The 72,089-nt window shown below is 43.5% G+C and overlaps 2 pseudogenes; both read left to right on the forward strand.

The window, feature by feature from the left end:
* Nucleotides 1-7,150: 7,150 nt before the first annotated feature.
* On the forward strand, nucleotides 7,151-30,234 carry LOC121289638 (annotated as a pseudogene).
* Nucleotides 30,235-40,337: 10,103 nt separating this feature from the next.
* Nucleotides 40,338-41,248, forward strand: LOC121289639 (annotated as a pseudogene).
* The last annotated feature ends 30,841 nt before the right edge of the window (nucleotides 41,249-72,089 follow it).

Genomic DNA, 72,089 nt, shown 5'->3' on the forward strand with positions numbered 1-72,089 from the left:
TAGGTTCAAGACATAAAACCAGTCATACCCAACTCATAGCCAGCGCTCTATAATGACTATTACATCATAACTATGAAGTTGAATTTGTGCTCCTGGCTCATTTGTTTCATTTTCATGCTTGGGTTTTTCACCAAAAACATTTCCCCGACCAGGAATCACAGAGATATATATTCTGCCCCATGTATAAAACATTTCCCCCACCAGGAATCACAGAGATATATATTCTGCCCCATGTATAAAATGGGAGGGACAGCTTTATGCTCAGATTTACTTTTTCACAAACATCACCAAAAGTAGGAAAATGTACCGCAGGGTATTTGATTATCCCTGGCTAAACTGATCCTTTTAACCACAAACCCATTCACACATTAGCTCATTTACAGGGAACAATTAATAACTGTTTTTACTAATAATTAATTAATTCAGTTATTTGTTCAAGAAATTATTCCTGTGCTATAATAATATTTGTCAATTAAAATTTCAGTTGTTTCTTGACTTAGTTTAGGATTGATTAAATGAACAGTAATCTAGTCACTAAGATAAAAGCAAAATACTGCGGATGCTGGAATTCTGAAACAAAAACAAAAATAGCTGGAAAAACTGGAAACTGTAATCTAGCCGCCTTGATCATGAAGTTCGATGTTGACAAACAGTGCCCTCTTGTGGCATACTGGAGTCCTGTTATTATAAATTCCAATATATTTGCAAGAAGTGAACAGTCCCCACGAAAGCTTTCTATTTAAAAAAATAATGTACAAGTGAAAAGCACCCCTAAGTGAAAAACACATCTTTAACTGAAGGTACTGCTTCAGGGCCCCCACTCCCAACCCTCCCTCCAATCCTGCATTCCATATTTGAAAGGAGAGCAGGATTTTCTAACCAGTTCTCTGCTTTTATAATTTAGGACTATGGTACAAAATTAAAATTGCTAACTCCACGACTTGTGATCCTGGACAATAAATCATACCTTTGGCAGGGCCCTTCCAACCTGAACCACCAGTTCGAAATGGCTGCGACAAAATTAATTTGCTTACGAGCATAATTCCAGCAATTTCATGAATGCAACTAATTTGCACGATGGTAATCTTTTTGGTTTTGCTGAGGCTAACGTCAGAGTGGTGTGAATCATCCAGCAATTTGTGGTGAATCGGAACCCAAGGCATATCTCTTCTTCATCTTAAACTGCTGCATTTATTTACAAACTAATAATGGTGGGTGCTGTTAATGCACCATTATTTTTCCAGTAAATTCTGGATCTTCCCAATATTAAAGTTACACTTACCAAAAGATTGCCCCGAGTATGTGAGGAATTCAAAATTCAGAAACACATATCAAATGATTCACGAAGTTTGTTAGCTATGAGTGACGTAATATTATAATTTAACAGCGATCAATTTAAAACCCTTTTGTTTATTGTGTAGCTTTCCAGTTCCAATAAGATGTTACAATTTCCCTGGTTTTTGGGGCTAGAAATCTGTTTGCCCTAATTTTCAGTTGCTTTGTTTGGCTGTGAAAGGTGCTACATAGAAATTAGTATTTTGTGTTAAAATTGCTTTCAATTGGATAAAAAGTTTCAATATTGGAAATACCTGACTTTAATCAGTCCGGAAAGTAACATTTGCAATCACCCTGAGCCTCTTATGTTATTCCGAGCACACACTGCAAATTGACTTTACCCCCATTACTTCATATCATAGAATGATGGTAAAATATGAACCATGGCTAGAAAAGCATTGAGGGACATTTCTTTTTGATTGTAATCCTTTACTAATCATACAATAGTTTCCTATGTTTTACATTGCTGCTGTTTGAATAACCAACATTTACAAAGGGTGGAATTTTACGACAGTGGGATTTTACAGTCCCGCCAAAGTCAATGGAGTTTAGAATGGCTCTGTCAACATCTATTATGCTTAACTGACATATTACTGTTATCATGTCTATTTGCTTAATGTTGCGAATGAATGCTGTGACTTCCTTGGCATTGGGTAGATCCCTTGCGTTGAGCAATGGAAATTTCTGAAAAAGCTTGCAGAATAAATTATGCTTTATTTCATTTAGTTGGATTATATAGAATTTCCATATGAAGTACATAGAAAAGATATGAAACATCTTGGTTGGAAAATGTCAAGGGTTGCCAACTCTGGTTGGACACTTTCCTAGAGGTGTCATCACACAATCCCTGCCACTTCCAATCATGCCAGCTCAATGGTTTCAATTATTCTTCCTTATGTGGTGAATAACACTGGCTAGGCCAGCAATTGTTGCCCATCCCTAATTGCCCTTGAGAAGGTGGTGGTGAGCCACCGTCCTGAACCAGTGTAGTCCATCTGGTGTGAGCACACCCACAGTAAAGGAATTCCCGGATTTTAATCCAGCGACAGTGAAGGAATGGCAATAGAGTTCCAAGTCAGGATGGCTTGTGTCTTGAAGGGGAATTGCAGGTGCTGGTGTTCCAATGAGTTCGCTGCTCTTGTCCTCCTACATGGTAGAGGTTGCGGGTTTGGAAGGTGCTGTTACTATAGCGCATTTTGTAGATGTTACATAAGATTGCCACTGTGCATTGGTGGTGGAGGTGATGAATGTTTACGGTAATGGATGGGGTGCCGATCAAGAGGGCTGCTTTGTCCTGTATCATGGTGAGCTTCCTGGTGAGCCACACTCATCCAGGCAATTGAGGAGAATTCCATCACACTCATGACTTGTGTCTTGTAGAGGTTGGACAGCTTTGGGGAGTCAGGAGGTAGTTACTCACCACAGAATTTCTAGCCTTTGGTCTGGTCTTGTAGCAATAGCATTTATATATTAAATTATCAGCTATCAGTTATCAATTAAGTTTCTGGTCTAAAGTAACCTCCAGGATGTTGCTAGTGGAGGGGTTCAGCGATGGTAATGCCATTGAATGCTAAGGGGAGTTAGTTGTACTCTCTTGTTAAAGATAGTGATTGCCTGGCATTTGTGTGCAGTGAATGTTATTATGATTGGTTACCTGAAGCATTGATTGTCACAGCTCTCTGCCTTCTTTCGCCAAGTGGAAAGTAAAAGATTCTTTGGGAAAAATTTTAACATCAAGGAGGTATGGATTTGAGAGCACATGGGGGAGCAATGGGGTTAAAGCTGCTGAAATTGACAGCACATCAGAATGCCAACTTTTGTGTTTCACCCCAGTGCATTTGGCTGCGTGTGCACAACCTCTTCAGGAGAGGCAACCTGCCAATAATGTTTGTTAATTGTTCAGTTAGAACAATATTGACCAATTTTTCAGCTTAACAAATGATCTACAGGATTCCTGGGCTTCCTGAAACTCATCAGTGAAATCACGGTGAGAACACAACCGAATTGAGAGCTCAAAGAATTTCACAGAATTATGGGATGCACTTTTTAAAAGCTATTCTTTCATGGATGTGGGTGGTTGCTGGCTAGGCCAACATTTGCCCCTATTTGCCCTAGAGAAGGTGAGCTGCCTTCTTGAACTGCTCCATCCTTGTTGTGTAGGAACACCCACAGTGTTGTTAGGAAGGGAGTTCCAGGATTTTGACCCAGCGACAGTGAAGGAACAACAGTAGAGATCCAAATGAGGGTGGTGTGTGGCTTAGAGGGGAACTAGCAGGTGGTGGTGTTCCAATGCATCTGCTGCCCTTGTTCTTCCAGGCGGTGGAGGTTGCAAGTTTGGAAGGTGTTGTTGAAAGAGCCTTGGTGAGTTGCTGCAGTGCTTCTTGTAGATGGTACACACTGCTGCCACTGTGCATTGGTGGTGGAAGGAGAGAATACTTAAGGTGCTGCCATTAAGATGGGGTGCCAATCAAGCAGGCTGCTTTGTCCTGGATGGTGTCGAGCTTCTTGAGTGCTGTTGGAGCTGCACACATCCAGGCAAGTGGGCAGTATTCCATCACACTCCTGACTTATGCCTTGTGGATGGTGGACAGGCTTTGGGAAGTCAGGAGGTGAGTTATTCGCCACAGGATTCCTAGCCTCTGACCTGATCTTGTAGCCACAGTTTTTATATGGTTGGTCTAGTTCAGTTTCTGGTCAATGATAATCCCCAGGACATTGATAGTGATAGTAATGCCATTGAATGTCAAGGGCAGGAGGTTAGATCCTTTTTTGTTGGAGATGGCCATTGCTAGGCACTTGTGTCGTGCGAATGTTTCTTGCCACTCATCAGGCCAATTTTGAATGTTGTCCAGGTCTTGCTGCCTATGGACATGAATTGCTTCAATATCTAGGAGTTGCGAATGGCACTGAACGTTATGATGGAGGGAAGGTCTTTTATGAAGCAGCTGGAAATAGTTGGGCATAGGACACTACCCTGGGGAACTTCTACAGTGATATCCTAGGACTGAGATGATTGACCTCCAACAACCACAACCATTTTCCTTTGAGCTAGGTGGAGAGTTTTCCCCTGATTCCCATTAACTTCAGTTTTGCTAGGGCTCCTTGGCAGTAATGCCTTCACATGGAGATTTCTTGCAATCACATGGAGAAAATCAATTTTGCTGAAGACTGGTATTTGGGGACCTCAGGAAGGGGCCATGATTAATCACCCACTCGGCACTTCTGGCTGAAAATAGTCGCAAATACCATTTCTGCGGGCACTTGCGTATCAACTATATTTCTGTCGGTGTGGAGTCACACTTAGGCCAGACCAGATAAGGATGGCAGATTTCCTTTCCTAATTAGCATTAAAACCTGGTGGGTTTTTAAAGTGACAACCAACAATGGTTTTTATGATCACTATGACTGAGATTTATTAATTGAGTTTGAATTCCACCAGCTACCTTGTGGGATTTGAACCCACGCCCCCTAGAGCATTAACCTGGGCCTCTGGATTGCCAGTGAAATTACTGCTATGCACCACATAATAGTTTCGTTTTGAGAAATGTTCAAGCAGATTGAATGAACAAATATAGCACTGCTATTCAATAAAGGAGGGAGAGAGATAACAGGGGATTACAGACCAATTAGCCTAGCATCAGTTGTTGGGAAAGCGCTGGAATCTATTATTAAGGAAATGTTAATGCCCTTAGAAAATCATAGTATGATCAGACAAAGTCAACATGATTTTATAAAAGGGAAGTCATGTTTGACAAATATATTAACGTTCATTGAGAATATAACTAGCAGAGTAGGGGACCCTGTAGAGGGAGTATATTTGGATCTCCAAAAGGCATTTGATAAGAAGCCACACAAACTGCTAAAATGCAAGATAAGGGTGCATGGAGTTTGTGGTAATATATTTGCATAGATAGAAGATTAGTTAATGGATAGGAAGCAAAGAGTAACATAAGCATGTATTTTCAATTTAGCAGGCTATAACTAGTGGAGTGCTGTGAGGATCGGTGCTGGGACCTCAGCTATTTACAATCTATATTAATGACTTAGATGAAAAGACCAAGAATAATGTATCTAAATTTGCTGGTGATACAAAACTAGGTGTGAATGCAAGCTGTTGGGAGGATACAAAGAGGCTGCAAAGAGCTATAGACAAGTTAAGTGAATAGGTAACAAGGTGGTAGATGGAGTATAATGTGGGGAAGTATGACATTATTTATTTTGTTAGCAAGAACAGAAAAACATTTTTTTTAAAGGCATGACACTTCTAAACGTTCAGAGAGACTTGGTGTCCTCATACAAGGTACACAAAGTTAACATGCATTTAAAATAAGCAATTAGGAACACAGATGTAATGTTGACCTTTATTGAAAGGGAATTGGAGAAAAAGAATAAGGAAGTCTTGCTACAGTTGTACAGGGCTTTGCTAAGACCACACAAGGAGTACAGCATGCAGCTTTGGTCTCCATATTAAAGGAAGGATATGCTTGCATTGCAGGTGATAATACCATTTAGATTATCTTGCCTTTCCCTGTTGTTTCTACCAAGGCACAGCACTTCATACTTATCCATATTAAACTTCATCTGCCATGTGTCCACTCCTTTCAGCAATTGGTTTATGTCCTCCTACACCTGAGTGCAAGTTATTGATATAAAGAAGAAAGAAGTTTCTAATACTGACCCCATGGGACCCCACTGTATACTTCCCTCCAGACAGCAAAACATCTGTTCACCATGGCTCCCTACTTCATATCCCTCAGCCACTTGAGTATTAAGTTAAGATAATCACTTTAATAGCGTGTGTTACTATTTTTGGAATATTCTGTTATGTGGTACTTTACCAAATGCTTTTAGAAAGTCCATGGGCAGGATTTTTACTTTGTCGGGCAGGTGAGGCAGGTGGGCCCAGGAGTGGTCGTGTTAAATCACTGGTCGAAAACTCCTCCTGCTCACGGGTGGGGTTTCACATGAAATGCAAAGGTCGCTTGGCCTATTTGCCCACCCGCCCACTGAACGGTTGGACAGGCAGCAAAAAATTCGATTTACTTAATTGATTAAGGGCCTTAATAGGCCGCTTAATTGTTGGCGGGTGCACTGCCACCTCTCGAACGCAGCCGTCAAGCGAAATATCGTGAGAGTGCACGATGATGTTGGGATGCTCACCCGATGTCATCACGTGCTATTTTACTTTCATTCGGGTTGGGCGCGCGCCCCTCCAACAAGGGTAAATTTCTGCCCCATGTATATGTCCACTGCACTACCTTTATCAATTATCTTGGTTACTTTGAGATTTGTCAGGCACAATTTGCCTTTAACAAATCTGTGCTGGTTACCTCTAATTATACCATGTTTCTCCGAGTGAGGGTCAATTTTGCCTTGACAATGGTCTGCAGTAATTTCCCCACCACTGATTTTAGACTGACTGGTCTGTAATTACCAGGTTCATCCCTCTCCTATTTTTTGTACAGGGATGTAACATGTACAATTCATCTGGTAGCGTCCCCATAATGTCCAAGGAGAATTGAAAGATTGTGGTCTAAGTTTCTTTTACCTGCACCTTAGCTTCGCTCAGTAACCTCGGATACTTTCTACCTGAATCCAGTGACGTGTTAACTTTGAGAGATACCAACCCTCTTAATAACTTCTTTAGATATATTTTTTCCCAAAATCTCAACTCCGCCCTCCTCAACTGTAACATTAACTTCACCCTCTTCTTTGGAAGGACAGATGCAAAGTGTACATTCAGTCATGCCCTCTGCATTCACAAAGTGATTTCAGGGGCTAAACTGAACAGTCCAGATGAATGGGCGTGGGAACCATGATTCGGGATAAATCTGTATCTGTTCCTTCTGATGCAGGTAGCACACAAACTTTGTGATGCTTGCAAATTTGCATGATTGCTGCCTGCAGCTAGCACTGAACACACTGCTGAGCTGCTGCAGATTTTAGCAAGGCATGAAATTCATGAAGGCTAGCACCACTTAGAGCTAGCCAGCATCACTTAGAGCTAGCCAGTACTGTTTAAAAATGGCCAGCATCGCTAAAAGCTAGCTGGCACCACTGAAAGCTAGCCAGTACAACTTAGAGATGGCTGGCAACACTTAAAGCCAGCTGGCACCGATGGCCAGCATCACTTAAAGCTACTGCAATAAACTTGGTGTACTGGACAGGTTTCTTACTTGAAACAGAAAGCTTTATTACTGATCTCATTTAGAAGCTACATGCTTGAACCAGGTCCATAACTAGAAAACCCAGCCCGTAAGATTAACCCCACACTTTGGGCTTATTCATCAGCACAATCATGTGACCCCTAAAGGCAATAGGAAAGGTTATACCTCCAATCACTACAGCTAGCTGGCACCACTTAAAGATGGCCAGCAACATTTAAATCTAGCTGACATCATTTAAAATCAGCCAGCATTACTTAAAAATAGCTGAAATCCTTTAAAGATAGCCAGCATTACAAGAGCTAACTTGCATGCATGACTACAGCGACCTATAGGAGGAGACTATACTCGCCATTATTGATACAGCCATGGATGAGACTGTGGCCAGTGATGGGGCTGAAACCATCAAAGATTGGAAATGTTGAAATACCACTTGTTCAAGCCTGGCACAAGCCTGGCACATCCTTGACCAGCTCTGAGGTTGCACTTGTGGCTGCAGCTGGTGGCAGATTTCACGGAGGATGTCCTTACTGAAGTACAGCTTCTCACAAGCTGTTCCTCACTGAGGTTCAGGAAGGAGAATTGCTTCCTGAAGACTTTGGCCAGATATAGTCTCTTGCTGAGAGCCCACTCACCATCCTTCTCCTCCCTCTTCCAGCAGCTTGTCCTGCTCTCTGTTACCTCTGCTATACTCCTTGTTATGCTGTAGTCCTTGGGGAATGCATACCACTGGACCCATATCTGGGAGTTGTGCTTGAATCCTTGAGGACAAAACAATACCCTTCAGCATCTTGGCACACTACACCTTGTAGACATTAGCAGCTTTAAAGAACTCTAGAAACCACCAAATTTAATTGCAGCAATAGTGGGTTGAAATCAATCAGCAACTAACCTGAAACTAATGAAGTTCCCTTTAAACAGCACTGGTTTGGGGTCCTTCCTGCTGTTGAAGGCATGTTCTGTGCAAAGCTTAAGAGATGGCATTAACTAAAGCATTAAGTCCCAAAATGTCAGTGCTGAATGGGTATTAATGTTAAAATCCCCCTGCCCTGCATACTTCCAGCTGATGCTCCTAACAACCTCATCAAGATGTTGTTCAGAATGGCTTGTACATGAAGTGTGCACACCAGTCTGGAGCCAAAACAACACTTGTAGCACCGGAAAACTTGCTGCTAAGGAACTACATTCTTTATTTTTTGTATCTAACCAGCCCCACCAGTCATATGCTAATAAAATGTTTTTGGGTTGCTTTTATATTGGCTGCTAATCTTTTCTCATAATATCTTTGACCTCTTTCCATCCTTTTACAACTTCCCTCTGCACTCTCTATATTGTACCTGGTTCCCCACTGTATTCTGTATCTGACATTTGTCATAAAATTCTTTTTTCTGTTTTATTTTAACCTCTATTTCCTTACTCATCCAGAAAGCCCCAGCATTGAATGCCCCCTCTTTCTTTATTGTGGTAACATGCTTAGCTTGTACCTGAAATATCTGCAATTTGATGGCCTCCCATTGCTCATTAACTGTCTTTCAGGCCAATCTTTGTTTCCAGCCCACATCTACTAGATCCCATTTCAAATCACTGAAATCGAATCTCCTCCAATTGGGTGTTTTCAATTTTGATTTTTCTTTGTCCCTTTTGATAACTGCTTTAAGCCTAATTATATTATGATCACTATTACCCAGATGTTTTCCCAATCCAAATTCTCTAATTTCCCTCGTTCATTCCCCAGACCAGATCCAGCTTTGTTCCTCCTTGGGCTAAAGCATGCCAACTTAAGGCAGTTCTCCTGTACACAATTTAGTAATTCTTCACCCTCCTTGACCTTTCCATTGTTTTTCCTCAGTCTATACTAGGGTGATTGAAGTCCCTGATTCTTATTGCTCAATTAGTTTTACATTTTCTTGAAATTTGTTTTCAGTTTTGCTCCTCTAACCCCTTCCCAGTATTTGGGAGCCCATAGTAAAAATCCAGTCATGGAACGGCTTTTTCTACTTCTTAATTACAGTCAAATCGATTCAGCCTTTGAATCCACTATGTTAGTGTCTGCATGTAGAACTGCAATAGTTTCCCGGATCAATATTGGCATCCCCAACCTCTATAACCCCTGATCCTATCTTTTATCCCTTCTCTATCACTCTTGAATCCATTGAAGCCAGAAATAGAAAAGTTCCCATGTTTAAACCAGGTCTCTGTATTGGGCACTATATCATAACCCCATTTGGCAACTTATGCCTGTAATTCATCAACTTTATTTGTAACACTTCTCGCATTAACACACATCCACTCTGATACCATGCTAATCAGCTATGCTTTTAACCTCCATGTAATTCCTGCTCCCACTATTCTTTTCTCTGATATTGTCCCTCTCATTTTCTAAAACTCTTTTCCCTCTTCTCAGCTGCTACCCCCCAGTACTCCTCCCACTGCCAAATTAGGTTTGACCCTCCGCTACAGCACCTGTTAACCTCCCCACCAGGACATTGGTCCCAGCTTTGGTCAGGTGCAGATTGCCCCATTGGTTGGAATAGTTTCTCTGTCTGGACACTATCAAAACCCATTGCCATTTTAAACATTTCACTTCGGCCTTCACTTAATGGTCTACACTCAAGCTTATACCAAATAATTAGATTCAATCTGTCCTTATAATTTAAACCATGGTATAATTCTAGTTAATCGTCAAATCTGAATGGCCATTGAGAAATTGGAAGTTTTGTTCTTCATGTAGTCTCAGCCTCTCAGATTTTGTGGGTGCTGTGTAGTTTTTATAAGGCATGGACAGAGGCGGGTTTGACTAAACTGATTTCCAAAGCCCCAATGCTTGATTCATTTAGCATTGATGAATTTCCAGGAGAGATCCTGAAACAGTACTAGGCCCCTCAATAATATATGCAGCAGTTTAATGCATCTTTTAGAGGTTGTTAAGGATGCTTGAACGTCATGATCCACTAGGGCCAGTGGGAGATAGTGCCCGGGAATTTGGTGCTTTTTGTCCCAGTTGTTTATCTGAGAAAATGGGTGCTCTTTTTCTACTCAGTCACTCTGAATGTATGTTGGTGTCAGTACATCTGATGTACAGTCCATGGAACTTGTCCACCTATCATTGTAATCCCAAATCAGTTAACATAAAAGTCATTCTTCTATGAAGTCCAGCATTTGTTATTATGCAGCAGAAGAGAATGTCAACAGAGCAAGCGCACACAGCAAGCTCTAGACAACATGAATAGAAAATAACCCCAAGAGAGATGGTATTTTGTATCAGTAATAGCACATTTTTACACATTTATCACATTTCCTGCAGATGGTAAACAATCAGTTGCTTTCACTTTTCAATCTCAAGTCCAATTCTGCAAAATTGCCTTTCTCTACAGGCTGTGGGAGCTTTGAAGAGATAAACTTACTTAGTTCTGTTTTGCAGTTGATCAGTCATCCAAGTAAAAGTGAAGAAGCAGCTGGTCCTCTTCATCCTGATCATCATGAGGTAAGAGACATTTTTATATGTCAATGACAGATATAATAAATGTGTCTGTGCGACACATTTGGAGAGGATCTGTCAATAATCTACTGAAGCCTCACGGTATAACACTCCTTTCTCGGAGTCAGTGGGTTGTAGGCAGTACCGATCGAGGGCTGCATTGTTGGAGGTGCTGGCTTTCAGGTTAGATGTTAAACCAAATGAATGTATTCTAGTTCCAAAAAGTTAGAAATTATCACCACTTTAGGCTCAAAATGCTGGAGCTTCATCAAGTGCATTTCTTTCAGCTCTCCATGTGGCTGGCTGACGAATAGTCTGATACGTGGCTTCAGTGTGAATGTGAAACCCTGGGGTATATATTCATATAACATTCAGTTCCTAGCTTTACAAATAATATAGCAATATAACACCAGGGTCTCAACTACCTTGGTGCTGCTTGAATCTTCGTACTGTGATTGTTTTGTGCCTATTTTAAGGGAGGTTGTAATTCTGGTTGGTGGGGAGGGGTAAGTTGGGCTCATGAATTTAAAGTGCGTCATGACAGTGTAGCACAGGTTCAGTGGTCCAGCTGGTTTTTTCCTGCCTGTTGCTTTTTTTTATATGTGTTTCAGCTTCTGGTTGTCATCCGTGTAGCTGACTTCTTTTGTGCTGTTAATAGTTTTTCTGATTTTCTCTGCTGGCCAGCATGAAATAACTTCTCCATCACTGATTTTTTAATATAGCTAACAAGTATTTAAACATATTTCTTACAGTGACACTGAAAGGGACTCCCTGAAAGTGAAATTACTTCAGCAACAATGTCACACATGGAATCTGCAATTGGAATACGTTGGGTGGGATGATTTGCAGGAATGAGTAAATTATACAATAGAGTTTGATTTTGTGAAATATAAAGCCATACTTCACAACCTACTTGCATTTATCAATTGTGTGAGAGACAAATGTGAGGAGTCTTTCAATAATTTATGGGAAGCTGAAGAAATTCTGAGGAAGAATCACGAATTTGAAATTGAAAAATAGAGCATTGTCACTTATGGGAACTATGCCTGGCTATATTATCACATGGGAGAATTGGACGAGGCTCAGTCCTACCTGGACAAGCTGGAGAGGATCTGTCAACAGAGATAAAAACAAAAAAACTGCGGATGCTGGAAATCCAAAACAAAAACAGAATTACCTGGAAAAACTCAGCAGGTCTGGCAGCATCGGCGGAGAAGAAAAGAGTTGACGTTTCGAGTCCTCATGTCCTAGTTCTGTTGAAGGGTCATGAGAACTCGAAACGTCAACTCTTTTCTTCTCCGCCGATGCTGCCAGACCTGCTGAGTTTTTCCAGGTAATTCTGTTTTTGTTTAGGATCTGTCAACAGTTCACTGATGCATCTTGGTATGCAGCAATGATACCTGAAGTATACGGGGAGAAGGGTTGGACACTGTTGAAATTTGGTTGGAAATATTATGAAGAGGCAAGTAAATGTACTGAGAAGGCAGTGGCAGAGGATCCTGATAACATTGAATGGAATACAGCTCACGCAACTGCCATGTTTCGAATTAAAGAAAACTTTGGAGACCCACAGCTTCCTGAACACTGCAAAGTAGTGAAGCAGCTATGCCGTGCATTAGCACTGAGCCCAGATGACTCTTTTCTCAAGATCTTCTTGGCTCTTAGACTACAGGAATTGAATCAAAAAGAAGAATTTTACAGTTTACTGGGAGAAGTGCTCCTGAACTCTCCTGATGATCAGTATATAATTTAGTACGCAGCCAAATCTTTAAGAAAAGCAGGATCTATTGATTACGCCTTGCAGATATTGAAAAAGGCACTGAAGATGAAACCAAAGTCTGCACTCCTTCACCACCAGATCGGGTTATGCTACAGAAATAGGCTGTTTGCACTGAAGAAAACGCCTCAGAAATATTATGCTCGTGAAGAAAGAAGAACATTGATTGAATTTTGTGAGTACCATTTCCAAACAGCGTTTGATCAGAAATCCTCACTTATCTTTGCAATTCTTAATCTGGCAGAAATCTTTGAAGAATCTGAAGAATATTCCAAAGTTGATGAGATCTATGAAAGCTTGATTAGAAATGAAGATTGCAATCATTTGAATAGACAGTTAATACTTTGGCGCTATGGATTGTTCCAGCTGAATAGGAAGAGGTCCCAGCTGAATGCTATTCATTCTTTCAAGGAATGCTTAAAACTCAAAGTTAAGAGCAAGGTGAACGAAGAATGTCATGCTAAATTGAAACAAGTTGCTGAAAATCGATTGGATGAATACTCAAGAGACAGTGTAGCTTTTGGTGTATTGGGGCTAATACACCAGCTTGAAGGCAAGAAATCAGAAGCCATCGAATTCTTTGAGAAAGCCCTGCGGTGCGATCATCGCAATGAAGTGCCCTTTGAGAGCTGCATCAGGCTACATAGAATGATGATAAAATGTGTCCCTGTTTGGCCTGGGACATTGATTTGCTTGTTTTGTAATAAATAGTTCAAAAATAATTCTAAGATCAGCTGACTGAGTTACTCGGGGTGGGGCTGTGGAATGTGGGTTTTCTACTGTATGGAGGCAGGCAACCAATTTCAATAGTAAAAGGCCCTATTAAAGAGGATTTTCCCAGCCCATAAGATCATAAGACATAGGAGCAGAAATTAGGCCATTCGGCCCATCAAGTCTGATCCACTATTCAATCATGGCTGATAAGTTGCTCAACACCATTCTCCAGCCTTCTCTCTGTAACCTTTGATCCCCTTACCAATCAAGAGCCTATCTATCTCGGTCTTAAATACACTCAATGACCTGGCCTCCACAGCCTTCTGTAGCAATGAATTCCATAGATTCACCACTCTCTGGCTAAAGAAGTTTCCTCATCTCTGTTCTAAAAGGTCTTCCCTTTACTCTGAGGCTGTGCCCTCGGGTCCTAGTCTCTCCTACCAATGGAAACACCTTCCCCACGTCCACGCTATCCAGGCCTTTCAGTATTCTGTAAGTTTCAATCAGATCCCCCCTCATCCTTCTAAACTCTATCGATTATAGACCCAGAGTCCTCAAATGTTCCTCATATGTTAAGCCTTTCTTCCTGGGATCGTTCTCGTGAACCTCCTCTGGACCCTCTCCAGGGCCAGAACATCCTTCCTGTGATACGGGGCCCAAAATTGCTCACAATATTCTAAATGTGGTCTGACCAGAGCCTTATAAAGCCTCAGCAGCACATTCCTGTTTTTATATCCTAGTCCTCTCGAAATAAATACCAACGTTGCATCTACCTTCCTAACTACTGACTCAACCTGCAAGTTAACCTTAAGAGAATCCTGGACTAGAACTCCCAAGTCCCTTGCACTCCAGATTTCTGAAATCTCTCCCCATTTAGAAAATAGTCTATGCCTCTATTCTTCCTACCAAAGTGCATGACCTCACACTTCCCCACGTTGTATTCCATCTGCCACTTCTTTGTCCATTCTCCTAACCTGTCCAAATCCTTCTGCAGCCTCCCTGCCTCCTCAATACTACCTGTCCCTCCACCTATCTTTGTATCATCTGCAAACTTAGCCAGGATGCCCTCAGTTCCTTCATCTAGATCATTAATGTATAAAGTGAAAAGTTGTGGTCCTAACACTGACCCCTGCGGAACTCTACTAGTCACCAGCCGCTATCCTGACTTTTCCCCACTCTCTGCCGCCTGCCAGACAGCCAATCTTCTATCCATGCTAGTACCTTGCCTCTAACACCATGGGCTGTTATCTTACTGAGCAGCCTCCTGTGCGGCACCTTGTCAAAGGCCTTCTGGACGTCCAAGTAGATAGTATCCATTGGCACTCCTTTGTCTAACCTACTCGTTACCTCCTCAAAGAATTCTAACAGATTTGTCAGGCATGACCTCCCCTTGATGAAACCATGCTGACTTTGTCCTTTATCATGCACTTCCAAGTATTCTGAAATCTCATCCTTAATAATGGACTCTAAAATCTTACCAACGACCGAGGTCAGGCTAATCGGCCTGTAGTTTCCCGTCTTTTGCCTCACTCCCTTCTTAACCAGGGGGTTACATTAGCGATTTTCCAGTCCTCTGGGACCCTCCCTGACTCCAGTGATTCCTGAACGATCACCACTAACGCCTCCACTATCTCTTCAGCTATTTCCTTCAGAACACTGGGGTGTAATCCATCTGGTTCAGGTGAATTATCCACCTTCAGACCTTTCAGTTTTCCCAGCACCTTCTCCTTGGTAATGGCCACCATACTCACCTCTGCCCCCCGACTCTCTTGAACTTCGGGATGTTACTCATGTCTTCCACCATGAAGACTGACGCAAAGTACCTATTTAGTTCCTCTGCCATTTCTTTGTTCCCCACTACTACTTCTCCAGTGTCATTTTCCAGCGGCCCAATGTCCACTTTTGCCCCTCTCTTACCCTTTATATATCTAAAAAACTCTTGCAATCTTTTTTTATATTACTAGCTAGTTTACCCTCATATTTAATCTTCTTCCTCCTTAATTCTTTTTTAGCTGTCCTCTGTTGGTCTTTGTAGGCTTCCCAATCCCCTGGTTTCCCACTGCTCTTCGCTGCATTGTATGCTTTCTCTTTAGCTTTTATGCTGTCCCTGACTTCCCTTGTCAGCCATGGTTGCCTTGTCCTCCCTTTAGTATGCTTCTTCTTCCTGGGGATGAATTTTTGCTGTGTCTCCCAAATTACTCCCAGAAACTCCTGCCATTGCTGTTCCACTGTCTTTTCTGCTAGGCTCATCTCCCAGTCAATTCTGGCCAGCTCCTCCCTCATGCCTCTGTAGTTGCCTTTATTCAACTATAATACCATTATATCTGATTCCAGCTTTTTCCTCTCAAATTGCAGGGTAAATTCTATCATATTATGGTCACTTCCTCCTAAGGGTTCCTTCACCTTAAGCTCCCTTATCAAATCTGCCTCATTACACATCACTAAAGCTAGAATTGCCTGTTCCCTAGTGGGCTTCACCACAAGCTGCTCCAAAAAGCCATCTCGTAGACATTCCACAAATTCCTTTTCTTGGGATCCACTACCAACCTGATTTTCCCAGTCTACCTGCATATTGAAATCCCCCATGATCACTGTAACCTTGTCTTTCTTACATGCCTTTTCCATCTCCTGGTGTATCTTGTGCCTCACATCCTGACTACTGTTTGGAGGCCTGTAGATAACTCCCATTATGGTTTTTTTACCTTTGTGGTTCCTCAGCTCTACCCACACAGATTCTACATCATCTGACCCTACGTTGTTTCTTGCTATCGATTTAATTTAATTTCTTACTAACAAAACAACCCCATTCCCTATGCTAACCTGCCTATCTTTTCGATAGGATGTATATCCTTGGATATTTAGCTCCTGATCCCTTTGCAGCCATGTCACCATGGTGCCCACCACATCATACCTGCCAATTTCAATCTGCCGTACAAGGTCACTTACCTTATTTTGTATACTGCGTGTATTCAGATACAACACCTTCAGTCCCATATTTCCCGTCCCCTTTCTCATTGTCGTCCCTTTATCTGATGTGCTTGAAGTTAGATTCCTAGCCCTTTCCAAACATTCTGTCCTATGTTGTGTTCTGGAGACTTTAATAGCCTCTTCTGGGCTCTCCTTTCTTTTCAGTTTTTTCATAATTTTCCATGAAGTTGAATCCACCCTCCTACACGCTAACCTGCTGCTTTGTTTCCCATTATTCATACTTCTAGGAGTTTTACCCTTTCCTCCTCTCCCCCCCCCCCCCGCCCAAATTTCTAGTTTAAAGTCCTGTTGACCACCTTATTTACCCTTTTCGCTAGAACATTAGTTCCAATTCGGTTCAGGTGGAAACCATCCCAACGGTACAGATCCCTCCTGTTCGAATACTGATGCCAGTGCCCCATGAAATGGAATCCCACTTTCCCACACCACTCCTTTAGCCATGTATTTACTTCCCTTATTCTCTCATCCCTATGTCAATTTGCATGTGGCTCGGGTAGTAATCCGGAGATTATAACCCTTGAGGACCTGTTCTTTAATTTAGTTCCTAGTTCCTGATACTCCCCAAACAAGTCCTCTTTCTTTGTCTTACCTATGTTATTTGTCCCGACGTGGACCACAACAACTGGATCCTCCCCCTCCCTCTCCAATATCCTTCCAAGCCGGTCAGAGATGTCTATCACCCTGGCCACCGGGCAGGCAACATACCATGCAGGATTCTCGATCCTGCTTACAAAGGATGCTATCAATTTCCCAAATTATAAAATCCCCTGCAACTACCACTTGTCTTTTTGCTCCCCCCTCTTGAATGTCCTCCTGTGCCCCGGTGCCATGGTCAGCTGGCTCATCCTCCCTACAGCCCTGTTTCTCATCCACAGAGGGAGCAAGTACCTTGTACCTGTTGGACAAGGTCAAGAGCTGAGGCTCCTCTGTTCCTGAACACAGGATCTCTCTACCTGCCTCACTTGCAGTCACACCCTGCTGACCCTGACCACTGACCACTGACCAAACTTGAGATACTTAATCTACCGGGTGTGACTGCCTCCTGAAACAAAGCGTCCAGGTAACTCTCCCCCTCCCAGATGTGCCGCAGCATCCGGAGCTCAGACTCCAGCTCATCAATTCTGAGCTGGAGTCCTTCCAGCAACCAACACTTGCTGCAGATGTGGTCACTGTGGCTCGCAATGGGATCTGCCAGCTCCCACATCATAAAGCTACAGCACATCACCTGCCCAGCCATCTCGACTTAGTCAATTAATTTATTAATTAGCTTAGCCGTGTTTTTTTTCAAATTTGGTGCAGATTTCCTACCAACCAATCAGGTCACAGCTTTCCTGTGATGGCACTTTTTCAGTTTTGGCTTCAGTTACTCTGTGCCCCAAGGTCACCTCTCTGGTGCTCCTCTCTCTGAGTCTGCTCCCTGGAGATAAGGCTGTGAATCCCCGAGGTAAGCTAGATTTATACTCACTGCTGTGGTGCTCCTCCCTCCGAGTCTGTTCCCAGGATTTATTCACCAATGAGCTGCTTTTTCTTTAAAATCCACTTTCAGAAGAATGTCCCTCGCAGGTCTGGTGCATTCCTGAAGGCACTGCTTCTTCCTCTCTCTTTTTTTTAGATTTGAAGAGGAGGGGGGTGGGGGGATAGAAACACTGCAGCAATGTAATGTTTGGGGCTATTCCATTTTTTGGCAGTGGGTCCTTCCCGATTCCCTCCTGACTTGCGGTGGCTGTGGTGACTTCTCCCAGAATGCTTCAGTCACTTCTTAGCAGCACCCTCTGTTGGATGTCCTTCCTCCTGTTGAATGGAAGAGTCCTTCTCCTCGATTCCCTCATGAGTCGTGGTGGCTGTGGTGACTTCTCAAAAAATGCTTCAGTCACTTCTCACCAGAGCCAAGCCCGCTAGCATTATGCCAACATTGGAATGGCCCCTCCACCATGTGGGGAGGCCGCTAGCTTCATGGAAGTAGCCACCTGATAGCTATTCGAGTGTCTTGTGGAGCTGGAGGTTCCATGCCCCATAGAGTGGTCCATGGAGAGGGAGGTCACCCCTGTGACCCCATGGGCTATCATGAGAGGCCTGATTACTTGGCTACTCTGATTTTATATTTTGTACTTACCTTTCAGAGGGGACCTCCATGCTGAAGTGCCCAATCAGTGCCTGACCCCTCAACAACCTGCCTCGGCAATGCCAACCTGTCCTGGTGGGGCTGCGAAGGCTTCAGAGCTGCCGTTCCTCTGATTGGTCAGCAGCATCTACATCCCGCTGACCATTCTTAATTGGATGGTAAAGTTGGAGACGGCCAATTCAGGTTTCTTTACTGCTGAATAACAGGATTCCAGGAGAGCTCTTCATCCACATATTACCTGCTGATCAATACTACTCCAACTACTATATCACACGTTAAATTGCATCACTTACTGTGATGGTATATATCAAATCATTTACATATTTAATAGTATGTTAATCAGTATGTTAAACTTTATACAAAGCAAAGCAGTATCATAATGTCATAAAAACACAAATTATAAGCTATATACATAATGGAATAGGGTTAACATGAACAGTATTTACACATGCATTGACTTTCACATTAATTGTTCAAGTGTCACTGAAAGGTATAGGTGGTCAGCTGACATGACCTGATCTGGTAACAGTGACGTTTTGTTGAGATTTGGAATTGTCAACTCTTTTTTGGCTTGTCAGTGTAGACTGACAACCAGCTTGTACTTGAGTGTGTGCATCATCCCCCTCAGCTCCCACTCTCAGAACATGATGCTACAGGAGTGTTCAGTATGATGCTGTTGGACAACCCTCTCAACTGACAGCTATTTCTCCTCAATATTACTCTTAAAGAGTGGTCACGTCATAACATTGTGGCTCATTACAGATCGTTGATACCTCCACAGAGAACCATGTCCTCTCTTGCAAGTGGATCACTCTGAACTTCTGCCCTCCAGTCAATTCCACACCTGCATGTTTATCATGTGTGACTTTTATTTCCTACTGCCTTTGTAACAAGTATTCTTGGGCTTATGGGAATTTGATCAGGCGATGACTTGGAAGAGTTGTCCTGACTTGTCTTCCAAACATAGGGCGGAATGGCCCCAGGTTTTCACAAAGTGCAGTAGTTGGCAAGAAAAAGAATGTTTTACCTGCCAGTCGCAATGGCGGCTTTTTGTGCCTTATTGTCCGATACTCGGTGTGTCCCAACTCATTAATTATGCATTCACGGGAAACACACCGGATCACTGGTGGGCAGGCGCAGATTTTCACGCCACGCCATGACCTCAGCGCTTCTTCATTCCGCGCGCCATATTTAAAACACACTAGAGCGCAGCTTACTTCATGCCTTCAGACCAGGGCTGCTCCACGTAACAGATGGCCCCGAAAGCAAAGAAGATGGCAGCCCCCAAATTTAGTGACATCTCTCTGGGGCACCTGTTGACGCATTGGATGGCCACTGCAATGTCCTCTACCCCCTCCCTGGATGCAGGTGGCCCACCAGAGTCACTAACCCAGCCTGGGAGGCAGTGGTAGCAGTGCTCACTGCCATAGGAACACAGAGGAGGTCAGTCATCCAGTGCAGGAAGAGGATAAATGCTCTCATCTGTTCCACCAGGGTAAGTCATCCACCTCATCACTCGAAACTCAGACACTCACAAACCTATCACACATCCACAGGGATCCCACACCTCAAGAGATAACATCATTAACTCTCACACGCACTCATTCACATTTCTATCAGGCTCATAACCTCTGGAGTACATGACCTCATCCCATCCATGGCTCCAAACTCCACATGAACGTTCCACGCTGTGCCATACGTCCTGCTCACACACCCTCCATCTGTTTTCATGCAAGAGAAGCTGGTTCACAACTGCAGGGAGGAGTCCCTCACCCAGGGTGGAGTGGCCAACATTAGGTCTCTCACTCGCTTTGAGGAGTGTGCCATGGTGAGGACATGGATTGTGCCTGCGGTGACGGCGATTTTAGCTGTGAACACCCACGTGAGGATCCTGTATCACATCATCCCTCTCTCAATGCAACTGTGAGTGCTCTCTCTCCTGCTCTTGACTCTGCTGCCATGCTCTACTATTCTCTACTTTAGTCCACAGGGATCTCTGCCAAGTGACTGACATACTCAGCCAGCCAGTCCCTCAGCTCCAACCAGGTCCTTATTTCCAGTCAAGATGACACCTCCTCCCTGAAGAACTGGAAATAAGCAGCCTGGAAGACCTGTCACAGCGCTTACCCACACCCTCCACCAGCACAGAGACACACACCTCAGTGGGACCTAGATCTAGAGCGAGCACCAGTTTACAATCTGGTGGTCACCACATGGACACATGTCCGCAGCAGGAGGAGACAGGTTTAGCCGAGCTCCCCGGCACTTGGCGGACTGCTGGGGAAGAGGGGTCTGTGAGTCTGGATCAGATGCAGAGCCTCTGGATTTGGCCTTCCAACTCATCCTGGAAAGCTAGCAGAGGGCAGGGAACATCACGCATAGCAGTAGGAAGCCCTCAATAGCGGCATGCAAATCGGTGGATTGCGTCCATGTGCTCTCTGATGAAGTGATGCCCATACGTGTGCCTATGGAGGTCAAGGATGGCGAACATCATGGGTACCCTGTCCCCGCAGGACACAGAGCTGCACGCAGGACCTGCACTCCACCGCAATAGTCATGGGCGAGTTCCCGCAGTGGCAATGCGAGAGGGAAACGGGGCATCTCTACAGCCCTCCAGGTGCTCCTTCCCCTCAAGGAGTCCGACTGGGGCCCTCGGGCCCCCAAAAGAGGGAGGACTGGCAGCTGGAAACCCAGGGTCATCCTCTCAGGAATCTTAGAGGCTGTCCACTCCCTCTGAGTCCCCTTTGCCTAGACCCCTGCTCAAACTTGTCTTCTGTCACCACAGAGAGAGCAGCTGGGCCGCAGGAGTACAGCCAAAGCAAGCTGGGGCCCTCAATGCCTCGGCTTTCCAGAGGAAGCACTGCCAATGTCATGGGAGGCAAAAGGGCCAACCATTGCACAGGCTGTCTCCACCCCTACTGTGGATGTCAGGGCAGCACCTAGAAGAATTCATAGGCCTAGAAAAGTTAAGAATTTCTGATCACAAGACTTTTTTTCATTTGTTCGTGTGATGTGGGATTGCTGCCTCAGCCAGCATTTATTGCCCATCCTTAATTGCCCTTGATCAGGGGGCACTTTAAGAATCAACCACATTGCTGTGGGTGTGGAGTCACAAGTAGCCAGACCAGGTAAAGATGGCAGATTTTGTTCCCTAAAGGACATTAGTGAACCAGATGGGTTTTTGCAACAATTGGCAATGATGTCAAGGTCATCATAAGACTTTTAATTCCAGATTTTTTTGAATTCAAATATTGCCATCTGCCAAGGTGGGATTCAAATCTAGGTCACCAGAACATTACTCTGGGTCTCTGGAATACTAGTCCAATGACAAAAACATTATGCCACCGCCTCCCCTCAAGGAGTCTATGCGAACACACATTTTGTCACTTTATAATCTGAAAATATATTCACTTTCACCGAATAATGTGTAAGGTTGTCTTTCAGCTTCATTTTCAGGCTTCCCAAGTCCTCCCACTGCATCCCTCCACTTGCAGTTCAGCTGCACACAGCTGGATCATGAGTGATTCTAGAGTGAGAAGAGTGTGTGTGGCAGGGACTTTCGAAGCCTCGTGCAAGAACATATAGAGCCTTCCTCAATCACACTCATCCCAATGTCCTGAGCATTTTCAATGCTGCTTGCAGGGGTATCTTTCAGTTGTCTATCTGAGCTGACCTGCATCTCCGCCCACAGATTGATCACCCTCTCATGCAGTACCTGTGCCCGCTCAACACAAAGCTCTGCTCACTTTTAATGTGAAAACCATGGTTGTGGTCAAGTTTCTTATAAGCTTCTCCTGTCATTTTTCCCCACCGAGTGACCCATGTCTTTTCCACCATCACTGTTGACCCCCTGGCATCACCTCCACCTTCCCACTGTCATCTATCAATCTGAACCCTTTTCTCTCCAAGATTTCCAGGTGAACGTGCACGTTCCCTACCTTCCTGAGAATTCCATTCTATCCACATTGGCCTCCCCGATCTCCTCCTTCCATCTCTATGGCCCGTGTCTGCTTCCGAGTCCCCACCAAACACCCTCGCCGTCGCTTCTACCACTACTAGCCACACCCTCAACCTCCCACCCTTTCGGCTCACTCTGCTCCCTCTCACACTCACCATTCCCTCCTACCATGCTTATCCCCAGTTTGTTCCCCAGGAGGCAGTCATTGACTTCACAGGCACTTCTCTTGCACATTAACATAGACATGTCCCCTTTACTCCCTCCTTCACCCTTACTCTCTCCTCCATCCTTACTCCTTCCTCCACCTTTACTCTTTCCCCCCACTCTGAACTCATTCTCCCCTCTGAACTCCTTCCCTTACATCTTCCTCTCCCATTACACCTACCTCACCATTTGCCGCATTCTCCCCTGTTACACCCTCCTCCCCGTACTACTTCCTCCCCTATAACTTCACTCTCATCGACATCTTCATTTCCCCCACTCCCAAGCTCACCCCACCCCCTACAGTACACATTCCTATCCTACTCACAGCTGGACCTTCCTCTCCACCCCCGTCAACGATCATCCATAGCAGCGCATGGCCAAGACCGTGATGTTCTGAAGCAGACCCCAGGCATCAACGGAGATCTCCCACCTTCCAAAAGCTGCTTCATGGAAGACCCACGTCCATGAGAATCCACCTAGCATGTGATGCACGTGTCCAGTAGTTGTAGGGCTCCACCATTTTCTGCTCCGTGGATGTCTGTGATCTGAGCAAGGCCTTAATGGTAAGTCCCAACTTCTGCATGTCGCACTGGTCCAGTAGTGTTCCGGGCTGGCGTGTTTTTCCACCAGCATAATGGTAAATCTGGCGTGGGGTATAATTCCAGTTGGGCCTTATTTGCATCTCATTAGCGGAATGCAAAGCAGGTTCTCTCTGGCCTCCAGTGGGATTGGTGTATTGCCATGGTGGACACCATCGGATGACCCTGTTGTGCTTTCACGCTGGCGTTAAACCAACTTTTGGCCTTCTCACTATGTTGTCCGCCCCTTCCCACCCCCCATGACGCCTGACGCCAACGGAGCTGGAAAATTTCAGCCATAATCTCTGCTGGGTTGGTAATCCCAAATCTAATGGTGTTGCTTGTAGCTGCAACATTGCTACTTGAATGTCTTCACTTGTCTTTTTATATTTCAAAATCAGTGACTTTACTGCCCGCACTACCCTTTTCTACTAGCGCATTTGACCTCGGTTAGTGAAGGCTGACGTAACATGGTTTACAGCCCACTTTGCATATGTCTTGGAAAGGTTTACTGCTATACTGTAGACCATTGTCCGAAGCTATCACCTCCTTGGAAGCAAAAAGACTGAAAATTGTGCTCATCGTGTTTGCCATTGACACACTTGATGTATCCTTCGGTTGGCGAATGATAGGGAGTTGGAAAAGTCATCACCTCTAACAGTGAATAAGTCAGTCACTATTCTCGACAATGATTGTTTTGGAACATGAAAGGGATAGAGTGTCTCTTCATGTTGACTTGATTGATGCTCTTGGCATCCATCACAAATCCTCACAGGTTGTTCTATGATCCCTGGCAAATAAACATGCTAGTCATCTTGTTCCTTCAATACCTTTGTGACCTTGGTGTAACTGAGTAAGGACATCTTGACAAAAGACTTCTGGTATCAGCACTTGTCTGCCCTTGAAGATGGCTCCACTAGTGCTGGAAAATGGGATTAGAATAGTTAGATACTTGTTTGACTGGCGCAGACTTGATGGGCCAAAGGGCCTTTTTATGTGCAGTAGACCTCTATGACTCTATGACACTTGAAATGCTGATTTCAACACGATACTGCCAAAATGTTTGGAGGCCTGTGGGAACCTCTTGTGCTGCACCTGGCCATCCACTGATGATGGTCTACCATAATGCCCAGAGAACAGGGTCTCTGGAAATGTCTGTCCGTAGCTTCTCATGTTTGTTTTGTCCAAATTGCATTAGGTTAATATTGTACCCACCTATTTCTGCATCTACTCTGTATTCCTGAACATCCAACTTGACCTTTAATTTGTCCTTTATATGGACACTCCACCTCCATGTTGGATCTTTGGAAGGAACTGCATCATCTTTAAGGTGAAGAACAGTGTCTGCTTTAAAATTGTTCATGGAGTCAAACCTATCTGAGGATTGTGGATCTTGAATATGCTCAATAAGGTCATGCTTGCCTTGATCATTTAGTAATTTACTGATCTGGATCACAATTTACTGACTTGCATAATAGAAATGGCCATTATATCAAAGCCTAGAGGTTTATGTGAAGTATCTGGTGACATGATGGATATCATGCAGAAGGTTCTAGACTTTAGAGAAATGGATAAGTCAGCTTTCCCTAGAATAGTGAGGGTCTTTTAGGGGAGAGTTCATGGATAGTTGGAGGAAAAACATCCACAGAAGCCAAACAAGATCACCTAGGGTATGCAGAAAACCTATTTGTATATGTTTATAGTGTACCCATAATAATTGCGGTGTTTTTGTGCTTGAGTAATAAACTTGCTTTTGGACAACACACTCGAACCTGAATCATGAGGAATCATTTAATTAATTCAAGGAGAATTCCTTACAGTGTGTAACTTGGAAGAGAGCTTGCAGATGGTTGTGTTCCCGTGTGTCTGCTTTCCTTGTTCTTCTAGATGGTGGAGGCTATGGGTTTGGAAGGTGCTGTTAAAGGTGGTGGATGGGTGTCCACCAAGTGAGCTACTTTGTCTTCGACAGTTTTGAGCTCTTTGGCTATCGTGGAGCTGCACCCATCCAGGCAAGTGGAGAGTATTCCATCACGCTCCTAACATGTACCTTGGAGATAGAGACAGACTTTGGGAAGTCAGGAGATGAGTTAGTCACCATGGAATCTTCAGTTTATAACCTGCTGTTGCAGCCACAGTATTTATATGGCTGGTCCAGTTAACTTATTTCAATCGTTCTTGGATGTGAACATCACTGGTAAAGCCAGCGTTCGTTGCCAATCCCTAATTGCCCTTGAGAAGGTGATTGTGAGTTGCTTTCTTGAACTGCTGCAGTCACCCACAGTGCTGTTTCAAAGGAAGTTCCAGGTTTTTGACCCAATGACAGTGAAGGAACGGCAATATAGTGCCAAGTCAGAATGGTGAGTGACTTGGCGGGAAACTTGCAGATTCCCTTATATCTTCTGCCCTTGTATTTCTAGGTGGTAGAGATTGTAAGTTTGAAAGGGGCTGTCAAAGGAGCATTGGCAAGTTAAAAATAATGAATATAAGAAATAGGAGTAGGAGTAGATCCTGTTCTGCAGTTCAATATGATCATGGCTGATCCTTGACATCAGCTCTACTTTCCAGCACATGCCCCATTTCCCTTGATTCCCTGAGAGACCAAAAATCTGTCTTTCTCAGCCTTAAATATTTAAATATATTTAACAATGGAGCATTCACAACATTCTGAGGTAGAGAATTCCAAAGATCCACAACCCTTCAAGTGATGAAATTTCTCCACATTTCAGTCCTAAATGATTGGCCCTTTATCCTGAAACTGTGTCCCCAAGTTCCAGATTTCCCAGCCAGGGGAAACAATCTCTCAGTAGCTATCCTGTCAAGCCCCTGCATAATCTTGAATGTTTCAATTTGATCATCGCTCATCCTTTTAAACGCCTGACAGTATGGGCCCAATACACTCATCCGTTCATCATAGAACCTTCTCACCTGAGAATCTTTGTTGAACCACCTCTAAAGCAATTATATCCTTCTTTGTTAAGCATTTAACCCATTTGACTCAGTCAATGAAAGGGTCAAAAATTTATCTCTGCTAAAGCACAGCTAAAAACCTTTTGAGATAATCACAGACGCTAATTTCGCACGCACACACACACACACACACATTAATTTCACACACACATTAGTTTCACACACATTAATTTTACTCACACGTTAATTCCACACACACATTAACTTCATGCACACACAGACACAAAGGCCTTGAGAAGAGAATTTTCCAGACAGTAAAACAGGCAATAACATTGCAGCTGTGTTTCCTGTGAGCAGTCGCCTCCGATGCTGGCCAGCACTTGTCCCCAGACACCTCCAACCCTCAGCAGTCGCCTCCGAGGCTGGCCAGCACTTGCCCCCAGACACCCACCCACCCCTCAGCAGTCACCCACGAGGCCAGGCATCAGTTTCCCCTGAGGCCTGGAAACATCAGGTGAGGTCTGGTGAATGCTGCTGCTCACTCACCTCAGTTTCCCTAAAGTGAAGGCCACCAAGTGCAGGTCGCCTGTGTGCTGTTGTGAAACACGTCAGCGTGCTTTCCCACCGATGTGGATGGACGAAACGGCGGGGTTCCAAAAGCCCGGAGGGATGGCCTTTTAATTATGTGCTAATGTATTACAATTAGCTCCCCACTGACTGATGACAGGAACATGGCCTACTGTCGACGGGCAGAGCGGACGATCGCAACCTTTCACATCGTCGTGAAGTGGGTCCCGCCATATTTTCTGCGCACACCACCTATCACACCCACTGCCAGCGAGCTCAGAAAATTCCGCCCATAGTTTAGGATTGATTGAATGAACTGTAATCCAGCTGCCTTGATCATTAAGTTCAACGTTGATAAACAGTCCCACCCTGCGACAAGTAGAGTCATGTTACAATACACGCCAATATTGATGCAAAAGAAAACTCACCACTAAAGCAGACTATTTATAAAAAGCAATGTGCATGTGAAAAACATGCCAGGATAAAGGCCTTTGACCTAAACCACTGCTTCAGGGTGATCACATTTCAGCACTTACAACAGTGACGACACTTCAATTTGTGTTGTCCTGGTGTCATGAAAGGTGACTTATAAATGCAGCTTTTCTTTTCTTTCTTTCACTAAATAAGTAGCAACACACCAAGAAGGAGTTAGCAAAGAAATTGAATAAGCTAAAAACATTTTAATAAAAGAGGTAATTTAGATGTCGGCAGGGGTCTCCCTTCAGGAGGCCAATTGTGATGGCGGGTGGCTTTCACAATGCATTTCCCACCAGTTGGCAGGGTGGGAAATTGCGGCCAATTTCACGCTCGGAAGGGCTTTAATTATTCATTGGCATGTAGCTTTCCGAAGCATGCGGCGGGGCAGACACTGATTTGTCCGATCGTCGTTACCTAATGGGGTCAAAGGTCCGGGTGCCATATTTAAACAACACCAGAGCACACACACTACTCTCAGCAGGCCAGCTGGTTGTCAGGAAATGCCTTGATATGGCTGCACCAAGGAAAAACCTGCTCCAGGTTCACAATGACTCCCTTGAGGCTCTCATGCATGGAGTCCGCCAGCACTGGGATGTCCTCTACCTGAGCGATGGCTCCAGGTAGCCCAGCAGCCTCTCCTTGATGGCCTGAGAGGCAATTGCAGGACAGGTCAGCTCATCAGGCACCAACCTGTGAAACACCATCCTGTGCAGGAAGAGGATGAACGATCTCATTCGCTCCGCCAGGGTAAATCAACCTTCGACTCACTCCAAACTCACACTCTCATAATGGCATCACCCACACAAAGGGTTACACTGCTCAGGGATCTCACACAATATTACCAGGGCAGACAACAGCACCGAATATCTCATGGACACTTTAACATCACCAGCATCTCATCTATCAAGCTGCACAAGCTCCATCCTCAGCCCATACTGGGGAGGGCTCAGCACACATGGCAGGCATGCATGCTTCCCAACCTCTCCTCCATCTCTTCTGATCACCTTCCATTTTACTTATCTTCATGCAGGCCGAGCTAGCCCACAACCAGAGGGTCATATGCCAGACGGGAGGAGGGACTGCAGACATCCGGGAGCTGACCCACTTTGAGGAGGATGCTGCCGAATGCTGGGTAGGTGTTGCTTCGGTGGGGAAGGCGAGATCGGCCTCTCTCAGCAAGCCAGTACGGGTGAGCCCTCATGAGTTGATCACATCCTGATAATCACAGTGAGGAACATGTAGTGTTGTATTCTTCCTGCTTCTGAACTGAACCTATCTTCTCTCTCTAAGAGGCACCAGCAGACCCAGACAGACCACCAGAGTTACCATAAGACTCAGCCCTCATACCACCTCAGAGGAGGAAGCTGAGGGTGCATCAGAGGAAAAACTGTCACGGCGTTCACCTGCACCCTCTACCAGCGTAGAGACACACACCCCGGCGGGTCATGGATCTAGATTAGGCTCAGGGTCACATTCTGGGGAACACCTCACTGACACATCTCCGCAGCAGTCGGAGGCAGTGACAGCCCAGGTCTCTGGAACTCAGAGGACTGCTGGAGATCAGGCACCAACTGAGGTTGAATCAGATGATGAGCCTCTGCAAGCGGCCATCTCTAATATGCTGAAGTTGCAACGTTAGGCGGCAGAAAATCAGGTAGATTTGTGAGAAGCAGTCAGCAGACTAGCTTGAAGGATGGAGGAGTCCATCTACATTTTGTCTGGTCGTGGTTCCAACATGTGAGCACCTTGAGCTCACCATGGGAAGGGTGGCAGCCGCCTTGGAAATCTTTGTCCAGCAGATTTGCACTTGATCTGCATTCCATCGCTATAGGCAATGGTGGGATTCATCAGTGGCTGGGCGAAAGTGGGGCGGGGCACCTTGACCTCCCTCCAGGAGCCCCTTCTTCTCAAGGAGTGTGGCACAGGGCCATCCACCCAGGTGAATCTGAGAGTGTTCAGCCAATCCTAATCTAGCTGCCTGGGACCCCATCACCTCCAGCTCCACAGGGCGAGGAGGGTGCATCTGTCCCACAGCTGGACACCAAAAGCAGTCCGGGGACCTCCAGTTCTCAGCCCTGTAAACAACGCCAACCAAAGTCATCAAAGGCAACAGGGCATAGCAGTCAGCAGACTTCCTCCACCTCTGCTGCGGATGTTAGGGGTTCACCAAGACATAGTGCAGGGTTAGAAAATTTAAGAAACTTTGACATCACTTCTGAATCATGGGTATTCAATTGTATATATCATGCACCTTTGTAAATACATTTGTTGTTCATGAGAATGGTATCCTCTGAGGTGACCTAGGGTCTGGAGCTTACGGTAGCTCTGGTGGCCTGTCTGGGTCTGCTGGTACATCTAAGAGAGAGAAGATAGATTTAGTTCATGGGCGAGCAGAAACATTGCATGTCACCGACTGTAATTATAGGATGTGATCAACTCATGGGGGGCTGGCTTGCTGGGAGAGGCTGATCTCACTTTCTTCACAGGAGCGATCTCAGTCCTCGCCCACCAACTCAGCAACATGCTCCTCAAACTGAGTCAGTTCCTGGACACCTGCCATCCCTCCTTCCATCTGGGATATCATCCTGATATTTGGGCGAGCTTGACCTGCATAAAGATAAATGGAATGGAACATGAGGAAAGCATCATGCATATGCACAGATGAGCCCTCTTACTGTGAGGGTGAATCATCCTCCCAACTAGTGTTCACCTCCATTTGTGAGCCTCGCATTCATGTGATGACTAGCTGACTCATGATAATTACCCAACCTTTGTGTTATGTCAGGGAGATGTATCAAACTCTTTACTGGAAATGTTTGCAAAATGCATTGGCTATGCCTATTGCTTACAAGACAACATGGAGTTAGGTGTCCTCGATAGCCTTGAAGAGTTAGCTGTTATTGTTTCTCAGAATGAGATGGCTGCCTTCATTGGTAGTGCCAAGGCACAAGACCTGCTGTCATGATTGTCTCCCCAACCATGCGCACGCCTCAGTGTCTGCTGAAAGTTTCTTGTTACGGTGGTGATGACTACATCAAGTCCTTTGACTCAGTGTTTACAATTTTGTGCTATCGCTATCACTTCCCAGAACGCAAGGATGCAGGGCTCACCGCTGACCTTTCCAAAGATTAGGGCCTGGTGAATCATGAGGGTTGAAGGTGCAAGCCCAAATGCTGGAATTGTTCTTGATGTTACTGGTTGTAAAGGCCTCTCAGTGTATTGGCATGGCACTAAGGGGCAGAAGAAATGTGGACGTGTCCTGTAATCTGCGCCTCATTCCTCCCAGAATCTTGTGGCTATCAGTGTGGCACAGGGCATCTTCAATGCCATGTTTCTTCGATGACATCCTCGCGTGGGAGCTGACCCTTGTCTCTCTCTTCAGGTTTCTGCACTTCCTTCTCTTCATCACCCGAGGAGCTCTCAGCCCCCTCCATGTATCCCTCTGGCAAGGGATCCCTTTCAAGCGCCAAGTTGTGAAGGGCATCAGAGACCACAATGATGGTCTGGTTTTGTCGAGGCTAACATCAGAGTGGTGCGAATCATTCAGCAATTTGTGGTGAATCAGAACCCAAGGCAAATCTCTTCTTCAGCTTAAACTGCTTCATTTATTTACAAACTAATAACGGCGGGTGCTGTTAATGCACCATTATTTTTCCAATAAGTTCTGGCCCAATGACTTGGCCGATCTTCCCAATATTAAAATTACAGTTACCAAAAGATTGCCCAAGGAATCTTTTGTGAGGAATTCAGAAACACAAATCAAGCCGTTCGCATAGTTTGTAAGCTATGACTGATGTAATAATATCATTTAACAGAGACCAATTTAAAACCCTTTTGTTTATTGTTTAGCTTTCCAATTCTAATAAGCTTTTACAACTTTTCAGGATTTTGGGGTTAGAAATTTGTTTGCCTTAATTTTCAGTTGCTTTGGGTGGCTGTGAAAGGTGTTACATAAATGCAAGACTTTCTTTTTACTTGGTTTGCGCATGAGTTTTTAAATAGGAAAAGATGGGAAAATTTACATATGTTTTATGCATTAGTTTTGCGAAGTAATGCAAGCTAGTATTTTGTATTATAATTGCTTACCTTTGGATGAAAAGTTTGAATATTGGAAATGCCTGACTTAAAGGAGTCTGGAAGGTAACATTTGCAACCATCCTGAGCCTCTATGATATTCCTAGCACGTGCTGCATTTTGACCTTGACTATTGACCTTGGCTTGGATTTTCCGGTCCCATCGTGACCTTTTAAAAAGTGCCTGGATGAGCACTTGGCACATCATAACATTCAAGGCTATGGGCCAAGTGCTGGTAAATGGGATTAGGTAGGTAGGTCAGGTGTTTCTCACGTGTCGGTGCAGACTCGATGGGCCAAAGGGCCTCTTCTGCACTATGTGATTCTGTGATTCTGTGAGCCACTGCAGGAGATTTGGGCCCAGCCAAACATCTATTGACTTTCAGTGGGACTGGATGATCTTTCCCTTATCACCACTACTTCATGTTGTAGAATGATGGTAGAATGTGGACCATGCCTAGAAAAGCATTGAGGGATATTTCTTTTTGATTGCAATCCTTTACTAATTGTATAATATTTTCATATGTTGTACATTGCTGTTTTTTAAATGAACATCATTTACAAAACTCCCAGTTTCCTCACACTCACTTCATTTGTGGTTGAGCAGGTTTCTGTGCTGCTCTGCAGCTGACAACATCTATGACACGTAATGGAATTATTAGTATTTGCCTTGTTTATTTGCTTAATGTCATTTACAAATGTTGTGACTTCCATGGCATTGGTTGAAATGGCAATTTCTAGAAAAGCTTGAGGAATATATTATGAATTATTATTATTTAACTTGATTAAATAGGATTCCATATGAGGCAAATAGAAAATATATGAAAATTTTTGGTTGGGATATGCCCAGAGTTGCCATCTCTGTTTGGTCATATTCCTGGAGGTGTCATCACATAATCCCTGCTACCTCCAATCACCCCACCTCCATATTTTTTTTAGATTCTATTATCAGGTGTGAGCCTCACTGGCTAGGCCAACATTTATTGTCCATCCCTAATTGCCCTTCAGAAGGTAGTGGTGAGCTGCCTTCTTGAACTGCTGCAGTCCATGTGGTGTAAGTGCACCCACAGTGCTGTTAGGCAGAGAGTTCCAGGATTTTGACCCAGCGACAGTGAAGGAAGAGTGATATAGCTCCAAGTTGGGATGGTGTGTGGCTTGGAGGGGAACTTGCAGGTAGTGGTGTTCCTATGCATCTCCTACTCTTGTCTTTCTAGGTGGTAGATGTCGTGGGTTTAGAAATTGCTGCTGAAGGAGTCTTGGTGAGTTGCTGCAGTGCATCTTATAGATGGTTCACTCTGCGGCCACTCTACTTCAGTGGTGGAGGGACTGAATATTTAAGGTGGTGAATGGGGTGCCAATTAAGCGGGCTGCTTTGTTTTGGATGGTATTGAACCTTTTGAGTGTTGTTGGACCTGCACTGATCCAGTTTTGTGGAATGTGTTCCATTACACTCCTGCCTTGTCCATTGTAGACGATGGACAGGTTTTGGTGAGTCAGGAGATGAGTTACTCACTGCAGAATTCCCAGCTTCTGACCCACGCTTGCAACCTACTCTATTTATATGGCTGCTCCAGTTAAGGTTTGGTAACCCCCAGGATTCAGTGATGGAAAAGGCATTGAAGGTCAAGAGAAGATGGTTAGATCCCCTCTTGTTTGAGATAGTCATTGCCTGGCACTTGTGTGGCACAAATGTTACTTGCAACTGATGGCTTGAAACATTGTTTGCCATAGCTCACTGCCTCCTCTTGCCAAATGGAAATTGAAAGATTCTTTGCAGGGAATTTAACCATGAAGGAGATATGGATTTAAGATGGGGTGGTGTTAAAGCGTTGAAATTGGTAGCACATCAAGATGCCAACTTATGGGCTTCTCTGCAGTGCATTAGGTGGCATGTGCGCAACTCCCTCAGGACAGGCAGGTTTTTTTATATTCTTTTACAAGATGTGGGTGCCACTGGCTAGGCCAGAATTTGTTGCCCATCCCTAATTGCCCTTGAGAAGGTGGTGGTGAGCTGCCTTCTTGAATCGCTGCAGTCCATGTGGCGTATTTGGGAGGGAGTTCCACGATTTTGACACAGCGACATGAAGGAATAGTGTTATAGTTCTAAGTGAAGACGGTGTATGACTTGGAGCAGAACTGGCAGGTGATGAAGTTACAATGTGCCCCTGCTCTGTCCTTCAAGGTGCTAGATGTTGTGGGTTTGGCAGGTGCTGTTGAAGGAATCTTGGTGAGCTGCTGCAGTGCATCTTGTGGATGGTACACTCTGCTGCCAGTGTGCACTGGTGGTGAAGGGAATGAATGCTTAAGGTGGTTGATAGAGTGCCAATAAAGTGGGCTGCTTTGTCTTGGATGGTGTCGATCATGTTGGAGCTGCACTTATCCAGGCAAGTGGAGACTTGTGCCTTGTAGATAGTGGACAGGCTTTGGGGCATCAGGAGGTGAGTTACTCCCCGCAAAATTTCCAGCCTCTGAGCTGCTCTTGTAGACACAGTATTTATATCGCTGATCCAGGTCAATTTCTGGTTGATGGTGACCCCCAGGATGTTGATAGTGGGGGATTCAGCAATGGGAATTCCATAGAATGTCAAGGGGGGATGGTTAGATTCTCTATAGTTGGAGATGGTCATTGCCTGGCACTGGTTGAAGGACAGAAAGCAGAGCGTAGGGTAAAATGGGCATTATCAAGTTGGCAGACCTTAATTAGTGGTTGCCACAAAGATCTGTGCTGGGGCCATAGCAAGTTATAATCTACATTAATGACTGAGATGAAGAAGCAGAGTAATGTATCTAAGTTTGCTGACAAAGTTAGGTGGGAATGCAAGCTGTGAGGAGGACATAGAGAGGCTGTAAAGAGAGATGTGTTCAGCCTGTGTAGGCCTTCATTCCCAATTGCTAGGTGAAGTTTTAAGGCTTGCTTGTCTGGTTCAAACACACCTGAATCATGAAACCATAGTTCTGTATGCTGGTTAAACACTTTGAATTCAGATAGTAGGTCAGCTGCATCCCAATTCAAACTGGGAATTTTGTGGACATTTTGACACTATCCCTTTGACCTTCCTTCTCTTATTGTACCTGAGATGAATGTCACTGTTGCCACTTATGTGCGATTTTCTGAAGCTCCACCCATTATAATCGCAACCTTTCCTGGCCTGAACTGTATAATGGTTTTAATTTTCTTTTGTTTGACTTTATCTTGCTCACCATTGGTCTAGCCTACGCCTTGGTCACTTGCCTTTCCTGACTGAGCTAACCTGGTGCTGGTCCTCTGGATGCACTGTCCCACTCATTGAACTGATAGACTATGTGCTGCAGTCTCACCACAATGGATCTGTCTGCTTACCACCTCTTTACCTGAGCACCAGTTCTGCACTGTGTCTTCAAAGCTTTCCTGTTCAGTCACCATGCTGTGCTTTCAATGATGCTGTGACTTTGTAGCGGTCTGACCAAAATGTCAAGAGTCATCTCATGCCATGTATCTCAATCTAAGGCTGTTCGTACCTGTATTTTATCTTGCTGCCAGTATGTTAACTGATCGCTGAGCACCATGTCGTGTTGTTAGAATGATATAAAGACACCAATCACTCATAAGAGATTGGGCAAATGCATTGTGGATTCAGTTATTTAGACTATGCACAGGAGAACAGCTATACCTAGGTAGAAATCTTGAAGACATCAGCAACAGAGCTGTGCGTGTGTGCTCTGCCCAAAGGCAAAAGTGAAACTAAGACCAGAGCACTTGACCACTTCCCTTCTAGTGATGTCATGCTGCTATCCCTAAAGGCATATTACAGCACAACAATGAGGAAACCCCTCATGAATGACCAGATCCCCGCTCACAAAATCTAGATGCTCTCAGAGCTGCCATGAACAAGCCTCAGCAGACTGTTCAGTACTGGGCCAATCAATACTGGTTGAAACTCTGCAACAGCGTACAATTTATTGCAGAATCTGGGGATGTTAGAGGAATGTATCCTGAAATTAAGAAAGCAACAGGCCCAGCAGCAACCAAATCAGATTCCTTCAAGACAAAGACAGGGATAATCATCACTGAAGCTAACAAGCAGTTAGAAAACTGGGTAGATCTCGGAAGCTATGCAACAGAGAACATTGTTGCTGAGCAAGCTGTCAGTGCCATTCCAGACCTCCTTGTCACAGAGGAACTGGACAGCAAACCCACCAGAACTCAGTAAGGCCATTGACTATCTCGTGAATGGTAAAGCTGCAGGAAATGATGGCATTCCTCCAGAAATCATCAAAAGTAAAAAATCAGCACCACTGCAGCATCTCCATAAACTCTTGTATCTCTGTTGGATTAAATGATCCTTGACGATATAGTCATGTGCGATATAGTCACCTTATACAAAACAAGGGGGATCTGCTGCAAAACAGAACGTCAAATACGGAAGTACACCAGCATACATGGATCCCCAGCACATTTGTCTTTTTAAGTCAGCCGTGATTCCATTAGCTTTAGTTCTGAAGAAGAGTCATACGGACTTGAAATGGTAACAGTTTTTTCCTCTCCACAGATGCTGTTAGATCTGCACAGTTTTTCCAGCATTTTCTGTTTTTGTAGCAGCTGTGATTCCGTTGGCTGGGTAATGTGAGTTGAATGGATGATGGCTGCATCAGTCTTTTAATCCTCTAGGTTATCATCCCTCTGTAGAACTGTAACACTATCCTTGATCAATATTTGCATCCACCCCTGCAACCCCTGATGCCATCTTTTTGTTCCTACCTTATCCTTCCTGAATCCATTGAAGCTAGGAATGTTCAGTTCCCATGTTTAAGCCAGGTCTCTACATTGGCCTTTAAATCGTAATCCCATGTAGCAACCTCTGCCTGTAATTCATCAATTTTATTTGTAGCACTCCTCACATTAATACACATCCACTCTAATACCATGCTAATCAGCTATGCCTCCCATTGCCAAATTAGTTTTGACCCTCTGAAACAGCACCTGTTAACCTCCCCACCAGGACATTGGTCCAAGCTTTGTTCAGGTACAAATTTCCCCTTTGCTTGGAATAGTTTCTCCCTCTGGACCCTATCAAAACCCATTGGTGTTTTAAACATTTCACTTAGGCCTTCACTTAATGTTCTACACTCAAGGTTATACCTAATAATTAGATTCAACCTGTCCTTATAATTTAGACCATGGTACAATTCTACTAAATTGTTTAATCTGTATTGTCATTGAGAAACTGGAAGTTTTGTTTTTCATGTAGTCTCTGCCTCTCAGATTTTATGGGTGCTGGGTAGTTTTTATAAGGCATGGACAGAGGCGGGTTTGACTAACCTGATTTCCAAAGCCCTAATGCTTGATCCATGTAACATTGATGAATTTCCAGGAAAGATCCTGAAACAGTGCTTGGCCCCTCATAATGAAGTGCGAGAGGAGTCGGGAGTTGAAAAGGAGCTGGGAGAGCAGGGTTGATTGAGGGAGTTCAGTGAGGCCGGAAAGAGTTGATTTTTTGAGTACCGTGAGTACAGCTGGGTAAGTATTTACTACTTTTACTGCTTATAGTTTTTAAGGTCTTATTTTGTGGTTCATCTTTTGTAAGGGCTATATTCAGTAACAATGAGGAGCAGGGAAGAAGGGCCCCAGAGTAATTGATATTATTTGATGTTAAGTACCTTCTAAAAGATTTAATTTAATTTAAAGGGGTAAGTCATGGCAGGAGAGCTCAAAGTCATGGTGTGCTCCTCCTGCTCTATGTGGGAAGCCGAGAACATTTCTAGTGCCCGAGTCCAGCATGTGTGCAGGAAGTGTCTCCAGCTGCAGCTCATGGAAGCCTGGGTTTTGGAGCTGGAGCGGCAGCTGGGGACACTGTGGAGCATCCGCGAGGTGGAGAGTATCACGGATGCCACGTATAGAGAAGTGGTCACGCCACAGGCTAAGAGTCCACAGGCAGGTGGGGAATGGCTGACTACCAGGCAGAGCAAGAGGACTAGGCAAGCAGTGCAGGAATCTCCTGTGGTTATTCCCCTGCAAAACAGATATACCGCTTTGGATACTGTTGAGGGGAATGGCCTCTCAGGGGAAAGCAGCAACAGCCAAATTCATTGCACCATAGTTGACTCTGCTGCACAGGGGAGGAGGAAAAAGCATGGGAATGCAATAGTTATTGGGGGTTCAATTGTAAGGGGAATAGATATGTGTTCCGGTGGCTGCAGAAGAGACTCCAGGTTGGTATGTTGCCTCCCTGGTGCTATGGTCAAGGATGTCTCAGAGCGGCAACAGGACATTCTGAAGGGGGAGGGTGAAAAGCCAGTGGTCGTGGTACACATTGGTACAAACGACATAGGGATGAGGTCCTAAAAGCAGAATATAAGGAGTTAGGAAGCAAGTTGAAAAGTAGGACTTAAAGGTAGTGATCTCTGGATTACTACCAGTGCCACGTGCTAGTCAGAGTAGAAATAGCAGGATATAGCGGATGAATACGTGGCTGAAGAGATGGTGTTGGGGCGGGAGGGTTTCAGATTCCTGGGACATTGGGGAGAGGGGTTCTGGTGGAGGTGGGACCAGTACAAACCGGACGGGTTACAACTCGGCAGGACTGGCACTGATGTCCTCGGGAGAATATTTGCTAGAGTTGGGGAGTGTTTAAACAAAAATGGCAGAGGGATGGGTGCCTATGCAAGGAGTCAGAGGAAGGGGAATGAAAGACAAGAACAAAAGACAGAGAGGGGAATAAGAAAAGTGATATGCAGAGAAATCAAGGGCAAGAATCAAACGGGGCCTCAGTGAAAAATAGTGGGAACGGGACAAGTAATGTTACAAAGACAAGCCTTAAGGCTTTGTGCCTCAATGTCAGGAGCATTTGCAATAAAATGGATGAATTAACTGCGCAAATAGACGTAACCAGTTATGATATAGTCGGGCTTACAGAGACATGGCTGCAGGGTGACCAGGGATGGGAACTGAACATCCAGGGGTATTCAGTATTTAGGGAGGACAGACAAACAGGAAAAGGTGGTGGAGTTGCATTGTTCGTTAAAAAGGAAATTAACGCAATCGTGAGGAAAGATATTAGCTCCGATGATGTGGAATCTGTATGGGTACAGCCGAGAAACACTAACGGGCAAAAAACATTAGTTGGGGTTGTATACAGACCCCCAAACTGTAGTGGTCATGTTGGGAATGGCATTAAACTGGAAATTAGAGATGCATGCAATAAAGGAACATATGTAATTATGGGTGACTTTAATATGCATATAGATCGGGCAGATCAAATTTATAACAATACCGTACAGGAGGAATTCATCGAGTTTATACGGGATGTTTTTCTGGACCAATGTGTTGAGGTACCAACAAGAGAACAGGCCATCCTAGGTTGGGTATTGTGTAACGAGAAAGGAATAATTGGCAATCTAGTTATGCGAGGCTGCTTGGGGATGAGCGACCATAATATGAAAGAATTCTTCATCTAGATGGAGAGTGACATAGTTGATTCTGAGACTTGGATCCTGAATCTTAATAAAGGAAACTATGATGGAATGAGGCGCGAGTTGGCTATGATGGATTGGGAAATGTTAGTTCAAGGGGTGATGGTGGAAAGCCAATGGCAAAAATTCGAAGAGCGCACGAGTGAACTGTAAAATTAATTTATTCTTGTCTGGCACAAAAGTAAAACAGGAAAGGTGGCCAAACCATGGTTTACAAGGGAAATTAGAGATAGTATTAGATCCAAGGAAGAGGCATACAAATTGGCCAGAAAAAACAACAGACCTGAGGATTGGGAGCAGTTTGGAATTCAGGAAAGGAGGACCAAGGGATTGATTAAGAAGGGGAAAATAGAGTACGAGAGTAAGCTTGCAGGGAACATTAAAACTGACTGTTAAAGTTTCTATAGGTATTTGAAGCGAAAAAGATTGGTGAAGACAAGTGTAGGTTCCTTAGAGTCAAAAACAGGGTAATTTATAATGGGGAGCAAAGAAATGGCTGACCAACTAAATTCATACTTTGGTTCTGTCTTCACAAAGGAGGACACAAATAACATACCAGAAATGTTGGGAACACAGAATTTAGTGAGAGGGAGGAGCTGAAAGAAATCAGCATTAGTAGGAAAATGGTGTTGGGGAAATTGATGGGATTAAAGGCTAATAAATTCGCAGGGCCTAATAATCTACATCCCAGAGTATCTAAGGAAGTGACCCTAGAAATAGTGGATGCATTGGTGATCATCTTCCGAGATTCTATAGATTCTGGAACAGTTCCTACAGATTGGAGGGTAGCTAAGGTAACCCCACTATTTCAAATGGGAGGTAGAGAGAAAACGGAATTTTAGACCAGTCAGCCTGACGTCGATAGTGGGGAAACTTCAAGAGTCCATTATAAAAGGTTGAATAGCTGAGCACGTGGAAAACAGTGGCAGGATCGAACAGAGTCATTATGGATTTACGAAAGGGAAATCATGCTTGACAAATCTACTGGAATTTTTCGAGGATGTAACTTGTTGAGTTGATGAGGGGGAGCCAATGGATGTGGTTTATTTGGACTTTCAGAAGGCTTTCGACAAGGTACCACATAAGAGATTGGCGTGTAAAATTAAAGCACATAGGATTAGGGGTAGTGTACTGAGATGGATAGAAAACTGGTTGGCAGACAAGAAACAAAGAGGAGAAATAAACAAGTCTTTGTCCAAATTGCAGGCAGTGACTTATTGGGGTACCGCAGGGATTGGTGCTGGGACCCCAGCTATTCACAGTATATATTAACGATTTAAATGAAGGAACTAAATGTAGTCTCTCCAAATTTGCAGATGATACAAAGCTGGGTGGGAGGGTGAGCCGTGAGGAGGATGCAGAGATGCTTCAGTGTGATTTGGACAAGCTGAGTGAGTGCACAAATGCATGGCAGATGCAGTATAATGTGGATAAATGTGAGGTTATCCACTTTGGTAGCAAAAAACAGGAAAGCAGTTTATGTACTGAGAAGACAGTGGCAGACGCTCCTGATAACATTGAATGGAATAGAGCTCACGCAACTGCCATGTTTCGAATTAAAGAAACCTTTGGAGACACACAGCGTCCTGAACACTGCAAAGTAGTGAAGCAGCTATGCCGTGCATTAGCACTGAACCCAGATGACCCTTTTCTCAAGATCTTCTTGGCTCTTAGACTACAGGAATTGAATCAAAAAGAAGAATTTTACAGTTTACTGGAAGAAGTGCTCCTGATGATCCATATATAATTCAGCACGCAGCCAAATCTTTAAGAAAAGCAGGATCTGTTGGTTATGCTTTGCAGATATTGAAAAAGGCACTGAAGATGAAACCAAAGTCTGCACTCCTTCACCACCAGATCGGGTTATGCTACAGAAATAGGCTGCTTGCACTGAAGAAAATGCCTCAGAAATATTATGCTCGTGAAGAAAGAAGAACATTGACTGAATTTTGCGAGTACCATTTCCAAACAGCGTTTGATCAGAAACAAAAACAAAAACAAAAACAGAAACCCTCACTTATCTTTGCAATTCTTAATCTGGCAGAAATCTTTGAAGAATCTGAAGAATATTTCAACGTTGATGAGATCTATGAAAGGTTGATTAGAAATGAAGATTGCAATCATTTGAATAGACAGTTAATACTTTGGAACTACGGCAAGTACCAGTTGCATAGGAAGGGGTCCCAGCTGAATGCCATTCATCATTTCAAGGAATGCTTAAAACTCAAAGTTAAGAGCAAGAAGAATGAGGAGTGTCATGCCAAATTGAAACAAATTGCTGAAGGTCGATTGAATGAATATTCAAGAGACAGTGTAGCTTTTGATATACTGGGACTAATACACCAGCTTGAAGACGAGGAATCAGAAGCCATCGAATTCTTTAAGAGAGCCCTGGAGTGCGATCGTCATAATGAAGAATTTCAAAACGCTCTACCTGAACTGCAGCAGCTTACATAGAATGATGTTAAAATGCATCTCTGATTCAACAGGGAAACTGATTCCCTTTCTCTTAAGTATATTTGCAATAACTAGTTCAAAAATAATTCTAAGATGAGTTGACAGACTTACCATGCGGGATTTTCCTGGACACAGGTTTAGGGATGGGAGGCAGCGGGACATGGGAAATAGCAAAGATCCAGTCAGGGGGCTCCCTGATGCAGTCCTGCTGCTGGGCAAGTTTCTCAGTGGCCTATCATCTGCCCATTAATTTGAATAATTAAAGGCTCTGGTAAAGGTTATTTTCCTAGCCCACAATTACTTTGCTGATTGTGGAGCGAAACACCCCATCCAACGTGTGGGGAGCCCACCCAGCTTCATGGAGGCCACCATCATTTGCACGGCCATTGGAACTAGAGGTTCCATGCCCTAGAGAGGGGGCCAAAGATAGGAACAGCCACCCCCAAACGCTAGTGAGCAATTCCGGAGGAACCTGCTTAATTGGCTCCTCTCATTTAATTTGTTTACTTTCCTCTTCAAGGCACCTCCATGTTGAGGCACACTTGCAATCCTCAATTTACCTCAGCAGCGCAAACCTATCCTGGTGGGGCTGCTGAGTCTTCAGAGCTGCTAGCCCTCTGATCAGGCTGACAGCATCTATGGCATAAAACCAAAATAAAGGACATTTGTCTTTTTGTCTATGACATCTTTGGCAATCTTTTCTTTGCCTCCACCTATCACTGGCCCTCTATCCAGCTCTACCTTTCCCACCTCCCCTCAACCAGCTTATATTCCACCTCATTTCTATATTTCTTAGTTCTGATGACGTCATATGGACTCAAAACGTTAACTGTATTCCTCTCCGCAGATGCTGTCAGAGCTGCTGAGTTTTTCCAGCTATTTTTGTTTTTGTTTCAGATTTCTAGCATCCGCAGTATTTTGCTTTTAGCATCTATGACATGCCTGCCTGCCTTAATTGGATGGCCAACTGGGAGATTAGACCAATTAGGGGGCGCCTCCAGGAAAATTGCAAGACTGGTCCCACTGGCGACAAGTGCTGGCTCGAGACACCCATTTGGTCCCAAAGCTGGAGTCCTGTGGTCCACAGTAAAATTCTGCCCATCATTTGCCATAATGATACTTGCTTATTCATCTACTCTATCATTCTGCACTTATATTTCCATTTATGGCTAGAGTATTGGTAATCTGCAATTTCTGAGTTAACAAGTTTTGAACTGTATGTTCTTAATCACTTTCAATAACTAACACTGAAATAGACATGGTTAGAACTTTGGCTGATGCTGTAAAATGATTATATTGAATTATTCACCCTTTCTGACCATGTCTAAAGGGTTTAAATCATTGTCACCAAAAAAGAATAGCAAGGTTTCTTTAATTTAAAAATCTGTCATCAAAGAGAATCCAAAGTTTAACAGCAGACCCTTGAACTTTGGTTGGGAGTGAGATTTAGGATGGATGTGTGTTCGAATCTGATTCATTCTACTTCCTAATCAAACAATTCCCAGCTGTGGGTCATCATCAAGTTTAAGTTGTTCACATTCTGAGATCCCATCAAGCTAAAATAGGGGCTTGGCCTAAATAGCCAATGGTACTGGGTTTGTAACCCTAAGATCAAGAGTTCAAATCTCACAATGGCAAACTATGAAACAATGTAACTTCATCTGAAACAGATGGAAACAGGTTTACTCAAAAGAGTATCAAGCTAAAATAGGTTTGACTTCAGTTTGACTGTTACAATGGGGAAGCATGACATCTAGGGATGAGTATTAGTGGAGGGAGGAGGGAAGCAAAATCAACACCAAAAAAAGTAAGGTGATGTAACTTGTTTTTGCTATAAAAATGATAAATAATTTTGGGCTTCCCCACAGAGCAGTTTAAATAAGCAAGAAAAATTCATTTTAACCCAAATTAGACCCTTCCATTTATCAACTAAACAGAGCTTCCCATCATTATATGTAATTTAAAAAATATCTGGCAATCTTGGCAGTCTGAAGGTCAAAATGCTAACTTGTGATGTCCCGTGTCAGCACAGTTTCACTCCTTTGGTACGGTGAATATATTACAATAAGCTGAAGATAAAGATCTGATTTGGGAATCTCGCTGAAATCTGACGAAATCTCCGAATGTAGGTCGATGGAGTTACCCTCATGAGAAAGAGGATCAGGATAAGCAATGTGAGTGTTGGCAAAGCCAGTGATGCATAATAGGCTGTTTCAGAGGAAGCACCACTTCAATAGATTAAATTGAGTTGTAGAACAGCCAAAAACTTTTTAAGTATCTCAATACAGACACGCTGAAAACAATACATTTCCCAGACGCCAATGCGCAGAGCAATCAGCTTTCTGTCAATGTTTTTAGACTTACAGCATTTTCTGCATTTATTCCAACTTTCCAGTATTTCTAATTTTGTCCTTTTGATCATAAACATCCTGCATCAGTCTTCCATCAGTGGTAGTGCTTTTGCCTCTAAGTTAGAGGTTCTCAGTTCAAGGCCAATTCTAGCAACTTAGCAGGGAAAATGTAACCCCAATGAATAGGCAAATTTGGGGAGGGAGTGTGAAGTTAAAATGAAACTCTCAAAATCGATCCTTATATTTCTAGCTAGCTTTCTCTCGTACTCTAACTTTACCATCCTTATCCTTTTTTTGTCATTCTTTGCTATTCTCTATATTCTGTCCAATCTTCTGTTCTGTATCCATCTTTGCACAATTATATGCGTTTCCTTTAAGTTTGACACTATCTTTAACTTTTTTAGTTAACCATAACTGGTGGGTCCTCTCCTTGGAATTTTTCTTTCTTGTTCTATGTATCTATTCTGTGCATTCTGAAATATCCCCTTAAATGTCCACCACTGCACCTCTATTGACCTATCCCTTAACCTAATTTTCCTGTTCACTTTAGCAAGCAGTGCTTTCATGCCCTCATAATTGCCCTTATTAGCCTTGGACCCACTTTTTTCGCCCTCAAACTGAATGTAAAATTCAATGATATTATGATTGCTGCTACCTAGTGGCGCCTTCATTATGAGCTTATCAAGTAATCCTGTCCTATTGTCGTACAATACCAGGCCTAATATACACTGCTCTTTGGTTAGCTCCAGAATATGCTGTTCTAAGAAACTACTCCAAAAACATTCTATGAACTCTTCATCGAGTCTACCTTTGCCCATCTGATTTTCCCAGTCTACATTGAGATTAAAATCCCCATGATTATCACCTTTCCTTCTGACAAGCTTTCATTATCTCTCCCTTCATTCTCTTTCCACAGTGTAGTTATAATTAGGGGCCTGTACACCACTCCCACAAGTGACTTTATCTTTCCTCATCTGAACCCGAACTGCTTCTACATCTTGGTTTCCTGAACTTCGGTCATCCCTCTCTAATATGCTAATACCATAACTAATTAACAGAGCCACCCCTCCATCTTTTCCTCACTTCTTGTCCTTTCTATATGCCATGTACCCTTCAGTATACAGCTCCCAGTCTATGTCACCTTGTAGTCATGTGTCTGTAATAGCTACCAGATCATACTTATTTATTTCTATTTGCAATATCAGTTCATCTGTTTTGTTTTGAATGCTACGTGCATTCTGATACAGAGCTTTCAGTTTTGTCCTTCTATTATTTTTGTAACCTCCAGCCTTATCTGCTGATTTACTTTTGGATTTGTACTCCCTGTCCCTTCCTGCATGTTCTGTTTATCATTTCCCATATTAGTCCCTTTCTCCCTTGCCTTGTCTCTACTCTTTGGTTTGCCACATCTTCCCAAATTTGATCCCTTGCCCCCACTATTCAGTTTAAAACTCTCTCTATTTCCCTAGTTATGTGGGCTGCTAGAACACCAGCTCCAGCATGGTTCAGGTGTACACCGTCCCAGTGTTACAGCCTCCACTTTCCCCAATACTGGTGCCAGTGCCCCACGAGCCAGAGCCCACTTCTCCCACACCAGCCTTTGAGCTAGGCATTCAGTTCTCTATTCTTATTTGCCCTATGTCAAAAGAGAGGTTCAATATTCAAGAGAGATTCAAGCTGTAGGGGCAGTAAAGCCATGAATCTGTACCTTGGTGGAAAAGTTCTAATGATTGTGGCAAGACTGGGGAAATTTGAGTTGATCTTTATACCACTATGGAAGATAGTTAAAAGGAAGGAAAAAGTGTTACACAATATTACTCTAAATTACATTGCAGGTAAGATAAGAAGACACAAGTTCAAACTTCCAGAAAGACAGAGTGGAGGCTGATAGCAGGAAACTCTTCTCAATGAGGGTTCAACATATGGAATGAACTCTCAGAGAGAATATAGTGGAGGTGACAACTCTGGAATCATCCACCAAACAATTAGATGCTACATTTGGATATTTTTGGATGGATGAGTCAAGTTGGGCTGAATGGCATTTCTTATCTGTGGTTACTTTGTAATCCTGTGATTTAATAAACTTCTTAGTGCTTTTTAATTTAACTGATTTCCCAAAAAGTGATAAATTACTGGAAAAACCTATTTAGTCTAATTATGACTGAAGCAAAAATTATGCTAAGCACCAGACAAGTTTCGATTGCAGGTCACGAGCAAATTTTCTCCCCCAAAGAACACTTTCCGGTCGAATCTTTCCATGGAATTTTCCTTGCTGGGAATGAATGCTAAAAATGTTTCACAGAGACAACATTACGTGTTTCCTCAGGGAGAATATCCCCCAAAAGTGAATGCCACTGTAACAAATGCGCATCTGATTCCTTAGCTAAAGATACACACTGCAGCTAAAATGTTGCCTCACAGTTAGGAATTGCTGCTGCTGAAAATGGCTGGTGGGAATCGATATCTCAGGAATGATGGAACTGAAAATCCCTGGCCTTAATTCCAATTGTCTAACAGCAGGGCTTTGTTTTGCACACTATGGGCGTAATTTAGACTTTGAGTGATCATGTAAAATAGACAATATCAATTTGTATCTTCCATTACACATCTCCCTTGATTTTCAGTTGCAAAGAATTCAGTGGAAACTAAGGTAATCAGAAGAGGTGTATAGTTAGTGGTGAAATCAATATGCCCTCTTTACACTAGCTCCCAAAGACAAAATTAGCCCTTGTGGGAGTGGAATTTCATCAGGCAGCCATACTTTCTACAAATCAGGGTTTCGTGAAGCATTCAATAATTACCATTTTCTCACTCTGTGCTGCAAGAGAATAAGTGAGAAATGGGGAAATTATAAGCTATATAATGGATATTAAAGGAAAAGGATCTATCAAAGATACACTGTTACATGTATTCCCAGCCATTCCATTGCAAAATGTAAGATTATTTTCAGTGCTCCCTTATCTAGGAGTTAAGTTAAGAAGATAAAGAACAGATAGGAGGCATTTTTCAATGAAGACTTGAGCTGCTAAAGAGATTTTTCAAAAGGCGACCTTAAGCTGATCCTTATGTTTAAGTCCAGTTTCAGCACAATAAACAGTTGCTTGTCACTTAAAATTCTACAAGTGTTCAGAGGCTGCACAGCATTTTGCTGGCCAGTATTCAAAGAAAAGTCTGTCCTGAAAGTGGCCGGCTGTTTGAGAGAAAACATAGCATTGACGTGATTTCAAGCAAGCTCGTCATTTCACAATCATTGTTCCTAGATATGTGACGATGACATCTGGAACTCAACAGGGGCCTTTCGGAGAAACTTTATTGCCAAGTGGTCACCAATATTTGAGCAACATTCATTCTGGAATTTTTAAAAACTCTTCTCAATCATGAGAAGCGGGTATTTTTCTATCCCTAATTTCCCTTGAGAAAGTGATGGCGAGCTGCCTCCTACTAGGCACACACACACTGCTGTTAGGAAGGGAATTCCAGGATTTTGACCCAGCAACAGTGAAGGAAAGGCCGTATAATTTCAAGTCAGGATGGCGTGTGGCTTGGAGGGGAACTTCAGGTGGCTGTGGAGTGAAATTCAGCAACCATCTGTGGCCCAAAGTTACCCAACCTATTTTGTTGAATAACCTCTCAAAGGCAACATAATCAATGCTCTTTAAGAACATAGGAATATAATATATAGGAGCAGGAGGAGGCTGCATGTTCCCTCTGGAACCTAATCTGCTATTCAGTAAGATTATGGCTGATCTTCTACTTCAACTCCACCTTACTACATTATTCCCATATGTCTAAATTCCATAAAGACTTTTGTATATCTTTATGAAATCACTACATATTTCTAAAACAAATATATAACAAAGATGCAAAGTTCTTCTCTGTCAGCCCCTGGTGCCAACACTGCTGAAAGCTGAAACTTCAAAAATGTCAACTGAACCACTTCCAACCATTTACAGCTTGACCCAAGCAGTGCAACATGGTTTTAAGGGCACTGGCCCAGGAGTGTTGTGCATGCTGTGGAAGAAATGCAGAGTGGGCTGATAGTCTAATGTTGATTTGGTTCACAAATGGCCATTTTCGACCTTGCGGGTCCTTTTATTGTCCTCTTTTAATAATCCCCGTGGAACTGGTATTCAGCTACATGAAGGCCCCCCACTCCCACCCTTTTCCATGCCACACCAGCAACCATCACCACCACTAGCACAATTTAAAGGGATGATCATGTGAATTCCATATGAGATGCTTTTGGCTTTTTTTTTTGCTGTTGTGGAGTGAGTGCAAATATTGTGTTGATTGTTATTTGAGATGTTTGGAAAGGTTTTGGATTCACGGGGAGTGGTGTTGGACTTTGACAAGAGGATCCGAAGAGTTTGAAGGCCTCTTGGCCAAAAGGCAGCTTTCACGAATGGTGCTATAAGTTGCAGTCCTTTGGGCTGCAGTGTAGCAGGGAGACAGGAGCACAGGCGACAGAGGGAGAAAGCTGTGCAAAGATGGAGGACGAGGAGGGTTTTCAACAGAAGGCCATACCTTCAAAGGGCCTTCAGGAAACACATCTCGTACCTCCACCTCAGCCATGAGAAATACCTGAGCCAGCTAGGATTCACCAAGTAGCTGACCTGAGGCCTCACAGCAGGGTGAGGACAGACCCTCCAAAGGCCGGGAAGATCAACATGGCCCTCAATTTCTGCGTTGGTGGATTTTTCCAGCAGGCAGGCTGCATTTACAACATTTCACAGTTTTCCATCTGCTGCAGTAAAGAGGTGCCAGAGCCCTTTACAGAAGAAGAGGGAAGCTGGAGGAGTGCATACATGACGTTACCAGTCTGGTGGGATTCCCAGCGGTGCAAGAACACATTGACTGCATTTGCAGAATCATTGACTCTAAGCCCCACACATTAACGGGGAGATGTACTGCAAACACAAGGACTACAACTCCTTGAACATGCAGCTGGTGTGTGACAGAACCTGGCTCATGGTGGTCCTCTCCAATATCCGACTATGCATGGACAGAGCACCTACAACAAGAACTGCACTGCCACCAGGAATATTGTGGAGCAAACCATCAGTCTCCTGAAACAACAGCTCTGCTACTTGGACTGTCCTCCTGTCCTCACTGGAGCATGTTGCCTGATTAATGGTGGACTGCTGCATCCTCCAGAGACTCGCTGTCACTATGCCTCTGCCATAAGGCGTTTGGGAGGGGGGTCCTCAGGAGAATGAGAAAGAGAAAGAGAAGGACGTCGTCATCTAAAAGGATTAAGTGCAGTGTGACTTCATCTTATTGGACACCTTATAGGAGTCACCAGGAGAATTACAGTACTTAGTCAGGGGCATCTTGGTAGGGTTCCCCATTGGTCTGCACAAGGAATGGGAGGGCATGAGGCCAGGCAGTTTAGCACTTGGTGCTGAAGGAGAGAGAGAGACAGGATGGGTAGGTGGACGTTATTTCCCCCCCCCCCCAAAGTTACAATACATTCCTCCTCCTCCTCCGAGCTACCAATGCCATACCTAGAGCCTGTGCCCCCTCTCCCTCAGTACCTGATCTATCTCGCAACATTTGCCAGTCAGCTCTCCACATCTCGGACTGAATCTTGTGGAGGTGATATGGATCTTGCTGCTGGCTGGAGTACAACAGAACATGTTGCCTCATTTCAAGAAGGCTCATTGTATCTTGTGCCTCTCAAGCACTTAACAAGCCAGCGGCAGCTCTTCCCCGAGGATCAAGGACCTTGGGGGTGGAAGCCCCAATCGCCAAGAGTGGCCAGCCAATCAGAGACCAGCAGCTCTTCTGTACTCAGCAGCATCATCAGGGGGATGGTGGCTGCTGCTGCTACTACACCCACTACACCCACACAAGGTCTCAGGTTGAGGAGGGACACAAGCACAGGTGAGTGATATTGGGAAGGGGGTGGGGGGTTGGTGGGGGGTGGGGGGTCCCGGTATGAGAGTCACAGGGGAGGTAGGAAGGGAGTTGGCAGTAAGGGTAGAGGGTAGCCTCCAATGCTCCCTACTTCCCAATGCCAGGCCCTTTGATCTAGCACTGAGTGCTTTTGAATGAGAGACCTCCCCTGGGAGCCCACAAGCAAACGCGCCAGGGTGTGCTTGTCATGCTCCCTGTATGGCAAATCCCCTGCCCGCAGATGGGTTAATACCTCCAGCGGTGGAATGAGGCCCAGAAATGGGTAATAGTTGCCCATATAAGAGCCTCAATTGGCAGGCTGTCCACTGGCCTTCCCACCATGGACTTAATCAGTGTGGAGGCAGGACCCCCCCCCACCTCCCCACTCTCACATCCGATTAAATGTCACCTGCCACCAAACTCACCATGTGGAAGGGCACAGGATTCCGCCCGGTCACTGAAAGAGGTTGCATGGGACCCACATGTGCTACTCCATGAAAATTTTTTCTGATCAGTTAAAATGGCAGGCGTGTATTCAGCACAAGTTCAAATTCAGGCAGCCAGCAATTTTGTGTGCTAAACACCAGGCTTCCATATAGATCCTCCATTAGCACTGCACCCATTTAGTTCCTGTTTTCACCCTTTCGCCAAAAGAAACCCGAAAACATTTAAGACCTCAGCAAGCGTGGGAGTTGCTAGATGCCTGGCAAGTAGTTCATCCCATGCATCATTTCTCGACTTAATATCTGTGACATTGCATGTGGAGACAGCCTGGAATGTTGAACCTCTTCAAATTTTGTAAGGGCCATGTGTAATCTTTAATTTTACGTAAATACTTAAAATGAAAATTTACAGGAAATTCATGTGATCCACATACATATCCTCATTGTGAAGATCTTAAATTACTTTTTTATTCAAAAGTGCAGTTGCTTATCAAGCTGTATGGGAAATCATTTTTAAGATAGTACTTAACTCCTTATAGAATGGCCTTTGTTGTTTTTGGCATTCGATCTTTAGTTACTTGCCTTGGCTTAATAAATTTAACATCATTATTGCCATTTTATGAGCCTTAAACAGCATGGCATTTGGGCATTTTCTACACTGAAGTGAGACTCCTGTGTTCATTTCTAACCTGGATTGCTAAATCTCTTCCACATTTTGATGCACCAGTTCTGGCTGTTTCCTTGAGCTGCCTAACCAGCAGATCATAAACGGACTGATAGAGGACACCTGAAAAAAGGTCCCAAAAATTTGCAAGATTTTTACAGAACCAGAAAGAGCATTGGTGTTCCGATGGCTTCACAAAGCAAACATGTGCCACTGCAATACAAACATATGAATTAGGTGCAGGATTAGGCCATTCAGCCCCTCGATAGGGTTGCCAACCCTCCCGGAATGGCTGGGAGTCTACCTGATTTGCCATCAATCTCCTGGCAGCTATTAAAAACAATCCGGGAGATTTTAAAATATTTCAAGCAAATAATGCTCATTGATGCAGGAGCTTCCTGGGGGGGGGGGGGGGGGGGGTGCAGTCCATTCATTGAAAATGGTGATATGATTGCGTTTTCAGCTGAGCAACGTGATAACATAAACCATAAGTGCCCAGGTCCTGCGCTCACGAATGTCACTGCGCTGCCTGTTTTCCTGTTGGCTTTGGGCTTTGGCCTCGAGGAGAGCCAAAGAGAACTGAGATTGGCAAAATGAAGGAGCAAGAGCTGCTGCAAGGGCAATGGATGTTCACAGCCTGAAAAATTCATACCTTACCAACTGAACCAGCCCAAAAAAGCCTATAACACGCTGAGACTCTCAAGACTTGAGGTAAGGGAGCTTTGCTGCCTGTAGCTGCTGCTGAACTAGAAAAGTTACGTTAAGCCCTAAAATTCTAGAATTGAGTTTTTTACCTGCCATGGCTCGACCCAGGCTCAATCGAGCCGAGGTAATTTGGTAAAAGGAGCGCTGCTGCCAGAAAAAAGCTAGCCTAATAGTATTTACCTATGATAGGGTTGTTAACTAGCACTAAGTGGCTAATAGCAAGAGCAGCGCAGTCAGGGTGGCACAGCTATGTGAAGATCCGTATGGATAACTCGCAGAATACCGTAACTTGTGACTGGAATGAAATCAGGTTTGCTTTCACTTCCCCTTTTGAATATTGATCCTTCTATTTTACATTAAAACATAGACATTGGTGGAATGAAAACAGAATAAGGACACTCCTTACACCCCTCATCCAAACACAGTACAAAATGATGGCCGCAGCTCAATCATCATGTTCAGAGAAAAAAAATCTCCAGGAATTGCTTCACTCAGAGTTGGCAACCCTACCTTTCAAGCCTGCTCTGCCATTTGATAAGATGGTTGATTTGATTGTGACCTCAAATCTACCCTCTTTAACCTTTGACTCCCTTGTCAATCAAGAATCTATATGCTTTAGCTTTAAAAATATTCAATGACCCAGTTTCCACGGCTCTTTGGGGAAGAGAATTCCACAGACAAACAACCCTCTGAGAGAAAAAAAATTTTCTCATCTCCATCTCATATTGGAGACACCTTATTTTTAAACTGGTCTCTCCCACAAGGGGAAACATCCTCTCAGCATCCACCCTAACAAGTCCCCTCAGAATCTTATATACTTCAGTAATGTCACCTCTCAATTTTATAAACTCCAGCCCATTGAAACTTTCCTGAAAAGCTAGCCCCTTCACCCATGGAATCCATCGAGTGAACCTTCTCTGCAATGTTTCTAATGCAATTATATCCCTTCTTAACTAAGAAGACCAAAACTGTACGCTGTACAGCAACCCCATTCATCAATTTCCCCACCTAACACTTGCCCTGGTGACCTTCGCGTGCAGAGAGATTGGTAAGGCCCCAGCAGCCAAACTGTATTGGGTGCCCATATTTGCCTCGCAGGAAGGTTTGCTGATGTTATTTGAGAAGGTTTAAATTAATTTGGAAATGGGATGGGAGCTAGGATTTGGCATTAGAAAGGAACAGCAAGGAGCAAAAAGGATTGGGAGAAACGTATAGCACTAGCACCCAGATAATAAGGTATTAGGGACGGTGAGACTAAAAGAGAATACAGGCAGGTCTAAATTAATTGTACAGTACATGTCTGTAAATGCATGGAGCATGGTAAACAAGGTTGGTGAACTGCAGGCGCAACTAGCCACATAAGAATATAATGTCACAGTAATATTAGTGGTTTGACTCAAAAAGGAGAAGGACCGGGAACTAAATAGCCCTGTCACATGAGGGGGACATGTTAAGGATTTTTTTTCTATTTTTAATGTTTTTAGAACTGTCAGTGATCTTCCTGAGGCAGCACTTAGCCTCAGGGAGATGTCTGCTCTTTCATGTGCATGTGCAAAAGAACGCACGTTCGCTTTTGGGGAATCCCACCCCCCCCCCAACCCCGGCCGCACAGGAAGCAGGCCTTAATTGGCCCGCCCATGTAAAATGGTGGCAGGGCCCATTTCTCCGGCAGGGATCGCCTCCCCGCCTGCCCAGAAGGCAGAAAATTCTGTCCCAGGTGGGTGTTTTATTCCCCCTTAAAATATGTCTGACATCTTCCAAAAAGTGAGTGTGCTGGTAAGAATGGGTGTGTGATCCCAATGGTGCACTGTCGCTGTACACTGATGATATATTGAGATGGATGTAGGTCTACATAAGACTGACCAGCTAAGTTGAGAGCCCACAAATAAGAATAGTGTTGAGTATTTTTGTTAATACTTTTGATGTCAAGGAGTTTTCTCGAGTTGGCGACATTCGATTGCGTTTGTCACTCTTTACCATCACAAAGCTGCTTAATAATTCAAATCTGTTCTTGTCTCACTAAACTGGTTTGGTCTGCCTTCGGAAAGATGTAGAAGTGCATGTGAGGGTACATGCGAAGGACATAATGTCTAGTTCAGATCACAAAGGGGCTCAAATATTCCATCATTGGGTGGTATTACCATGTGGTTAGAAAGCAAGGCAGTACAAGCACAGTCCTGAACTGAAGATGCTTGGACAACTTACAGGAGTGACCAGCACTACTGAACTTGAGAGACTGTCTAAGGTAGGCAGGAGACATGCAACAGGACTAAATTTATTCATCATAACAGTTTTGAAGGAGGTTGCCCAAAAAACTTTGGAAATGGGAATAAGACAAGCATAGAAAAAGCTATATGACTGTCCTGGAAAGGAGAAAGGAAGCCATCAGAAAATCACAGGGCTGTTAGTTGTTGGTAAACTTTTAGGACCCAATAGTACAATAGGAAATTGGCTGCTGAGGGCTACAATATACCCAGAGCTTTCACATCCCATTGCAATCAGCAAGCCTGGGAGCTAAAGCTGTGCCCTTAACTTATATGCAAATTAGATGCCAACCCCAGGAATGTTCCGATTACACAGCATCTGAATGGCTGGAGGCCGCATTTAAAATAAGCAACAAGTTTAGACACCTATTTTGTGGCTGCTGCTGTTTGATAACAAAGTCATGGTGCTCCTCATGCAGCACCATTAACAAAGTAACTGAGCTGATGTTGTGAAGTCAATTATGATTTGAAGAATGAAGGGAGAGCTGGACAAAGCTTTATGCACAGGAAGTCAGTGGAACATGGATGGCTCTACCGAGTGACTATTTCGATAGCAAATTTATTCAAACCTATTTGGACAAGTATTGAAAAAGAAAGAAAGAATATAAATAGAAACAGACAAATTGAACTGGAGCACATGACACCAATGGGCTGAATTTCATACTTTCATGCATTGATTCCAATGATTGTGTAATTTCTTTTGGAACAATATCCTGTTACTGATATCATTATATCACTGGCTGTATTCGTGCCCAGAGCTGTTGGTTTTAAATTCCTTGAAATAAAGCATTGGCAGTTTTCTCAGATTTTGCCAAATTAATTATTGAATAACAGTTTGTAGGGGGTGGTGGTGGTGTGTCAGCTTTCAAAACTGACTTCTGAGCAGTTTGAATCGCTCCCACTCCCTGGGTTCTAGACCTTAGACTTATTTGGGGATTGTGACAAATTGCAGCAGACAATTAGTTTTGGTGCAAGAAAAACTGAGTTTATTGAAGTCACAAATGAACTTATAACATTAGGATTACACTGAGATTATACAGACCTACAAAGTACACTTAGTTAAGAATGGGGAACACACGGCATTACAAAGGAAAATCACGCCACTAATCCCATTACCCTTGTCCCACTCCCAAAACCTAACTATTTTGAACTATGAGAGGTCAGGGATCATGCTCACCAACCCAGGGTTTCTTGACAGTTCGAAACCCAGCCAGGTAAGCTGGTTGCAGTTTTGAGGTACGCTCTTTGTGTCCTCTGGGGCCTGCCGTCCCCACATGGTCCTGGTCTGTGGAATCTGCGAAGGTTCTTCAGTTGGATGGAGGACATGGTTGTGGGTAGTTGATCTTCGTGGAGGGCTGTGGTTGCGGCCTTGTCTTCGGTTGATCCTGCCACCCCGTGCCCCTTGCCATGATGTTGCCTGTGGGCCTGCAAACCTCCGATCTTCTTGTTTAAACTCTGTTTTAACCACTCCCAACTGCTCACTGCCCTGTGTCAGCTTTCAAAACTGCAACCCTTCTGCTAGCTGGTTTCTCTCTTAACTGACTGCCCAGTTATACAGTCTTTCAAATTTCTTATCTCAATCCAAATCAAGTTTATTTCTTTGTTTGATTTTGGTGGGCTTTCCATGGTGATTGATATCTCATTGTTTTTAATCGGCTCGCATGATGTTTATCATTGTCTTCCTGCCTAGTAACTAGTTTTGAACTGAAAGCCATTGTATGTGTGGAGTATTGATGGGTTTGCATAATTGAATTGATTGTCCCTTCCTGCCTTAGTAGTTGGTAGTGATTATTTATGCAAGATTTTGATGGGCTTCAGTTTCGTGTGACTTGAAGGTTTTCTCTGGGTTGATTGTATTAAAGGGAAGAATGCGTATTCTGTTTCCACTCGTTGTCTGGTTTCAGGCAAAACAATGCACACTGTACTCAATAAGCCTGGGCATGTGCAGCCCCAGGCCTTCACGGACCCAGCCTCCTGTCTGCAAGGTTTTACACTTAACTCAGCAATTTAAAGTCCAAAAGTCATATTCTTGTTGATGATATGAAAAAGTGGGAATTTTGAGAACCTTTCAAGTTTCCAGACCAAACAGGATGTAGGAATGTGGAAACCTCTTGTGCTGACACTTGTCACAGCAGAAACGGATTACTACATTATTGCATTCCACCTGGAAGCTTGAACTAGTCAGCCAGTAGCTGGATCTTTAACCCCAGTCTGTATTCAAACCCTCTGTCAATGATTTTGGTGGCATTTGACCATCCACATCTCTCAGCTAGGAAGGGTTAAATCACCAAGTTGAGCCCCCTAGTTCTTCAGAGTGACTCAGAGTTCAGCCATGACCCCTCTGCTTAATCATTCCGGAGGCCCTTGCATTTAGTTGTGAAGGATTTTCATCTTACCTACCCATGCTGTGTTCCTTGGGTCCTGTTTTTCTCCCAAATTAATGACACTTGATTAATGCAGCCACAATCTGGGTATTCGAGTGAGCATATGTGGAGGGAATTGGTATGCTGTATTCCTGATTGCATGAATCTTTATTTTCATCAGTGTTAAAGAGCTTCAATGATGGCATTTAGTTCTCATCATTAAGGGCTGAGAGGATGCTGCCAGTTGCATAAACTTAACATGGCAGGTGGAAAAATGTTAGCTTTGTAGTCTCAGCTCACTCACACGTCAAAGATATGGTTGTCCAGACAGTCTTAGTTGCTCACAATGCCAAAGCATTTTACAGAATGTTCTAGTACATGGGCTGCATTTCATACCACAGTCCATATTCATTGAAGAAAAGTTGCTCAGGGGCAGTTTTAATGTCAAATTGCATCATCTGCCAGCTGCTTGCCATAACTTCAGGCTGCTGTAGGCAGCAACAGATTTTGCTCCCTGTGTTCCCTGAATTCCACTGTGACATTGCACTTTGTGCAAAATAAAAATTAAGGTGAAGTATATCCTGTCACCCTCCAATGTTGCTGCCATTTGTTTTATTTAGGTGACAGGAAACAACTACAAATCACACAACCCCTTCATCATGTTATATGGTTGTGGATTTACCTCATAGAACACTTTGACAACCTTGTGTAGTCAGGTGAATTGTTCACCTAAATTGTACCAATTTAGCTGGGGCTGTTGCACCATGGTTGCAATCACTCACTGGTCCCTTAAAGATTGTCGGGCTGTGCAATACTATGTCTCTGAAGAGAGATGAGGCAAAATGGGCATGTTTACAATGTATCTGAGGTGAATAGAAAATATATAGCCTCTATCTGGATTGCTGGTACATTAAATATAGCTCATCAGAATTCCACGTCCTGTGCAGAATGTGCAGAACAAGGACTGAGCAATCTATTATAATGACAACAAGGCAGTGTTTGATATAGGGGACGTGCTGCCATGATATGTTGGCGGGTTTACTCAATGAGAAGCTGAGCCAAGTGGAATAAGAATGTCCTGTGTTCAGTGCCTGGACTGTGCTGACCTCAACCATGGATGTGATAGGGCAGCACAATTGGTTTCAAGTCCACAGGATTGCCGAGTGGAAAATTGATCAGATTTCCCTCTCCACTGCTAAAAGTGTACATTTGTGGATGCCAGCTGGGCTGAAGATTGGAATCGACAATCTCTGTGGTCAAGTAGCTTGCCCAACACTCCCTGTCAAGGCTAACATGGATAATGCCACTGGAGAGTTATTGCATGCCAGCAAGAAATGAATGCCCACGGGAATGGAGGGGAGGAAATTGGGGAGAAAACTATGTCTATGGGATGCCTGAATATCAAAATATATGTTGATGGAATGGCACAAATAGATTTTGATACTAAATAGAAAGAGACTATTGCCACAGGTGGGAAAGTCAGTAACCAGAGGACACAGATTGAAGATAACTGGCAAACTGCAGAGAAGAATTTTTTTTTTTAATTATTGAGGAGTTATGATTGGGAATGCATTGCCTGAAAGAGGGATGAAAGCAAATTCAATAATAATATTCAAAAGGTGATTGTTTTTTGAAGCCAAACCTGGTCCCTTTGATTCTGCAGGATAGCTGATTGTATGGGTTTATTGTGTAACCGTAAACGTACTGGATTTTTTTGCTTGAGTAATAGACTTGCATTTGGCCAAAACACTTGAACCTGAAACAGAAGGAATCATTTAACTAGTTCAAGGAGAATATCTTACAGTGCGTGACTTTCAGGTAGTTGTGTTCCCATGCATCTGCTGTCCATCTGATTGATAGAGGCCGTGGGGTTGGAAGGTGTTGTTCAAGGATGTTTGGTAGAGTTAATAACCTAAGAACGTAAGAAATAAGAGCAAGAGTACACAACCTGGCCCATCAAGCCAGCTCCGTCATTCAGTATGAACATGGCTGATCCTCGGTCTCAACTCCACTTTCCCACTCACTCCCTATGACCCTTGATTCCCTCAGAAGTCAGAAATTTGTCTATACCACTTTTATGTCTTGGGTAAATGAGTTCATTGGCCAACTGAACTCTAACTGCACACCTTCCTATGTTCCCTTCAATTGTTGCTTGCAATCAGTAATGAGGAGAGGCCGATGTAAGAATAAACAGTGATGGTTTATTGAGACATAGGGCAGAGCACCAGATCATACGTGCTCACTCAGAAACCTCCAGAACTAAACTTACAGTTCCCAGTTGCCTGCATTTTACAGTAATTTGTCAGTGTTGTCATATGTTCAGTACACTTGCATTCTCTTAAAGGGACAGGGTGCCTCACTTTATCACATCCCTCCCCCTTTACTTAAAAGTACAGCTAACAAGGTTAAAACACATATGGTATTTACACAATAACTATTTACAGGTCAAGTCTCTCAGGAAGCCGTCTTTGGCAGGTTGAGCATCGTAGCCCAACAACCTCGGCTGGTGTTTCTGAGACCTCTTTTTCCGGGGCAGTTGCCCAATATATTCCTCAGCAGATGATTTTACCATCTTCCAGGTGCAGTCACATTCACTCCTGTTGCCCCTCCCCTCCAGGCTGAAACAGATAAAGGCAACAAGCACAAAGCAATACAGTGATGAGCTACATAATGTGTGAGGAGAAAGTGGAAAAGGAAAAAAAAATCTTTTTGTTTCTCTTTCCGAAGACCGTCAATAATTTCTCTTTTTCTTCCTGCGTGTCCTCTTCTTGGTAGCACTGACCCATATCTCTGTCTGATCTTTAATTTTACTGTTTGCTGGACTAGACCCAGGTGCGAGCTGAATGTGAATGAGATCGGAAGTTGGGTTTTCCGACAGCTCTTCTGAGAATTCAGGGCCTTCTAGCTTTAACACTTCAGGGCTTTTACGCAGCTGCTGCTTCAGCTCTTCCAATTATTTCCTATTCTCATTAATAGTTTCCTGGAGAATCACATATCGTTGCCCCTTCTCAGTTCATTAACTCAGCCAGAGACAGGCTTAGCTCTTCCTTTTCTAGTTCATATCTTTTTTGTGGCACAAATTGGGAGTTGATTGAATTTTGTGGCTCACAAAAGTCCTATAATAGATTTTCCATTTCCTTTTGAAGGATGCTGACTTCAGCTTGAGCTCTGTCCCAGTGAAACATTTCTATGGGCTTCTCCTGTTGGGTCTTGGCGTATTCATTTTTTTGTGCAGCAACACTTTTGGTTTCAAATTGGGAACTTAGTGCGCCCTCAAGATTTATCGCTTACAGCAGTTCCTTCTGACGAGACACGGCCCCCTGCCTGACATGACAAATAAGAGTAATTTTGCAGACAGTCCCTCATACTGCACCTTGACTTGACATGCCCCTTTCAAATTTATTTCTTCGCCATGTATGTCCTCAGCTTTGTGTCTGAAACTTTGAACTTCAAAGGATGGGTTCTTTTATTCAGATATCTAAATGTATGCTCTCCAATGCTAGAAAGCGACGGTCCCATATCAACTTCCATCTTAATGGGCTGTCTGTTGCTCATTATGGCTACTTGGATTGGCTCGGTTCTACCCAATTTGCGGTTATATAATGAATGGATGTCTGATTCTATTTCTTCTGGCTCTTCCATGAGACGTATTTCATAATTTTTCCTTCTACCTTTATAGTGTTGTTTTAGCCTTTCACTGCAGTGCCGCTTTATGTGACTATAGCAGTGGCAGAAAAAGCACTCGACTTGTTTGAGTTGTCGTTCGCTCACTGGAGGCCTGGGTGTATTTCTCTCATTCATTTTGTGGGTTTACACTGCAGTACCGTTGTTTTTCAATGGTCTGGAGCTGGAAAGCGCTTCCTGTCTTTACATAGAATCCAAAGTTTTCGTGCCTTTGATGCCGGATTGATGCAGGGATTTTAAAAATTTTAAACTGCAGCAATGCTTTCTGCTCCAAATGCCGGCTGTCGCCTATTTTACAAAAAATTACAGATGTTCTTTCTAATGCTTTGCTCACCGTTTTGAAATTTATTTTCTTTTGTTCTTTATCCTCATCGCCACTTTTATGTCTTGGGTAAATGAGTTCATTGGCCAACCGACCTCTGCACGCTTTCCTATGTTCTCTTTAATTGCTTCTTGCAATCAATAATGGAGATAGACTGATGTAAGAATAAACAGTGATGACTTATTGAGACATAGGGAAGAGCAACAGATCATACGTGCTCACCCAGAAACCTCCTGAACTAGACTTACAGTTCCCGGTCGCCCGTGCTGTACAGTGATTAATCAGTGCTGTCACATGATCAGTACACTTGCATTCTCTTAAAGGGACAGGGTACTTCACTTTACCATAACCAGCTTTAAATGTATATTTTTAAATTCATTTTATGGGATGTGGGCATCGCTGGCTAGGCCAGCATTTATTGCCCAACTCTAATTGCCCTTGTGAAGGTGGCGGTGAGCTGCTTTCTTGAACAGCTGCAGCCCATGTGGTGTAGGTGCACCCACAGTACTGTTAGGGTTGGAGTTCCAGGATTTTGTCCCACTGACAGGGAAGGAATGGATATATATTTCCAAGCCAGGATGGTGAGTGGCTTGTAGGGGAACTTCCAGGTGGTGGTGTTCCCAAGTGTGTGCTGCCCTTGTCCTTCTAGATGGTAGTGGTCCTGGGTTTGGAAGGTGCTGCCTAAGGAGCCTTGGTGCAGTGCAGTGCATCTTATAGACGGTACACACTGCTCCTATTGTCCATTGGTGGTGGAGGGAGTGAATATTTGTGGAAGGGGTGCCAATGAAGCGGGCTGCTTTGTCCTGGATGGTGTCAAGCTTCTTGAGTGTTGTTGGAATGACACTCATCCAGGCAAGTGGAGAGTATTCCATCACACTCCTGACTTGTGCCTTGTAGACGGTGGACAGGAGTCAGGAGGTGAATTACTCACTGCAGGATTCCTAGCCTCTGACCGGCTTATGTAGCCACAGTATTTATATGGCTAGTCTAGTCCAGCTTCTAGTCAATGGTAACACTGATTATGTTGCTCATGGGGGATTCAGCGATGGTAATGCTATTGGATGTCAAGGGGTGATGGTAGATTCTCTCTTGTTGGAGATGGTCATTGCCTGGCACTTGTGTGGTGCGAATGTTACTTGCCACTTGTCAGCCCAAACCTGGATACTGTCCAGGTCTTGCTGCATTTGGACATGGGCTGCTTCAGTATCTGAGGAGCCACGAATGGTGCTGAACATTGTACAATCATCAGCAAACATCCCAACATCTGACATTACGATGGACGGCAGGTCATTGATGAAGCAGCTGATGATGGTTAGGATTAGACCCTGAAGAACTCCTGCAGTGATGTCCGGGAACTGAGATGATTGACCTCCAACAACCACAACCATCTTCCTTTTTGCCAGGTATGTCTCCAACCAGTGGAGAGTTTTCCCCTGATTCCCATTGACTTCAGTTTTGCTAGGGCTCCTTGATGCCACACTCGGTCAAATGTGGCCTTGAGGTCAAGGGCGGTCACTCTCAAGTCACCTCAGGAGCTCAGCTCTTTTGTCCATGTTTGAACCAAGGCTGTAATGAGGTCAGGAACTGAGTGGACTTGGCTGAACCCAAACTGAGTGTCAGTGAGCAGGTTATTGCTAAGCAAGTGCTGCTTGAAAGCACTGTTGATGACCCCCTTCCATCACTTTATTGATGATCAAGAGACAATTGATGGGGTGGTAATTGGCTGGATTGCATTTGTCCTGCTTTTTGTGTACAGGACATACCTGGGCAATTTTCCACATGGCCAGGTAGATGCCAGTGTTGTCGCTGTACTGGAACAGCTTGGCTCGGGGCACGGCAAGTTCTGGAGCACAAGTCTTCAGTACTGTTGCCGGAATATTGCCAGAGCCCATTGTCTTTGCAGTATCCAGTGCCTTCAGCTGTTTCTTTATATCACTTGGAGTGAATTTTATTGGCTGAAGATTGACATTTGTGATGCTGGGGGCCTCCGGAGGAGGCCAAGGTGGATTATCCACTCTGCACTTCTGGCTGAAGATTGTTCCGAGTGCTTCAGCCTTATCTTTTGCACTGATGTGCTGGACTCCTCCATCATTAAGGATGGGGATATTTGTGGAGCCTCCTTCTCCAGTGAGTTGTTTAATTGTCCACCACCATTCATGACGGGATGTGGCAGGACTGCAGAGCTTAGATCTGATCCGTTGGTTATGGAATCACTTATCTGTGTCTATCACTTGCTGCTTATGATGTTTGGCATACAAGTAGCCCTGTGTTGTAGCTTCACCAGGTTGACACCTCATTTTTAGGGATGCCTGGTGCTGTGCCTGAAATGCCCCCCTGCACTCTTCATTCAACCAGTATTGATCCCTGGCATGGTGGTAATAGTGGAGTGGGGGATATGCCGGGCCATGCTGTTACAGATTGTGTTTCAGTACAATTCTCCTGTTGCTGATGGCCCACAGTGCCTAAAGGATGCCCAGTCTTGAGTTGCTAGATCTTTTCGAAATCTATCCCAATTGGCACGGCACTAGTGCCACAGAACACAATGGAGGGTATCCTCAATGTGAAGGTGAGACTTCATCTCCACAAGGACTCTGCGGAGGTTACTCCTACTGATACTGTCATGGACAGATGTATATTCAATAATGGAGTATCCACAGCCTCTGGGGTAGAGAATTCCAAAGATTTGCAACCCTTTGGGTCAAAAAATTTCTCCACACTTCAGCCCTAAATAATCATCCCCTTGTCCCGAAACTCTGCCACCCTGCTTTAAGCCATCCTTTCTGTTGGTACTGCTTCCAGATCAATGATCATCATGTCACATGGACCAGTATTTCTTATTATCCAAGAAAATTACAAATGATACTTTTACAATTTATGCAAACTCTTAAAAAGTCCTTTTCAAACATTTTAAAAAATGATTAGAAATTCTCCAAACATTTTAAATTTAAATTTTCCATATTATTACTTCTTTTGGGTGAAAGGGTGTCGCACTTCCTCCTTTTAAAAAAAGCTCTATTTGTAGTAATGTTTTCTATATAACAGTGTTCGGAATACAACAAAACATCATAAACAAATATTGCATTACATTTTACACAGGTATTAACAATGATACATTGTATTTTACAAAGCAAGCTTAATTTCAAACCTACAACATTATTTCACAATCCCATAAAACCCACACATTCAGCTGGCTTTAAGATGTTGTTACTTTCCTTTGTTCTTTAAACTCTTGACAGGGCATCTGTGATCACATTGTTTTGGCTGGCAACATGCACAATTTTTAGTGTAAATGGCTGTAACATCAAGCTCCACTCAAACAGCTTTTGGTTCTTTATATTGAACTTTTCTATGAACACCAGGCTTGTGGTCTGTATAGACTAGTACCTTGGTTTTGCAATCTTCATGTTGCATTCTTTTAAATCTGTATTGGTTTTGCATTGTCAGGACACTGGATTGACATTTCTAAGGTGGCTAAGGTTTTACAATTTGTTTGTGCTGGTTAACTTTTCACTAGCTGATTGCTGGTACTCCATCTGGCTTCTGAGCACTGGTGGCTATGAACTGCAGGTAAGTCAAAGAGGAAAGCCGCTGTTGTATTGCTTCTTACCTCCTGGATTCAACAATTCCCTTTGTTCTCCTTTAAAGTCAGGCACTAAATTGTTTTCAGGGTTTTCACTTTTTAAAACAGAGTCTGAACCGCTCTGTTTAGGTTTTAACAATGATTTCCATTTTGTTCCATGTCTGTTTTTTAATGTCCAAATCTGTAAGGAAAGTATCAGCCAGCCACACATTTGAACTGTCCTGCATAAAAATGGAATTCACTTCCTCCTGTTTAAATTCAGGATCACTTTTAACATAAAGTGTTTTCCCTTGAGTTAACCTTTTGGTTTTCTTTTCCAGGAGATGCAAGTTTAATACTTCCTCCTTATGCACAAGCAGTTCATTTTCTCTGTCAAGCAAAATCCACATTAGCTGCTTTAAGAACAATGTTAAGGTTATGTCAGATGTTATTGGGTCCCTGATTTGCTATTCTAACTGGATGACTGAGCAGGGGTGCGACTGTTTCAGTTTCTCCACCTTGTCAAATCAAACTTGACAGAAAATTGATCATGGACCAGGAGAGCACAATAAGTTAAGTTTGTCAAGAGAAAGTGTTTTGGTTTTCTTGTAGGCCAGGACAAGCAGGAATGTTCATTGGGGCCCCGCCCAGGAAATCCTGGATCTCCCTTAGGCTGGCCAAGCCTCCAGGACTGGTCTGGAGTATCCAGGAATTGAAGATCAATCTCCAGGACATTGCTGTGAGCAATGATATACAGTTCTATTGTCCTCTCAATTTGTTTGGCCCATGGGATCATGTGACCCAAATCCTTAATCCTGCTCCAGTGGTTTGAATGGTCTTTGGGAACAGCCAACTAATAGGAGAGGACCACAGGTTTCCTTTCATAATGACAGCCACTCTGATTCCTTGCTTTGATCAGGCTCCATATCAGCAGCCTGGGGCTGGAAGTGTTCCTGTTGGGAGTTTCAGGCTGTTAGTCTCATGTTCCCTGCCCTTCTTACTGTATAAAGATCATTTTGTATATTAACAGTTTTGAATACAGCTGGGTGGGCTAGGCTGCAAAAGATATGAAACACAGCTCTTTGGACTTAGGGTGGGGGAGGGTATGGAGATTGCCCTAGAAGTGACTGCCCTCTTTATGTTAGTAGCAATGACTCCAGAATTCAGTGCTTGGAAAGACTGTTAGGTGGGAAGTGCTGCTTCAGCACAGTTCTTGTAACTCAGCAGCCTGACTAAAATATCCAATTCTAGGTGTTAACGGCACTGAGATCAATTTATCATGGAGATACCATTGAAGAATCTTGCAAAAGTGGATTCCAGAGCAAGCGACTGAGGAATGTGGTGAGAAGACAGAAAGCAAACAGTGGAGCTTAGTTTCATTTATCAGGTTCAGTTCCAGTTTCACATTCAAGTAATCTGGAAATGCTAACACACTGTTGTGGAGTACCTAAGGATACTCGATATGAGTCAGTAAAGTAAGTCAAGTAGCAGTTTATTGAATGGTACACGTATATATACAGGGGAGATCTTCAGATTACTCCATCTCAGCATTACAAGGTTTCTCTCATACATTTATAGTATTCTCATGGCATTACAACATTAATTATACTCATCTCATGGATCGTATGTCCTGGTTACCTCTCCTTATGTCACTACCGGACAGCTACATCTGGTTACTCATACCCTAATTATTCTGTTAGTCCTAAAATGCTTCTGCAAATTCAGCAAGGCTAAGCAAAATATGTAATCTCATGCATATATGTAATCTTGTGCACTGTTCACTGAGCACTATTCACCATCAACTCAGCATTGGAGGTAAAGTTGAAGGTGGAATTTGTAACATTTTCCTTTGGGTCAGAACAATGTAATAAGGATAATTGTAATTCTTTCTGTATTAAATTTAAATGTATACTATTCAAGGAGGAGTTTGTTTCCAGGAATAAAATAACATACACAATAGTATATGTTTCGAAGCGGTTGAAAAGCTGAGATAGTTTGTTCACAGCGGGATCATAGAAGACAAGGAAGGGGAAATTGGATAAAGCTGGTAAATAGGTATGGGGACCATGATGCACAATTAACCTGTGCCCATTTGTAGTGATGTAGGCAGCATGCAATTTTTGTGCTATCTGGAAGCCTTTTTTATATATATAGTGAAGGTTGTAATGGATATTGAAAATGATATTTTATTAATCTCAACATGGCTCCTGAGGTCTGCCCATGGCAGATGCTAGAAGAGTTGGCATGGAGGGTGTAAGAGCAAAGGATGGTGGGTGAGTTGACATTATATTGGCATGGGAATTATAAGGGGGCCATCATGGTGGTTGGGGGCATAGATTGGCATGAGTTAGCATAGGGGCTATAAAGGGCCAAGGGGAGGGGTGCATGGGTTGGCATGAGTTGGCATGGAGATAGCATGGGGAGTGGGTGGAAACATGAGAGGGTGTGAGGGTTAGAGGACCTAATATTTAACAAAACAACAGGGATGAAGTTCTAGAGAACCACAGTGGGCATTTAAATTAGCTGCCTTGGCACTTGGCCTTGTGGCTGCCTTTGACCTGTGCCTGGGGGTGGCAGGCCTGCTTCCATTCTGCACCCACTCCCCTGGAACGAAGATCCAAGCATGTTTCCCCTGGGGTGTGCGTGGCAAACCGAGAAATTTCCCACCTCCTGCTACCTGACTTCAGAGCAAAGATCCAGGCCTCACAATCTGTTTTTATATATCTTCTCAGTTTACTCTCAGGTTCTAATTCCTTTGCTAATTTCGGAACTCTCCCAGTCCTTCCTCTTACTATTATTTTCAGCAACATTGTAAGCCTCTTCTTTTAATCTAATACTATCCTTTATCTCTTTAGTTAGCAACAAATGGACTACTTTTCTCATGGAGTTTTTATTTGTCAAAGGACTGTCTGTTCATTAAGAATTGTGAATTCTTTCTTTAAATGCTTTCCACTGCTTATTGACCATCATGTCTTTTACTATAATTCCCTAATTATTTACTTACCTCATACATAATTAATTTTGCTTAAATTTATGAGCTTAGTTTTGCACTGAACCACAGTTCTCAACATTCTCAAGCTCAATCTGAAATTCTATCGAATTATGATTAATCTTCCTCACAGAATCCTTTACTATGAGATTACTAATTAACCCTGTCTACTAGATCTAAAATTGGGCATTCTTTGTAGGTTTTCAATATATTCTTATAGAAAACCACCTCAAATGCATTCTATGAACTCAAACTACTTTTGCCAATTTGTTTTGCCTGGTCTATATGAGGGTTAAAATTCCCTATGATTATTACATCACTCTTATTACAGGCTTCTCTAATTTGCTGACTTACGTTCTGTCAAACACAGCACCTACTCCTGGGGGTCTAGAAACTAATGTTTTCTGTCCTTTGTTATTTCTTAGCTCCACCCAAAATGATTCAACACCCAGATTTTCCTGGTTAAGATATCCTTTCCCAGGTGCCCTCGATTACAAGGACTATGGGACACAGATTTAAGATTTTGGGCAAGAGATTCAAGGAGGATGTGAAGATGGGTGTAAAAGTAATTTTTATGGAATAATAATGAACTGCAACTCTCTGCAGATGAGCGTGGTGGAAGCAGAAACAATGAATGATTTTGAAAGGAAATTTGATGGCCACTTGAGGGAAATAAACTTGCAGGGTTACAGAGATAAAGCGGTGGATTGGAACTGACTGGTTGGCTCTACATAGAGCTGGCATGGACACAATGGGCCGAATGGCCTCCCTCAGTGCCATATATGATGATGATTATTGTCTTTATCTCATCGTTTATTATCAAGGCTTTGCCTATCTTTCCTTAAATTCAAATACCCTGGAATATCCAGTTCCCAACTTTGTTCACCCTGCAAAAATGGGCAGAATTTTCTGGTCCCGCCAATAACGTGAAGTGTCATGGGCAGGGGGAGCTTTTTTACATTGGGATGAGCAGTAGGAATTCTTTCCTCGGGACTTTAAATGCGGGTCAAGTTTCCCGACGAAAATGTTGGGAAGCTTTTTGCATGCATTAGCATTTCATGTATGCTTATTAAAAGGTCAGTTTACTGGAATTTGGCTCTCCCTCCAAATTAAGCTCCCAGTCAGCGAGCAATTAGAACATTCACTTTTACAACTGCTAATAAGTGGCATGCACTTTGCAAGCTTGACTTCTTCCACGACTTTGAGGTGGGTAGACGATAATTCCACCTTCTTGGGGACCACTCATAAGATGACTCATATCAGATGACAGTTGCACAATCTGCACCAAGGCTGGACATGGGAGGCAGACAAATGAATGAAGGAAGGTGGCTGTCTGGTTGCCTTTTAAATATGGCTCCTGGACCTTCAACCCCATGAGGTAACAGCGGGGATGGCTACTTCCTGTCTGCCCCACCATGAGAATCGCTGTGTTCTACATGGATCCATAAATAATGAGCTGACCAGTGCAAGATTGTACCTAGTCAGCCATCCCACCCACCCAGCGGAAAATACTCCGACTTCCACTCTCGCCACCGAACTTAGACTTCAGAATAGAAGATTCCATCCAATATCTCAGTAATAGTTTCCAGATGAAACCTATTTAGCTCTATTTGTGCCATTAATTTATCAACCTTTTTAGGAATACTTTGTACTTTCAATTTCAGAGACTGAATGTTAAAATAGCCAATAAAATGAAAACATGACTAAGATTTTATTTGTGTGGTTGATCTGCGTGAATGCCAGCTGTTAATGCGATACAGAATATGATGAGGATAAAATCTGCAAGAAAATTTCTGACAGTTAGTGATGTTTATGGCCACTTACCACCATTTGCTGAACAACATTTCATTCTGGTAAACACAGAGCAGCTTGTGTAAAAGCAGCAAAGCCCATTTCCTGAAGACTGTCATCTTCTCATCTAAAGGAAGACACTGGAGTGAGAGAAATGCTCAGAGAATATAAGGAGGTTCTGAATCATTAAATCTTTTATCAAAACAGACACAGATTTTATCAACAGAAGTCACACATGTTGATATTTGCCTCCTGGAACTCAGACTGCAATGATTCTCTGCCAGTAAAGATGGTTTCCAATCTCCATTTGCCGCTTTGGCAATTTTTTTTAAAGACAAAGTGAAATTCATTGAGACTTTTGATTCCCCCAGTAATAAACTTCCTACTGCTGATGATAAAAAGATGTTTAAAATATAAAATAGTCATCAATTTCCAAATGGGAAACAGAGAGGAATTGGGGAGAAAAGTGAACAAATATTCCTTTTTTAGCCAAAGGTTAAAAAGAGAATCCAATCACTGTGCTCATTATAGAACCCAAACTACTGGAAAATGCACCAAATAAGTTTTTTAAAAATAGCTTGGAGCTTTCATTGACTTTAGAAGTTTTATCAGGTTATGTTTTTTTAAGTTTTGGTGAGTTTTTACTCGTTCTCAAAGTTTGGAAAGTATGGGAAGTACATGTGGTTATCTGTTGAAGGGCCGAATTGGACATTGGTGTGGTATGCCATACAGTTAAATACCCTGCTACAGTCACTATTCTTCAAATAAATAATGGAAACCTGAGTGAGATACTGGCGGGTAACAAGTGCCCATGGGTTTGTACCCAACTACGGAGACAACCCCTTTATGGAGATGAGGGAAAGGCAAACATAGCAGAGAAAATGGTTAAGGAACAAAAAGCTTTCTGATCACTAGGTGACTCCAAACCCCAGGATGTATTTTCAAGTGGTTTGGCAGCATCTGTGGAGAGAGAAAAACAGAGTTAACGTTTCAGCTCTAGGACCTTGGTCCTCGAGCTGAAGACTGGGCTCTCGTCTCTAGAAATGACAAAGCTGATTGATAATCTGATAGAGTCCTTTAAGATTATGAAAAGGTTTGAAAGAGTTGACTTTGAGAATATGGGTGGAATTTTACTGACTCCCCCAACCCACTCCCAAAGTGGGCTGGCAGGCAATGGGGTGGGGGGTGTTGGAGTGGGACAAAATCATGTGCCATGTTGGTGGCACCATGCCCATCACCAACCTGCTTCTACTGGTATTTCACCAGCGGCAGGAAAGTGTCGGGCAGTCAGCCTGTCTTTGGCCAGTTGAGGCCCTTAAGCGGTCAATTAATGGCCCATTATCTGGGTTTGTTGTGCCTCCTGTCGTGGCATCTGAGCGGAGTAGCTCAGCCATGTAATCACAAAGATCCCAACGTCCGATTCGGGATTCCTGCTGGCTGTAACATTCATCTTATCAGCAGCTTGAGCCTCGGGGATCTTTGCTGTGACCCACGTGTGACTATTTTCAGGAGGCTCGGGAGGCTGGCTGGTTGGGAATGACAATGCGATGTTAAAGTGCATTATGAAGGTATAATATGTATTCTGTGTTCCAGCTGGTCTTTTGCTGCCTGTTATTTTTGTTTGTTTGATCCTGGAACGGTCTCAGCAGATTGGAAGTTAGCAAATGTAAACTGCTATTCAAGAAAGGAGGGAAAGAGAAAACAGAGAACAACAGGCCAGTTAGCCTGATGTCAGTCATTGGGAAAGTACTTGAGTTATTAAGGAAGTATTAACAATGCATTTAGAAAAAACATAGGGAGAGGTTTTCCAGCCCCAGAAAAATCAGTGAACCGCATCAATTTTATTTTAGAATAATTAAGAATTCAGGTGCCACACTGCAAACACAGCATTCCCTGGTGGTTTTCTGTGTAATTGCACTGCATGAATAAACTTTGCATGCCAGACTGTCACAGTCCAGCAGTTCATAAAGAAAGTGCCGAGAGGAGTTGCTGAATAGGGATTGGTAGATGATGTTGAGATACAGATCAGCTAGGAACAGGCTTGAGGGGCTGAACGTTCCCATACTTACCAGCAGTTATTTTTCAGCTTGTATTATTTTCAACTACTTTGACATAAACTTGTCACTGATTCTACATTTATTCAGTTATACGCCCTTCAAGCAGTAAAAAGCAAAACTTAATATTGCTCTACCACTTTATAATTTTAAACAGTCCAGCATTCAAACAGAACCCCTTATCTGTTAAAGTGGCTGCTTGGTTGTCCACTTATCTCCCTATCTGTCAACATGAAGCCTTACATTACAATTGAAAAGGTGCATTGCATGGGCAAATTCCAGTCCTCTGCAGGCAAAAGGAAAAAGAAAAGGCCCTTCAAGCCTGCTCTGCCATTCATTATGATCATGGCTGATCATCCAACTCAATAGCCTGCTTCCGCTTTCTCCCCATACCCTTCGATCCCTTTCGCCCCAAGAGCTATATCTAACTCCTTCTTGAAAGCATACAATGTTTTGGTCTCAACTACTTTCTGTGGTAATGAATTCCACAGGCTCACCACTCTCTGGGTGAAGAAATTTCTCCTCATCCCAGTCCCAAATGGTCTACCCCATATCCTCAGACTTTGACCCTTGGTTCTGGACTCCCGCTCCACTGGGACCATCCTTCCTGCATCCACCCTGTTAGAATTTTATAGGTTTCCATGAGATCCCCCCTCATTCTTCTGAACTCCAGCAAATATAGTCCTAATCGACTCAATCTCTCCTCATATGTCAGTCCCGCCATCCCAGGAATCAGTCAGGTAAACCTTCACTGCACTCCCTCTATAGCAAGTACATCCTTCATCTGATAAGGAGACCAAAACTGCACGCAATATTCAGGTGAGGTCTCACCAAGGCCCTGTACAATTGCAGCAAGACATCCCTGTTCCTGTACTCGAATCCTCTGGCTATGAAGGCCAACATACCATTTGCCTTCTTTCCCGCCTGCTGCACCTGCATCCTTACCTTCAGTGACTGGTGTACAAGGACACCCAGGTCTTGTTGCACATTCCCCTCTCTCAATTTATAGCCGTTCAGATAATAATCTGCCTTCCTGTTTTTGCTACCAAAATGGATAACCTCACATTTATCCACATTATACTGCATCTGCTATGCATTTGCCCACTCACTCAGCTTGTCGAAATCACACTGAAACATCTCTGCATCCTCTTCACAGCTCACCCTCCCACCCAGCTTTGTGTCATCTGCAAATTTGGAGATATTACATTTAATTCCCTCATCTAAATCATTAATATATATTGTGAATAACTGGGGTCCCAGCACCGATCCTTGCGGTACCCCACTAGTCACTGCCTGCCATTCGGAAAAAGACCTGTTTATTTCCTCTTTGTTTCCTTTCTGCTAATCAGGTTTCTATCCATCTCAATACACTATCCCCAATCCCATGCACTTTAATTTTACATGCCAATCTCTTATGTGGAACTTTGTCGAAAGCCTTCTGAAAGACCAAATCAACCATATCTACTGACTCCCCCTCATCAACTTTACTAGTTATATCCTTGAAAAATTCCAGTAGATTTGTCAAGCATGATTTCCCTTTCATAAATCCATGCTGACTCTCTCCGATCCTGCCACTGTTTTCCACGTGCTCAGCTATTCAACCTTTTATATTGGACTCTTGAAGTTTCCCCACTATCGACGTCAGGCTGACTGGTCTAAAATTCCCTGTTTTCTCTCTACCTCCCATTTGAAATAGTGGGGTTACCTTAGCTACCCTCCAATCTGTAGGAACTGTTCCAGAGTCTATAGAATCTCAG

This window comes from Carcharodon carcharias, chromosome 17, assembly GCF_017639515.1.
Source record: "Carcharodon carcharias isolate sCarCar2 chromosome 17, sCarCar2.pri, whole genome shotgun sequence".
NCBI lineage: Eukaryota > Metazoa > Chordata > Chondrichthyes > Lamniformes > Lamnidae > Carcharodon > Carcharodon carcharias.